This window comes from Lipotes vexillifer, unplaced genomic scaffold, assembly GCF_000442215.2.
Source record: "Lipotes vexillifer unplaced genomic scaffold, Lipotes_vexillifer_v1.1 scaffold1129, whole genome shotgun sequence".
In the NCBI taxonomy this organism is placed as follows: Eukaryota; Metazoa; Chordata; class Mammalia; order Artiodactyla; family Lipotidae; genus Lipotes; species Lipotes vexillifer.
The window spans coordinates 828297-897479 of NW_006789022.1; the positions used below are offsets into that span (position 1 = coordinate 828297).

Here is a 69183-nt window from a genome sequence, read left to right on the forward strand (position 1 = left end):
CTTTTATAAGATGTTATCTTCTGGGAATTCCCTGGTGGTCCAGTGGTTAGGACTCCACACTCCCACTGCAGGGGGCACTGGTTTGATCCCTGGTTGGGGAACTAAGATCCTGCAAGCCATGCGGCCAAAAAAAAAACATGTTGTCTTCATATGGGTCTAGTTCAATGTAGTCTTAAGAATTTTAGAGCTATTTGTTGTTATCAATGGGTTCTTTTGAAAGTACATTTCCAACCATCACTGGCAGGTAGGAAAGCTGTCCATCTCTGTGCCCACCTATTTATCTAACTGAATTCTCATTAGTTTTCAGAGTTCTTCAGTTGATTCTCTTGGCTTTCTGGATAGAGTGTCAAATCATATTGTACCAGTGGCAGTTTCCTCCTGTCCTTTACACTCATTTCTTTTCCTTGTGAATTGTGGAGGCCAGGACTTCCAGTATAATGTTGAATGGCACCCTTGTTTGTTCCTCCCTTAGTGAGAATTGTTCTCATATTTCATCATGAAATATTATTCTTGCTTTGGGTTTCTGGTTGATTAAACTTCATTAGGCTGAAGATGTTTCCTTCTGTACCCAACTTACTGTTTTTTTCCTATATTCAACAGTGATGAATTTTGACATTTATGAGATAGTCAAAAGATTTTTTTTATTATTGCACTGATATACACGATTAGGTTTCCTGGTGTTGAACCATTCTCGAATTCTGATGTAAACTCTGCTTAGTTTTATATTTATTTCTTTAGGATTTTTGTGTCTATCATTGGGCCAATTTCATTTTTTATTTTAATGATTTCTGTGTCCCATTTTGACAACAGCATTATGCTAGCCTTGTAGAATGGGTTTGGAGACATTTAATCTTTTTCTTTGGACTGGAGTAATTTATAGAAAAGGAGTTGTTTTGGGACTTCCCTGGTGGCACAGTGGTTAAGAATCCTCCTGCCAGTGCAGGGGACACAGGTTCAATCCCTGGCCCAGGAAGATCCCACATGCCGCGGAGCAGCTAAGCCCGTGCGCCACAACTACTGAGCCTGTGCTCTAGAGCCTGCGAGCCGCAACTACTGAGCCCTCGTGCCACAGCTACTGAAGACCGCGGGCCTAGAGCCCATGCTTCGCAACAAGAGAAGTCCCTGCAATGAGAAGCGTGCATACCGCAACGAAGAGTAGCCCTGGCTCGCCACAACTAGAGAAAGCCTGTGTGCAGGAATGAAGACCCAATCTAGCCAAAAATAAATAAATAAATTTATTTAGAAAAAAAATTTTTTTTAAAGAAAAGGAGTTGTTTCTTCAGGGTTTGATTGAATTTTAATTATAAAATTTATGCTTGATTCCTTTTTTAAGGGTAGGTCTTTGACTGCCTTGTAATTTTTCTGTGGCATTTTATTCAAGTTTTCCATCCTTGAGTCAGTTTTGATTATTTTTTTTTAGAATTGTGTGTTTTATGTATATTTAAGCCTTTTTTGGCAAGACATCATGCATACTATTTGTATCATTTGGGACTGTCTTACTTAAAAGTGACAAAAGTCTAATTCAAACCAGCAGAAGCAAACAAGAGCTCATTGTTCTGCAGTCTCAGGACAGAGCTTTAGGCAGAGCTGACCTAGGCCAGCATAATTTCGTCAGGGCTCTCATTTATTTCTTGGGTTGTCTGTGCTCCTCTTGGTTGAGCAATCTGTTTCTCCCTATAGGTTTTTTTTCTACAGGAAGCTCCAGTTTGCACTTGGTCCTGACAGACAAAGAGTTACTTCTTCAGGATCCATGAACTTCAGGGAAGACCGACTGGTCTTGCTCTGGTCACTTGCCCTCTCCTGGCAACCACTCTGGCCAGGGCTGAGTCGGAGGAGTAAGGGGAGGCGAGATGAACCTCCCTGATCCATATGACATGTGTTTCCCAGGGAATAGAGAGGTTCTTTTACCCAAAAAGGGGGCAAGGGGTGAGAGCAGATAAAACAACAAACATTTGTGGGTTTTGTTTTGGGGAGGGTTTTTTTTTTTGGCTATACTGTGCAGCCTGTGGGATATTAGTTCCCCAACCAGGGATTGAATCCCGGGGCAGTGAGAGTGCCCCGGAGTCCTAACCACTGGACTGCCAGGGAATTCCCAAAACAACAGACGTCCTGAATTCTGTGTATTTTATTTTCTTTGACTAGCTTTGCAAGATACCTGTCTATTTTATTGGCCTTTTCCTTCTGTTTATTTGGGGTTATTTGCTCATTCTGACTTCTTGGGTTGTATGCTTAGTTAATTAATTTCAGACTTGTTTTCTAGTACATTTAGGGCTAAGACTCTTCCTTTAAGTGCTCCTTTGTTTCCTGCTTTTTTTTTTTTTTTTTTGGCTGAGCCGCATTGCTTGCGGGAATCTCATTTCTCCGACGAGGGATTGAACCCAGGCCACGGCAGTGAAAGCACTGAGTCCTAACCACTGGACCAGCAGGGAATTCCCTGTTTCCCACTTTATCGGGTGTACTTGGGTGATTTGGGGGGGGGGGCATTGTATCTAAGCTTGGCCTTCTGTTTTTCTAATAACCTCTTTTTTCTTCCTAAAACCTTTTAATCTTGACTTCTCCCTCTCTTAGCCATTTAACTCCTGGGGGTCATACCTAGGAATTCTGATGGAGGTAAAGTCCTTGTATTCTGCATACTGTTCCCCTTTGTCATTCTCCAAAGTTGAATTCCACCTCTATTCTCCCAACTTAGTAGTGGAGTCCAACCATATATGAATAGATGTCCCCGAATGAGCTGGCTTTCAGGAGCCCTCCTTCCCCAAAGCCAATGCCAGTCCATGTGATGTGTTGCCTAATAGTACTGATCCCTGCTGCAGTTAGGTTTGAGACTTGTGGCCCGTCAGACTCTGCACGTCTATCACTTTACGACCAACCTTTACAGCCAGGTCATGTCCATCTGAGACCCCCCATGCAGCCCAGCTTGCTTTCCTCCCTTGTCATCCAGCCACACATATATGTGTGCCAAGGAGCACCCATGGCACTCTGAGCTAGCCGCATGGTTTTTCTCTTGTAATATGTAAACGTGGTGAGATATCTTGACACAGTTTCTCATGTTAAGACATCCTTGCATTCCTGGAATAAAATAGCCATGATACATTTTTCAGTGTATTGCTGGATTTGGTTTTCTGATGTTTGGGAGGATTTTGGCATCCAGGTTCATAAGTGAGATGGTTTAAGCTTTTCCTTTCCTGTGTTGCCCTTGTCTGGGTGGTTTTGTTTTGTTTTATCAAGGTTATGCCAACCTCGTAAAATGAATTGGAGAATGTTCTCTCTCATTATTAGTGTTTGTGTAAGATTGGGATTTTACACTTCTAAAATTTTTGGTAAAACCACCTGTGCCTGGCATTTTTGCGGTAGGTTTTTAACTCTAGATTTTTATTGAGTATAGGATTGCTCAGGTTTCTGTTCTTGAGTCAGTGATATTTTCAAGAAAAAGTATTTTCTTATTTTATCTATGGCACAGAGTTATTTGTAGAATTGCCTTATGTTCATAATCTTGACTGTATCCAAAGTTGTATCCCCTTTTTTATATCTAATACTAATTTTTTGTGTTTTTTCTTTTTTAATCTTGGCAGAAGTTCATTTATTACTCTCTTCAGGGCACTGGCTTTTTTTTTTTTTTTTTTTTTTTTTTTCAGTTGTGGCCTCTCCCGTTGCAGAGGACAGGCTCCAGACGCGCAGGCTCAGCGGCCATGGCTCACGGGCCCAGCCGCTCTGCGGCATGTGGGATCTTCCCAGACCGGGACACGAACCCGGGTCCCCTGCATCGGCAAGCAGACTCTCAACCACTGCGCCACCAGGGAAGCCCAGGGCACTGGCTTTTTTGTTATCATTCCTCATTGTTAGTTTTTTTTCTATTTCATTAATTTCTGCTCTTACCATATTTCTCCTTATACTGCCTTTGGGTTTATTCTGTGGTTCTTTTTCTAACCCTTTTGGTTTGGTCCTTAACTCATTGATTTTCAGCTTTACCTCCTCCCTCCCCACAAAACTAGTTAGGGAATTTTCAAATCTGAAGAAAAAGTAAAATAATTATAAAATAAGTACGTGTGTACCCTTCAACAGGGTCACTAATTTATAACATTTTGTCACGTTCTTCTCTATACATACAAAACACAGAGGTTTTGTATTTAGTTGTTACATCTCTTTAGCCTCTTAATTTAGAATAACATTTTTTTGTTTTATTTTTCATAAAAGAGACTTTTTAACAAGTTCAGGCCAGTTTTCTTATAACAAATGTCCTGGGTTTGGATTTGTGTGATTATTTTTGTATGCTTAGATTTGAGTTAAACAATTTTAGCAAAAACCTAGAGCTGATGTGATTTGACCACATCACCAGGTACAGAGATGATGTTCATCTATTGCAGATCACAAGGCACGTGATACAGGATGTCCAACTATTGGTGATGCTAATTTTGATCACCTGGTTAAAGGGATGGCTTCTAGGTCATTTTCTTATGAAGGTATTATTTTCCCTTTGTAATTAGGTAATCTGTGGGACAGTCTTACCTTTTAAGGCTAACATTTCCCTTAATGCAGCTCTAAAAGTATTTGTATTTGTTTTTGATTTTTTTAATTGTGTTGAAATTTTTTTGTGTATGAATTTTTTCGTACCTGTTAACAACTCCCCATTTGCCCTTCCTCCAGTCCCTGACAACCACAGTTCTATTGTACCTTCTGTTGCTTTGTTTTTTTGTTTTTTGTTTTTGGCTGCACCACGCAGCTTGCAGGATCTTAGCTCCCTGACCAGGGATTGAACCCGGCCCCTCGGCAGTGAGAGTACGAAGTCCTAACCACTGGCCCACCAGGGAATTCCCTACTTTCTGTTTCTGTGAGTTTGACTAGATACCTCAGATAAGTGGGCTCATTCAATAGTTGCCCTTTTGTGACTGCCTTATTTATTTCACTTTGTATAATGTTCTCAAGGTTTATCCATGTCGTAGCATATGCCATAATTTCCTTCCTCTTTAAGACTGAATAATATTCCATTGTTTGTATGTGCCACATTTTTTTATCCAAGAGTCGGTGGACTCTTGGATTCTTTCCACCTTTTACCTGTTGTGACTAATGCTCTTATGAACATGGATGTACAGATATCTGTGAAACCTTGCTTTCAGTTCTTTTGGATATATATACCCAGAAGTGGAATTGCTGGATCACATGGCTATTTTTAATTTTTTAAGGACCCACCGCCATACTGTTTTCCATGGTGGCTGCACAAGTTTGCATTCCCCACCATCAGTGCACAGGGGTTCAAGTTTCTTCACTTCCTTGCCAATGCATTATTTTTTATTTGTTTGTTTGCTAGTAGCCATCCTGATTGGTGTGAAATATCTAGTATTTTAATTATATTTTAGTTTTGAGTGTTTTTAAATTTCCATCATGATGCCTTTTTTGGTCCATAAATTTTTTTATTATTTTTTTTATAAATTTATTTATTTATTTTTGGTTGCGTTGGGTCTTTGTTGCTGTGCATGGGCTTTCTCTAATTGTGGCAAGCGGAGGCTGCTCTTCATTGCGGTGCACTGGTTTCTCATTGCGGTGGCTTGTCCTGTTGCGGAGCACGGGCTCTAGGTCCATGGGCTTCAGTAGTTGTGGCTTGTGGGCTCTAGAGCGCAGGCTCAGTAGTTGTGGCGCACGGGCTTAAGTTGCTCCGCGGCACGTGGGATCTTCCCGGACCAGGGCTCGAACCTGTGGCCACTGCATTGGCAGGTGGATTCTTAACCACTGTGCCACCAGGGAAGCCCCAGCACCTTTACTTCTGTCTTCCATATCTCTTAGCTTTTCTTTTACATTTTAAAAATTCTCAGTCCTTCTTGGAAGATTTTCTCAATCAGGTCTTCCAATTGACTGATTCCTAAACTGTGTCCCTTCTACTGTGTATCTTGTCTATTGTGTTCTTTATTTCAGCTCAAGATGAGTTCTCTAGCAGGTTTAAACTACAAGTGACCGTACTGGAATTTTCCTTCATAGAGAACTCTGGGATCCAGCGTCTAATACACTTTAGCAATAGCCCCCTGGGGGAGTGAGTAGACCAGGCTTCAAGGCCACTGAAATTTGGCCAGCATGCACGTGTCTATCACGTTCTGAGAGGATACACGTGGGATTCTGGAGTGTGCAGTGCTCAGCAGCAGGAAGAAGTTCACAAATGCAAAAGCCCTGGGGCCAATAAGTACTGGAGGAATATAATTTCCAAAGCTGAGATGAATTCCATGGGGCTGAGTGTCAGGGCCCCTGCACACTGGTCTCGTCTGGTGACCCAGTTTAAAGGCTTTAAATGTGGAATATGCTGCCTTCAGTGTACAAAGAAGCCAAATTGGTGTAGGGCCTCTTTGTAGTTTGAGGAAAAGGACAGCAATTTGTCCTTAGTAGTTGCCCAGATATCCCCTTAGGAAATTCCTTGGGTTGCGGGACCCTGGATTTTGTCTTCATTCAAGGCCCAACCAACTCTGCTTACCTGTGTCTGAGGAGCACTTAAAGCAGTGTGGGCAGTTTCCTCAGTAGGAACCACTCAGAATATCATCAATGTGAGGGAAAGTCGGGACGCCAACAGTGGCTCATGTGCTCACGTGTGATGCGTTGATGACATACTTAGGGGAATCCAGAATCCCTATGGAATGTGTCAAGGCCCATTGCACACCTTGCCTGGCGACATAGAGGAATAAACCGTTAGCAATGCCCAAAGCTGTCTCCCAAGTGGCAGCAATTTCTTCAGTTATTGTTACGATAGAATCTGGTGATGCTAAAATATCCGCTTCATTAGGTAACCTTTGCTCGTTCACAGTGAGGTGCCAAGCACCTGAAACCCTTGTTTCTAGCCAGTGCAGCTTGTTAAGCATGGAGACAGCGCTGTGTATCACTCCGTTTTCATGAATTCTTGTATGAGAAGAGTACTCTTTTTCTTCCTGGGGTTCGAACTGCATGACCTTGGCCAAAGTGAGAGGGGTGTAATCAGTTCCTGGCTCCACATTCAGTCAACGTTCATAGAAGTTGCCAGCAGGGTCACATTAAGCATGTCCACCAGTAAGTCAGCACTTGCCCTGGGTTGCAGCGGCCCAACGGTCCACTCGGATGATACAATCCAGTAACACAGTAGCAGTCTCAGTCCAAGCATAGGGTGCGAGGGCCCCAAGAGCAATTGTGAGTGGTTGGCCACTGGTAACAAGTTCCACAACAGAAGAGGGGAGTTCACTTACCCAGGCGTTAGTCTCTCAACCCTCAGCACACAGACTGGAGTATGTGCTCAAGAGCACTTGGAGAGTGGTGGGGAGCTGCCCTAGTCCTCTTTCAGTTCTAAAGGACCCAAATCAGGGTGCAGAGGAACTCATACAGCAGTATCTGCCCTGACTGATCTGTCTCACACAGAGCTTTGCGGGAGGGGGCCTCCGCAGGGAAATCCTCCCCTTTTTCAGTTTCCCTTTCTGTCGAAGGCTGACAAATCAGACACATTTTGGGACCCCTCCTGTCTCCCCCCACCCCCGCAGGGGAGCATATATTGACACAGAGGGCAATTTTGCTTTTCTTAGTGTCCCCAGAGCAGGTGTACAGAGGAGGGAAAGGGCAGGGGTCTGAGGAAGGGCAGGTAACGTGGTCTCACTGGGCAGGGCCATGTTGTCTGGCAGGTACGGGCCTGGAGTGCCAGCCTAGGGGGTTTTGATGGGAGTCACCTGAGATGGCAGGACCTGGTGCGTCAGGAGTCAGAGAGGGGGAAATGGGTGATGCAGGAAGGGCTGGGACCCACCGGAGTGAAGACCCCAAGTGAGGCTGACTCCGACTACCCAGGGCATTAGGGCCTCGGAGAAATGGCCTTGGGGGAGTCTTTGGCTCTCACCTTGGCCCTGTGAGCGAGGACAGCTACCTCCATCCTATACCAAGATGAAGACATTCAGAGCAGCAGAATAGACAGAACTTCTAGAAGACAAACTTCAGAAAAAAATGAAAATGACTCCAGAGGAGAGATCTGAGAGGCAAGAAGGAACGAGGAACAAGTTCATTGATGAGGACGTCTGACTAGGGGGTGGTTCTTAGAAAGCCAAGGTAAGGTCCTGGAGGATAAAAACACCTAAGAATAGGGACTTCCTTGGCAGTCCAGTGGTTAGGACTCTGCGCTTGCACTGCAGGTGGCACCAGTTCCATCCCTGTTGGGGACTAAGATCCCGAAAGCCATGCGGCCAAAACTAAAACCAAAAGAAAAAAAAAAAAAACATGTAAGGATAGAGAGGGAGCAATCATAATTAAAGGGTTCTAAAGGCCTCGTATAGTTTGAAGGGAGATAGATCTATTGACCAAGTTTAGACTTTAATACACACGTTGAAACGTTAAGGGTAATCTCCAAAAGAATAGGAAGAGTGGATAACTTCCAAGCCAGTAAGAAGAAAAGGTGTTAAACAATCACTCAAAAAGAAAGCAAAGGAGAAAAACAAGAGAAACAGGACAAAGTATTACTTGTATAGAACAGAAACTACTCTGTTTAAGCAGAAAAGGGATTTTCTAGACCATTTTAGGTGACTGTGATTAATTTTGTGTGTCAACTTAACCGGGCTCAGGGATTCCCAGATGGCTGGTAAAACATTACTTCTGGTGTGTCTGTGAGGGTGTTTCTGGAAATTAGCATTTGGAGCAGTAGACTGAGTACAGAAGGCCCCCTCGCCAATGCAGGTGCGCCTCACCCATTGCGCCCCGAGAGCCTGAGGAGGACGGGGAGGGGGCGGTGAAGGCGAGTTTGCTCCGTTTGAGCTGGGACACCCATCTCCTCCTCACTCCTCAGGCCTTCAGACTCAGACTGAGACTCACACCACCGGCTTTCCTGGGTCTCTAGCTCGCAGATGACGTATCTGGGGCTTCTCATAATCACGTGAGCCAATTCCTATAATAAACCTCCTCATATATGTGTGCATATCCTAACGGTTGTTTCTCTGGAGAACTCTGATACACTCACAGAATCCCAGGGGGTCAGAGAACAAATCTCAGAAGGGTGCCTGAACTGGCAGGGCCCTACCTGGGCCTCCAGGATAAGAATTGGGGAGGCTTCATCAGGCAGCCCTGGGGAGGGGAAGGGGAGGAGGCAGGGGACCCTGCTGCTTCCCAGTCCTGCGGGCAAACAACAGAACTGGACCATGAGCTGACAGGAGCCACAGCCTGGGTATGGCTGCTGGGGCTTGAAGGGGTTCAGTGGACCTGGGCAGGGTGTGGGCACAGCTCAGAGGGAGAAGGACCACCTGAGTGAGGAGGGGACCCATCCTGCCCGTTTCACTTGCAGGCCACACCCACTTTGGATAATCGGCTTTTGGGGCGAGGTTCCCATCACCAGGTCCAGAAGAAAGGGCCTTCTTGGGGGCTGGCCAGGGAATGAAGCTGCTCGGAGTGGCGAAGGGGTCCTGGGCAGGCCTTTATACCTTGGTGAGGGTGCCATGTGGGCCGGTGGCAGAGAGGCAGATGTATGGGCTTCTGTAAATTAAAGCTGGGCTCTCTGAGCCCCTTGGAAGGCCTTGTGTCACATGGAAGGGCATGGACTCCCCCCATCCCCTTCATGTCTGGTGGTGTCCTTGCTCGACGGCTGCTCACCCATCAGATCCTCAGGGGCCCAGGCAGCCAGTCTGGCCCTGCTCCTTACCCTCAGGCCCAGCAGCCCTGATGCTCAGTAAACATTTGCTGAAGTAATGAAAGGATGAATGTTCTTAACTCTGCTTTACACCAGCCCTGGAAGTCTGAGATGAAACACGGACTCTGGCAATTCGCCCGAGGTCAGACAGCTTGTGAATAGAAAAGCAGTCCAGATGAGTTAGTGTCCCAGCCGGCTTGCCCCCAGGCCCTGGCTAAGACCTCAGTGACCCTCACACCAGCCTGTGCGGAGCCATCACTGCCTGCAGTTCCTGAGGGGGGAAGTGTTGCTGGCAGGGCCCCACCTTCTCCCTGGGTTCTGCCTGTGCTGGGGGCTCAGGCCTCAAAAGATTTGGTGGCCCCCAGCCCCTCCCACCTCCAGGGAGCTGAACTGACGCCTTGCTGCTTCCCAGCCCCCGGCAGGGGCAAGCACAGCCTGGGGAGGGGACTAGCTAGCATGCATTTGGGCCGGGAAGGGCAAGCACGGGGCCTGGGGACCAGAGGCCACAGGATGTCTGAGAGAGGAAGCAGACAGCCAAGCAGAGAGACTTCCTGGAGAGGCCCCTGCGAGTCCCTGGAAGCCCCTCCTAGCCCCTGGTGCACTATTTACTGTCTCCTCAGTCACGGGGTCAGCGTTGGGAGGCATCCTGGGCCAAACCTGGTCAATTTGACCCTGGTCCACCGTTGCTTTAGGCCTTGGTTGTTTCTGGCTCTGATGATGGTGACAGCCTCCTAACAGGCTGCACAGCGTACGGTGTGAGCTTTGACAAGAGCTCGGCCAGAGCTGGTGCTATGCCACCAGGGACACTGGACTGCCCATCCATAACACCGGACGTGCCTCAGAGGCTTCCAGGAGAAATGGACTGAGATTCCCCAAATCCCAGATCTGGGCTAGACATCCTACGGGGACCCTCCATGAGGAAGCAGCCCAGATGAAAATTAAATCAGAATCAGACCTCAAAACGAGGAGATGAGCGCAAGAAAGCACGAGGGGCTGGTGCTTGCTGGGTCTGCCACACAAAAACTGTCATCAAAGGCAATGTGATAAGCAACTGTATTTTTGTCCCTTGCTTACATTTCTCTCACCCTAAGGTTATCCACTCTTTTCTTCGTTTCATTAAAAAAAAAAAAATCCGTGAAGCGTCTGGAATGCATCCAGGTGTACATCAGGGTGGGCGCTGGTTTGGTCGGACTCCCATGGGAGCCAGCTGTCACCTTTCCCTTGATTCAGGCTCTTGCTCGACCCTCACAGAGTTCTTCCCTGCTTAACTGGACACAGCTCCCAGAAGGCGCTCCGAGGAACTCTCAGCCTCTCGCTCCACACACACCAAGGCGGTACAGGATCACGGAGCAGCCTCGGGTAGCACCCCACCCTGCGCTGCCCCCAGTCCCTGCCCCGCCCATCCTGGCCGGGGAGGGCAGTGCCACTTGTGGCTCTGGAGGCTGGGAGAGACCAGGGTGACTGAGCCTCTAAAACACCTTCCACTTCTTACCCAAAAGCTGGCCCTGCAGAGGATAAGGCACGGCCTTCAACAGACGGCCAGGACCCATGCAACCACACCGGGGAGGCCAGGGGAGGGGGCGAGAAAATGAACCAGCTGGCTTCTCTTTAGCTGGCTGGGGCCCAGGGTGGGCTGGAGAACCGCCTTACAGGATCCAGGCTAGCTTTCTCCCTGCATCTCCGTTCAGTTATTTGTGTCACCTATGACCAGGTCTCACCCGGCAGAGGCCATCACTCTAAGCCACCTCTGAGGGCTCTTGCTCACCTTCGCACTGCAGGTGAATGAACGAATGAGTTCATTTAATTGTCACAAGACATCCTAAGAAGCAGAGGTGTCTTGATGGTACAAATGGCAGAATTAAAGCCCAGAAAGGTTCAGTGACTTGCCTGAGGTCACAAAGGTGATGATGGAGCCTGAGGGCAGTGTCACTGATGTTCCTCCACCTGCCCTCCTCCCAGGTCTAACCCTGGAATCTGCACCATGACCAGGGGGGAAAAAAATAAGGAGGGAACTTTATTTAATATTAAAGTCGGGAGGGGATCAGGAGGGAGGTCGGCTTCACTTGGTAATGGTGTTCCTGCGGAGAGAAGAGGGGCGTGAGGCTGCAGAGCGGCTGCACGCCTCCCCGACCCCACGCGTGCACCGCGAGGCCCTGTGCCCGCCCCGCCTCCCCACTCACGCGTTCATGCTCTTGCCACTGCCGCTGAGCACGATGTACGGCGTCTTCTGGGCCTTCTGCTTCTCCTGGAGCAAAGCCACGGTGCCCAGGGGCGTGTCGCTGGAGCTCATCTTCTTCAGGAGCTGCGGGGGCAAAAGGTTGGTCAACACGGGTGGGAGCGGGCCTCGGCACCTCAGCTGCCCGCCACACGTCCCGAGGCCACCCCGCGACCCCTCGGGCACCCACCGCCTCCTCGTCCAGCTTCTTCATCCGCCGCTCCGTCTTCATCTTGCCCGAGCCCTTCCCATGGAAGCGGTGGGACAGCTGCCGGAAAGCCTGCAACGGGGGAGGGGGGCAGGACCGTGTTGGAGCCGCCCAAGCCGCACGGGGTAGGGGAGGGGCAGCGCTAGGCCCAGGGTGGGGCGGGGTGGCTGGGAGGGGATGGGAGAAGGCCAGCGGCCCCAGCACCCTCTGGGGCCCCCAGCAGAGTGGGAGGGATGGACTTCGTCGGGGCGCTGGCGCTGGGGCTGGAGCAAGGGGGCAGCACACCCAGGGAGCATGTGGGGAAGAGCGCTGGCAGGTGGAAGACAAAAGACGGGAGAGTCGGCCGCCCCGCGAAGGCCACCGGCGGTGAGAGTGAGGGGTCAGGCCAGCAAAGGCACCCTCCCGCCAGGCCTGCGAGGGGGACCACCGTGCCTGCCAGAGACACAGACACCACCAGCCCCCCGGCCCAGACCCTGGGGTGCGGCTCTGCCTCACGGCCCCACCTCAGAGGCCCCGCTCACCTCCTTGGGAGTGAGTTTCCGGCCCGTCTCGTCCACGTACTCTATCTTGACATCAGGCTTGTAGCCGTCCTTCTCCTTGAAGTCCTGGGTGAAGCCTCGGTACTCCTCCCGCCGGCTGTACTTGTCATCGATGGCCCTGCCCGAGACGGACGGGGATTCAACGTGAGCCGCTGCCCCCCTGGCCCAGGCTCCAGGCAGCGCGGCCCCGGCTGGTGCCCCACTCACATCTTGTCCTCGATGCAGTACACGGCTGACGGCAGGGACTTGTTGGGTGCCTTCACCCGGGCCACCTTCTGCACCGTTGTCTCCAGCAGCCCTGAGGACGGGAGTTATGAGACTCCAGGCTGCCCAGCACCCGCCAACAGCATGGGGCCACCGGGAGACCCTCAGAGCTGTGCTGTGGGAGTGGACGGACATCAGGCCCATTGTGTAGACAGAGGAAACGGAGACAAGAGTCAGGTCCTTGTCAGGGGCCACTGGCCAAGTAAAAGGCAGGACTGGGATCCTAATGCCAAGGCCTCTGTGCCACAGCCTGGACTGTTTCAGCTCCCCACACTCCTCCCCAGAGAAGACACCAAGCCTCAAAGGATGCTTTGCAGGGGAATACGTGAGCACGGGCATTGAAAACGGGGTGATGCAGCACAGAAGGCCAGCTGCTACTAAGACTGCCCCGGAACCAGGGTGCAGGGGAAGGAGTGGCTCATGGCATCAGAAACGAGGAAGAGGCAGCAGAGGGGACCAGGGGAAGCCACACCAGCACCTGCCTCGCCTGCCCTTCCCGCCATAGCACCCAGGCCCCAGAAAGGCTGCCCCGAGCCCCTTACCTTTGTTCTGACACAGGAGCAGGGCGGCTGCCAGCCCTCTATTCACGATGGGCTCCTCGTCCAGGATGGTGGTGGAGGAGGCAGAGAACTGGGGGTGGCACAGAATGATGGGGGTGGTAAGCGGGCCACACGGGCTCTTCTGACCCTCCAACCCAACAGTCACCCCCCACTGGACTGTGGACCTCTCTATGCACCAGGCCCTGCATGACAAGACGTCTCATTTAATCCACAATAACCCCGTGAGGTTTATACACTCCATTTACGCATGAGGAGACCAAGGCTCTGAGATATGGAGGCCCCACGGCTAGGAAGGCACAGAGCTGGGCCTCCAGCCCAGCTCCTGACCCCAAGGCAGCGGGACCTCCACTCTCGTGTCCTCCCGGCCCCAGCCCCATTCCTGCCTGTCCTCACATCTTGCTGCTGCTTCTCCTCATCCAGGTTGACTGTGCTCCAGCCAATGTTCTCCTCCCCGTCAGATTCGGAGCCGCCGTTGGCTGATCGCTCCTCATCCCGTTCAAAGTCCTAGAGGACAGATCAGGCTCAGCCCAGGCGGCCCAGCACTCAGCCGGCCCGTCCCACCTGAGCACTGGGGCTCAGCACTGAGGGCTGGCAGGGCCGACACTGCCGCCCACGCCGCGCCCCTGCCCCCGGAGCAGAGCAGGCCAGGGGAGCGTGTGGGTGCTGGGCTGCTGAGGACCCACCATGAGCTCTTCCTGCTCCTCCCGGTTGCCAGCCAGCCCGTAGGTGGGGATCTCCCCCAGCGTGCGGCAGAACTCGGACGTGGCGTTGAACACGATGGCCCCCTTCCGCTCCGGATCCTCCTCCTCCTCCCAGCCCCGCTGGCGACACTCCAGCCTCCTGACGATCTCCACCACCTGAGGGAGGGAGTGGCTGTGGGCAAACCTGCAAGTTTCTGGGGTGGGGCCACAGAGACCCAGGAACCCAAGACCCTCCATGGTGGCAGTATGACAAGCCATTCCCACTGCTCACGGCAGACCAGACCGGTCTCTACTCCTCCCTGACCCCCGATCTGCTCTGCGCTCCGCACCGATCTCACTGGCTCGCTTCCCTCCTCCAAAGTCGTCAATGGCTCCCCACTGCCCTTTGAATTAATATCCAAAATCCCACACGGCCTGGTCATGCCGACCCTTCTCCAGAGCCCCTCAGCTCACTCCTGCAGCCTCACACGCAGGCCTTCCTCCAGGGCCTCTCCCGCCACTCCTCTGCCACCCACTCTTCACCTGAGAAACTCCAGTTTTAGGACTCGGCGTAAACATCCCTCCCCCCGGAACCCCGTCCCTGAGGCTGCAGGCTAGGTGCTCTGTGGACCTTCCACCTGCTTCTGGCACTGAATCCACCAGCCACCCACCCTGCCTGCCCTCCCACCACAGCAGACGCCCGGCCCTGCTCCCACCTCAGGCCACCTTACCTGGCACGGCTCCAAGGGCCCTCAGAACTCTGCTCCTGACACTACCCCCCTCCTGACTACACTCACTGTCCCCTCTATTGTGTCATTCCCACAAGCACACAGGGATGACCTAGGATCTCCCTTCTTTTATTTTTGGCTGCGCGGCATGTGGGATCTTAGTTCCCCGACCAGGGATCAAACCCACGCCCCCCGCAGTGGAAGCACGGAGTCTTAACCACTGGACCGCCAGGGAAGTCGCTCTCCCCTCTTTTAAAAACTCCTCCTTGGACTTTCCTGGTGGCACGGTGGTTAAGAATCCGTGCTTCCACTGCAGGGGAGACACGGGTTCGAACCCTGGTCTGGGAAGATCCCACATGCTGCGGGGCAACTTAAGCCCGTGTGCCACAACTACTGAGCCTGCGCCCTAGAGCCCACGAGCCACAACTACTGAGCCTGTGCACCTAGAGCCCATGCTCTGCAATAAGAGAAGCCCCCGCAATGAGAAGCCCGTGCTCCGCAACGAACAATAGCCCCCGCTTGCCACAACCAGAGAAAGCCCGGGCGCAACAAAAACCCAACACAGCCAAAAATAAATTAAAGAAAAACACCAAACTCCTCTTTCAATACCGCAGCCCTCCTGCTCTGCCCCCTGACAGCAAACTCCTCCGAGAAGTTTCTAGTCTCCATGTCCACTTTTGCAACCCTTTTCCTTTCATTTTATTATGTTACATTGTTTTTGTGTGTGCGGTACGTGGGCCTCTCACTGCTGTGGCCTCTCCCATTGCGGAGCACAGGCTCCGGACACGCAGGCTCAGTGGCCATGGCTCACGGGCCCAGCCGCTCCGCGGCACGTGGGATCTTCCCAGACCGGGGCACGAACCCATGTCCCCTGCATTGGCTCACGGCCCAGCCGCTCCGCGGCACGTGGGATCTTCCCAGACCGGGGCACGAACCCATGTCCCCTGCATCGGCAAGCAGACTCTCAACCACTGCGCCACCAGGGAAGCCCTATTATGTTACATTTTTAAATAAATGTCACCCTGCACAAAAAAGGGCTATTTATAATACATGCATATTTTTAAAAATAACCACCACCAAACAAACACCCATGTCCCCATCACCTGGCTGAGAAACATTATTAACCCCAAGTGTCTCTTCCCCACACATCTGTGGTCATGATTCACTGGCTTTCCTTTATAGCTTTACCACATAAAGACCTATCCACGAACAGTCTATTATTTTGTTGTGCATTTTTCAAACATTATGCAATCTGAATCGTACTGTATGATTCTACTATGGCTTGTTTTTATATATATATAAGTATATGTATATATAAGCATATATGTATTTTAAGGTTAATCTTAACACGAGCGGCTATAGTTCATTTGCTTTTAACTACAGAATCATATTCCGTGACATGACCATACCTCAATTTAGTTATCTAGTGCACCAAGGATGTTCTTTTTCTGTTACCCCGAGTAACGCAGCTGAAGCAATCTGATGCAAGCATTTCTCTGGGGCCCACGTGAGAGTGCGGACCGGTGAGCCGCACGGAACACACTCACTTTCATTCTGCAAGGTTTGTCAGTGTCTTCCCACTGATTAGACTCGTTTACACGTCCATGAAAAGTGTGGCTAAGAATTCTGGCTGCTCCACATCCTCACTGACATTTGATGTTGTCAGATTGACATTTTTGCCGAATGATGCACATGTGACACAATCTGTCATTGTTTCAGCTCACATTTCCTTGATCACTACTGAGGTTGGGCCTCGCGGGGTATTCTAGTGGTCATTTATCCTTCTAATTCTCTGAATGCCATTCTGCATATGGACAAATATCTTCTCCCTCTAGCCTGTCTTTTTACATTCTTTATGATAATTTTCTTCTTTCCTGGTCACGTATCAAGGCATGCGGGATTTTAGTTCCCTGACTAGGGATGGAACCCATGCCCCCTGCAGTGGAAGCGCAGAGCCTTAACAACTGGACGCCAGGGAATTCTCCTTCATAATGTATTTTAAATAAAACAAAGTTTTAAAATTAAAATTAAGGGGCCTCCCTGGTGGCACAGTGGTTAAGAATCCACCTGCCAATGCAGGGAACATGGGTTCGAGCCCTGATCCGGGAAGACCCCACATGCCACGGAGCAACTAAGCCCATGCGCCACAACTACTGGGCCTGCACTCTAGAGCCCACGAGCCACAACTACTGAGCCCACGTGCCACAACTACTGAAGCCCATGCGCCTAGAGCCCGTGCTCTGCAACAAGAGAAGCCACTGCAATGAGAAGCCCATGCACCACAACCAAGAGTAGCCACTGCTCGCCACAACTAGAAAAAGCCCACGTGCCAACAAAGACCCAATGCAGCCAAAAATAAATGTTAATTTTTTAAAAAAATTAAAAATTTTAATTTCTAAGTAAAATGTCTGTTTTCTTCTTCATGGTTTATGCTTTACATTTATATTGCAAGAAATCTTTCTCTTGAAATAATCCAGTCACATAAAAACAAATACTCTATGATTCTACTTATAGGAGGTCCCTAGAGGAGTCAAGGTCATAGAGACAGACAGTGGAATGGTGAGTGCCAGAAGCTGGGGGGAAGGGAGAGTGGGGAGTTAGTGTTTAATGGGGACAGAGTTTCAGCTTTACAAGGTGAAGAGAGTTATGGGGATGGATGGCGGTGACGGCTGCACACAAGGTGAATATACTTAATACCAAAGACCATACACCTAAAAATGGGTAAGATGGTAAATATTACGTGTATTTTAACACAATAAAAAAAAGAAAAAAGAATCTCTACCACGAAGTCATAAACGTAATTGTTTTACTTTGGCCTCATATATTAAGTTTTTACTTTTAAGTTCTTAATCTAAGTGAATTTGCATAAGGTGTGAAGTACAAACCCAATTTCACATTTTTCCAAATAGGTAACTGATTGTCCCACCACCACTTATTGAGCTGAGCACCTTTCACACTGGGACACCACGTGTCCTAGCTCAGTAGTCTGTTTCTGGGTCCCTGTATTCAATCTCAGCCCTATTAGTCCACACTTATGCCAATATCATGCTGTTTCAATTTCAACTTTCTAAAAAGACTTGATAAAAAATAAATAAATAAAAATAAATAAATAAATAAATAAATAAATAAAAAGACTTGATATCTGTTACAGCAAATCCCACCACGTTATTATTCCAAAGCGTCTTGGCTATTTTGGTCCCTTTGATCTTCCGTGTAAGTTTTAGAATCAACTTGCCAGCTTTCACAAAAATCTCTATTGGGATTTCTGTTGGAACAGCATTTAATCTATAGGTTAATTGGATGAGACAGACATCTTTACAATATTAGTGGTATCCATTAACATGGTTGTTATGGATTGAAATGTGTCCCCCCCAAAATCTGTATGTTGAAGCCCTCATCTCCAGTGTGGCTGTATTTGGAGACAGGGCCTTTAAAGACATAATAAAGGTCAAATGAGGTCATAAGGGTAGGCCCTAATCCAATAGGCTAGTGTCCTTATAAGAAGGGAAGATGTCAGGGAGTAACACACAAAGGCCACGTAAGGACACAGTGAGAAGATGGCCATCTCCAAGGCAAGGAGAGAGGCCTGAAGAGAAAGCAAACCTGCCAACACCTTGATCTTGGACTTCCAGCTTCCAGAAGTGTTGGAATAAATTGCTGTTGTTTAAGCCACCCGGCCTGTAGTATTCTGTTATGGTAGCCCTTGGTAACTAAAACAACACGTCTTGTTTAATGCTTTTCGAAAACGGACTATAATTTTCCCCATATAGATCTTACAAATCATTCATTCCTTTTGATTTTGTTGCTATGCTGATTACTCCTTTCCCACATTGCCTTCTCTTGCTTATCCACATTACTTCACCATCTGTATCACTTTCATAAATGGTGCCCTTTTTAAAATTACATTTTCTACCTATTGCTGGTGTACAGAAACACAATCAACGTTCATCTATTAATCTTGTGTCCAGCAACCTTGTTAAAGCCTGCATGATCTGGTCCCCATTTCCCACCACCCCACAGAGCTGACCTTAAGATGGGAGCATCAGTGACCTCCGTGCTGCCCGATCCCAAGGTCAGTTCCCATCCTCCTGATACCCAAACTCTCCGGAGCATGCGCCACAGCTGCTCACACGCTTCCACTCCAGACCTTTCTTCACATGGCTTCCAGGACGGCACCCTCTCCTCTTTACCCTCCTCGCTTGGAGCCCTACGTTCTCTTCCTTATTTATACTCACTCTCCTGGTGATTCCATCCAGTCCTCTGGTTTTAAATCCCAGCTACACAGACTTCCATGCTTGTATCTCTCATCTCAGCCTCTCCCCTGAAGTTCAAAGTCATATATCCAACTGCCTATTCAATATCAATCACTTCCAATAAGGAGGCACCTCAAAGCTAACTAAACCAAAAGGAACCACTTGCTTTTCTTCCCCACACCTGTTCCTCCCCTAGCCTTCCCCATCTCAGTAAATGGCCCAGCCAGTAGAAAACCCAATCGTGATTAATCCCACCGGGCCACGTAACCTTTACAATCCTTTCAGCCATAGACTCTGGGACACTCGCACATAATTTTTAAATATTAACTCTATTCCGCATTAACTATGAAAGAGAAAAACTTCCCTCAACTCGCGCCCCCTTCAGCTATTGCCCCATTTTCCCGTCCTCTATTAGAGTGGGGTTGGGCAAACTGGGGCCCACTGCCTGTCCTCATAAAGCAAACTGTATTGGCACGCAGCCATGCCCACTGGCTACACTGGCAGAGCAGGCAGAGCAGCTGAGCAGCTGCTGCCAAGATCTAAGCCTCAGACGTTTACTCTCTGGCCCTCCTCAATCCTCTAGAAGCTCTGTCTCTGCCAGGGCACTGTCTCCACTGGTGCCAAATCTGACCTGCCCCTCAGCAGTGTTAGATGACGCCACCTTCCCTCTCCTCGAAACCACTCCTCGGCTTCAGGGAGGCCTCACTCTTGTGGCTCCCCTCCTACGCTACCCCACACGGTAGGCACCCCAGGTTCGCTGCTGCAGCCTCGGTCTCCAGCCCCACTTTCTCCCTCGGTGGGAGGTGCAGGGTTACAAGTGTGGGCTCTGGAGTCAAGCTGTGCAAATTCCAGCTCGGCCACTTACCAGTCATGTAACCTTGGGCAACTTGCCTAATGCCTCTATGCCTCAGTTTCCTCAACTGTAAAATGGAGAAAACAGAACCTTCCTCATAGGATGTTGCTGTGAGAATTAAATGAAGCACTTAAGCAGTGCCCGGCACGTGCCAGTGCCCCGTGAGGGTCAGTGATGACCACGGCCTCAAGGCCCCGCTGACCTCTCCGCCTCAGCTCACACCACCAGCCCTTCACTCTGCTCCAGCCTACCTGGTCCTCCAACATTCTAAGGTCGCCTATCCAAAGGACATCTGCTGTCCCCAGGGCCTGAACGTCTGTCTACGCGACTTCCACACTGAATGTGCGCAAGATCGGCTCCTTTGTGTCATTTCAGTCTCAGCTCAAATGTCACCCCTTGAAAGGTCTTCCCTGAACACCCGAACCAAGAGACCAACCATCCGGTAACTCCTGTCTGGTCTGCTCAGCTCTAGTCACTATCAGAAATTACTGTTTGCTCGTGTTCACAAGTTCACCGCCACTTCTGCCTCCATGAAAGGCATAGGGGCCCTTGTCTGTCCTATTCTCCAGTGACTCCCCAGCCCCGGGACAATGCCTCACACACAGTAAGGCATGCAATACACACTCCAGAAAGAAAGAAGGGAGGGAAAGATCCAACCACTAAAGCATCCCCTAGTGAAAACACTGCAGAAACTAGAAATCTACCAATAATACCATATGAAACAAAAAAGAGAATGCAAATTGAAATGCGGGTGCTGCCTAAGATGGCGTGGGAGCACGTGCTCTTCAGGATAGGCCACTACAGACACACCTGTCACCGAAGGGCCCAGCGCCCGCCCACGCCTCAGGAGCCCCCCTACCTTCTCATTGCTGTCCCGCAGCTGCTGTAGCTGCCGCAGGCGGCGCCCCTTCTCCAGCTGCTTCTGCAGCTCCAGCTCCGCCTCATCCTCCTCCAGCATCTCGGGTGACCCAGACCACGGTGCTCTGCCCTCCTCTGGTGGAAACACGGGAGACGCCAGCTCAGATCACTTCCAGGGGCCCTGGGCTCCTGTCCCTGCTTTTCTACCCCTGCCCCCAACTCCCCCTCTGCCCTCCCACCCCCCGAAACAGGCTGGCTGGGCCCTTACCCTCGTCGCTGATGTCCATATTCTCCACGCGGGGGTCATCTGACTGCAAGGGCTGAGACACAGGCTCCTTCTCCCCCTCCTCCTGGGCCTCCTCATCTGCCTGAGGCACTCGGCGCCGACCCCGGCCCCGCAGTCTGTGTGGAGAGGCCTCTGCGTGAGCCCTGGCCCCGGGGCTGGCTCAGCGCCAACACCGACCCTTGTCCCCACACCCACCTGGAACCGAAGTCCTCATCTTGAGTCTGGTCCCCAAGGGGCAGCAGGTCATCAGCCTGTATTACCACCTCCTTCTCCTTCTTGCGGATCTTCTTCACTCTCCGCTTGGTCTTTTTAAAAGTCACCTGAAGGGGAGAGAGGAAAAGAGAAACATGAAGGCCGGGGTGGTGGTGGAGGGAAGGCAGGCAGCACAAGCCCACGAGAGCAAACGCTGCCTTAGCGTTACTCTGCGCTGGCTGTGGTCCTACGTAGTTCACGTACATGGGCAAGACATGAGGTGTGGGTGATTATCCTCCCGCCTGTGAGATGAGGAAAACTGAGGCACAGAGAGATTATGTCTCTCGTCCAAAGTCAGCCAGCTCCTAAGCAGGAGAGCCGGGATTGTGAATCCCAGGAGTCTGGCTGCAGACTCTTGCTCATAACCACAGAGCCAAGCAACCTACTGAGCCAGTGGTCTACCTGCGAATTCACACAGCCACCCCAAAGGCAACAAACACGCGCAGCTGTAAAATGACCACTTACCAGATCACCACCAATCCTTGTATCAGCCCCCAAGAGGTGGCTCCCGCCATCCCCATTTCAGATGGGACGCCTGGTACTTACATCACTCACCCCAGGCACAGGCTGGCTAAGCGGCAGGGTCTGAACACCAATTCAGGGCCACTTGGCTCACGGTCCTTGTTCTGTCTACACCAACTGCCTGCCCACAGCTCTTCCTCGGGGCTGCCAATTACTGCGCATCCACAGGGATCAAGCACCACATGATCACCTGATCCCCCTCCTTAGCTTATTCTGGCAGCCTGTGACCTCCGAGGGGAGGGAGGGTCACCACCCTAGTCACAAGTGCAGGTGGAGGCCTCGGGGCTCACCATCTCCTCGGGCGTCAGGTACTCGGAGGCGAGCCGGGGCCCAGCTTCGCTCAAGGACTGAGCCTGCAGCCGCAGCTTGGCCCGGATCTCTTCCAGCTCCCGTTCCCGGAGGCCATCGGCCACGCCGCCCTGCTCCAGACGGAAGGACTGCAGCCGCTCGCCCTCGAGCTCCTCATCGTACTTGGACAGGACAGAGCGGGGTTTTTGCTGCAAGACAGGAAGTACAGGTTAGGACCCAACCCGACTCCTGAAAAGCCACAGAGCCACCGTCTCGGCCCAGAGCCCACGCTGCCGGCCTGCCTGTGCCAAGTCATCCACACTCTCATCCTCTGCGTACGGCAGGTAGTCAGGCTTCTTCTTGCGCAGCTCCACGTTTTTCTCTGCCCGCTCCTTATCCACCAGATTCACGTTCACCAGCACATCCTCCTCCTCCTGCAGCACTCCTGGAGCCAGGGTGGAAGCAGTGGCCGGTCATGCTCGCCCCCAACTCAGCAGTGCCTGTGGCCCCAGCCAGAGCATCCCAGTTCAACCCACCTTTGTCCTTGAGTGTGAGGATGACAGTCTCCCCCTCTTGGAAGGAGTCAATGGCATGTTCCACGGTGAGTCCCTGTAGGTCCCGGGCACTATACAGGTCCTAGAAGGGAGGCAGAAGGTCCAGCCGGGTCAGGAGCCCGACCCACCAAGCCCAGGGATCCCAGCACCAAGGACAGCACCCCCGCCCCCCCCCAACCCCAGGCTCAACCCCACCGCCACCCCCCAGCTGCTGCAGCCTCACCTGCCGCCTCTGACCGAACTCCTCCTCCACCAGGGTGCTGACACCAAACTCTTGGTCCATCTCCTCCAGCAGCTTGGCCTATGGGACAGGGAGGGGGGTGACGTCTGACCTCAGGCTGTTCAGGATCAGCAGAAGGTGCAGGGCCTTACTAAACGTAAGTGCAAAAAGCACAGGACTTGCAGGCAAGCTGCTGAAAATCCAGCGCAGGCACTACTGACCACTCCTACAGCTCTGAGCCCAGTCTCACCTCCCCAGGGTCCATGTTCTGCCTCACCAGCCGGTCAGGCCACCAGAGGCACTGAACGACACCCCAGCTCCCAGTACCTCACCCTCCTCTCTGCCAAGTCCTTCTCCTTCTGAAGCTGCCGGGTCCTCTCGATCCAGGCTGCAGTGTCATCCAGCCAGGGGTCATCCTCCCCCAGGGCCTTTATCTTCCTGAAGAGGGAAAACAGTGATGCTCCGGGAGCCAGCTCCTGCTCCCCGACCCCGACTCCAGAGCTGCTTGGCGCCTCCTCGGGCCCTCCCTCTGCCTGCCCGGCTGGGACCCTCACCCCAGCTTTTGGTTCAGGAGGCGCTTTTCTTTGGCAGCCGCCAGCTTCTCTCGTAGCTCTTCTCGTTGTCGCAAGGCCATGGGATTGATGACATCGGCGGTCACGGGCTCCTCCTTGGTGCCCGCCTCTGGAAGGGAGGCCCAGGCGTGAGGCTATGCCTGCCCAAGGCTGGTGGGGAGAGGAGGGAGCCACTCACGCTGCCCCCGTCAAGCTCAGGGGGCCAGAGGGGCCAGGGGTGGGGGAAGAATCCGTGCCTCCCTACTCCCACGCGACCCCACCCTCCCATGTCTCCCCACAGCACAATGGGACCCTCCATGCCTTCCAGAGTCCCTCTGATCATACTTCAAAAACAAAACAAAACGAAAAAACCAGCACCTGCACAGCCCAGATCCGTTTGCAGGAACTGTGCACATCTCTCAGCCCATCTAATGCTACCTCACAGCCAGACTGAGGTCGCAACGTCAACTGCTCAAACTACAAGAAGCAGCTGAGTCCCAGATCAGCCACACAACAGCAAGGAGGGCCCCGCGCCCACTGCCAGCACACACACAGGACTGCTGAATGGTGCTGAACCTGTGCCCACTTTCTTCAAAGACCCCTTCAGATGGCCTCTCTCCTTGGCCCCAAATGCCCTCCCTTCCCCCACACTCAGCCCCACACTCACCCTTCTTGACGGCATTGACCTCCAAGGGTTTCAGCCCCAACTTTGCCCGGAGTTTACTGAGGGCAAGAGATACAAGTGTTAGGAGCTGTCAAAGAAAGAGCAGTACCGAATGCATTTCTGGACAGACGAGGTGAAAACATGAGGGGACTGAGTGGTCCTAAGGGTCCCAAACCTAGGGCCTGACCCAGCATTGGGAAGAGCACTGGCCTCCCAATCAGGCGGAAGCCCTGCCCTGCCTCTAACCAGTGAAACGCCATCCTTCCTCTTGGGTCTTAACTGCCCACTTCTGTAACTCAAATGGTTGGCTAAGATGATTTACGTGGCAACTTCCAACTTCAATCAGAACGTGTTACTGTGCGAAAGCCACCCGAAACAGTTGCCCCTGAAACTGCTTGTAAGAAAACACAGAAACATAAAGGAGACAGTACTTACTTGGTCTCCTCAATGCTGAGTGACGAGGCATCACCTGAGCTTGCTTTGGAGCTGGCAGCTGGAACAAGAAGCAGCAAGGCTCAGGAGCTGAACACAGGGCCTGCAGCCACAGCCTGGCCTCCAGCTGCAGGGCCGAAGATGAGAGGCCCTCACCAGCACCTGGGCCTGCTTCCTCCTCCCCAGGAGCTCCTTGTACCTGAGTCTCTGAGAATGCCACCTCTCCACACACCTTCCTTTCTTGATCCAAAAGGTCCAGCTCTCTACATCTTTCACTTTGCCGCCTCTTCACTTTTGTACATTCTGTATTTTCAACCTGCACTGCCCTCTCTGGCCTCACCCTGATTAACAAAATCCTAACCGAATGCAACAATGAAATGCCACTTCCTTCGTGGAGTCCTGTTCGATTATTGATCAGCAAGAACTGCTCTCCCCCGCACTGCGTAGTACAGTCAGTCATTTCTGGGTCTGTTTCTCCTCACAGGGCAGGAACCACCTTGGCAGCATAACTGTGTCCTCTGTGTAATTCACGCAATCAAGAAAAACACTTATTGGTGCCTGTTCTATGATGATATCGGGGTCACAGAGATAAAGGGGCATTTCAGACCTCTTCCACCCACCTCACAAACAGCAAATAACTTCACCGAACACCAGAGACAACAGCCAGACTCCATCAGGCAGAGCTGCCCCAACCAGCTGCCACCACGTGCTCATCCTTCCAGCAGGCCCACCTCACAACCTACCTCTTTCCCCCTTTCCCTTTTATCCCACCTGGACCCTGCATCCCAACCCTTCTAGGCTCTCTCCAAGGTCACCAGCCTCCTTAATTCGAAATCCCATGGCTTCTTTTCAGCTCTGGTTTTCGCCTGATCTCCTGTGGTGTGTGACATTGTTGATCACGCCCACAGATCCCATGACACAAGATTCTACGGTTTTCCTGCTTTGGGGATAGCCTACCTCCTTTTTCTAGCCTCCTGCTCTGCCTACTACTAAAACATCGGCATTTCTCAGGTTCTACTCCCAACCCTGGCTTCTCACTCCTCAGTCTCTCAAGGGACTTCATTTGCCACCTAAACTCTCATGATTCCCAAATTGCTCCATCTGGCCCAAACGCTGGGTTGCTCCATGCACATCAAATGCAACACTCTCCAAAAGCGAATTCGTTGTCTCCCTCCAAAAATCTGCGTCTCTTCCAAACTCCTCAAGTTCAGTCGACAGCACTCCCACCCACCTAATCGCTCAAGCCAGAATTCAAGGAGCATACTAAATTCCTTCTTCTTCCCGTCCTCTTCCAAGTGCTAAGCTCTGTCACGTCGTCCTCAGAAACACCTTTCCAATCTCCTCTCCATCCCACTGCTGCTGCCTTGGTGCAGGCCACCATCAGCCTTCACCTCACCTCCAATCTTCACCGCCCTTGACCCAGTTCTCAACACAATGATCTTTGCAAAATATGAATATGATCAACGCACTCCTCAGCTCAAATTCATGGCTCCCTACGACTCTCAAGACAAAGTTCAAATTTCTTAACAGGGCCTATCTCACAGCTTCGTGTCTCTGCTGTGAACTCTACACAACTTGCGCAATACCAGGTTTCTTCTTGCCTCTGCACGTGCTGGCACCACTTCATTCACTCACTCAACACACTTAGGGAGGGCCTGAGATATGCCAATTGAGGAAAACAGAAAATTTCTATCCTCACGAAGTTTAACAGAGAAAGACAACCTTTAATCCCAAATAACCACAGGAAGACCCGTTAAAGTACCGACGAAGAAAGTCTGGCGATGCCTCGGCCTGGTGTGCTGGGCCTCCAAACCCAGAGCCCACCACCCCGAGACACCCCCGTCGCCCCGCCCCCTGCACAGGCCCCGCCCCTCACCGGCCTCGTAGCCGTCCTCCCGCTTCTCCCGCTTCACCCGCCGCTCGGAGGACTCTGTCTGGTTGCGCTCCCGCCCGTGCGCGCCGCTGCGGGCCTCAGCTTCGGCCCCGCGTCGCCCGCTCCCGCGTTCGCTCCCACGCTCTCGGCTTCGCTTCCGTCGTTCGCCGCCGCTGCTGCCGCCGCCGCTGCTCCGGTGCTTGTGTTTTTTGTGTTCCCGGTGCCGAGGCGGCTGCTCGGTGGCGCCCCCGGTTCCGGCCGCTGCCGTGGTCCCGGCCGCCTCCTTCTCCCCACGGTGCTTCTTTGACGACCCCATGGTGGTGTGTCCACCCCGAGCCCGGCTACCGCCGAGCCCCGACAACGCAAAATGGGAACACTTCCGGGTCGCCAGACAGCCGGTGTCGTATTGCCGGAAACCAAGAGCGGCTGCTTCCGTCGCTTGCCTCGGAGCCTGCCCCAAAGGTTCATGGGAAAGCCGGGATCGGAGCCCGACTACGCAGTCGCGGTCGCCTCGGGCCGTGGGGCAATCTTTAAGCAGGTCGCCCAATTGCGCACGCGCGCCTCAGGGTGCTGTGCGACCGGGTCTGGGTAAGACGGCATCCCAGAATTTTAAGGACCTAGAGGCCACCTAAGTCAGCACCGCCGACGCAGAAAAGCCCCTCTCAGGCTTCCCTTCGCTTGCACACCCTCAGTCACGGGACAATCACTGCCTCACGGACTTTCCGTGGGCAGCGCCCACCGTTCCAGTAGGTGTCCTCCTAGTGAACTCCCTGGGGTCGTGGCTCCATCAGGTGTTAAACGACGAGCGTGTTCTCCTGAGATCCCCCAGCTCCACAGTCCAGCCTCCTCCCAGTCCCTACAACTAGTACTGTCTGCAAACGCTGCCTTCCCCCGTTCCTTGGATCGGATTTTTTAACCTCCGCCCTGTGACTGCTACGGAGGTCGAGATGAACTTCTGCGTGTCTGAGTACCCTGAAATTGAATGTAAAATTTGGCACGTCCGTGTGTTTGAGCTTTTTTCTTTCCCCCCTTGAGGAGAGGGGCTCTAACCTGAAGTTACTTAAATGTAAAAGCTCAGACCGCACAATCCCTCCTGACACCCCCGCCTCACAGTTGCTCGTTCTGCCGGCCCGTCTGTTACACCGTGCGCCCTTTCAATGGTCCGCCCCCCTCCCCTACAGGACTGGGAGTTTCCAAAGGCGGAAGCCATTCTGTCCTATTCACCCTTGAATTCCAGGACCCAGCATTTTTAGGAGTTGCAGCTCTCGCTCTTGGAGATGCCCCACTCAGTCCTCAGGGCAGAGGCAGAGCCGTGTGTGCTGGGAGTGGGCAGCCAGAACAGCCAGAGTTCCTTGTCCTGGGGACAAGCCAAGAGCGCCGCATACCCACCTGCCACAACCTACTCACAACCTGCAGCCTCTTTCCACTACCACCAGAAATCCCACACTGTATATTCCACAAAGCATTTAATTTTTATCTCAGGGACTGGACTCTCGGTCTGGGCTTGGGGCGGAGTGCTTGTCAGGCTGGCTGCCAGTGGGTTCTTTCTTTGGGGGACTCTTGAGAAGAGTGCTCCATTCTCAATCCTACTGACCTGTGGCTCCTTAAAGATGAAGACACAGATAGAGGCCATTGGGCTGCGCAGCTCCCCACCCCCATAACCAAGGAGACCTGGGCTGTAGAAGGGGAAAGGCGATCATCACAGATGTTGTGGATTCAAATTTGACTCCTATGCTGTGTGACCCTGAGCAAGTGACTTCCCCTCCTCAAGCCTCATAACCTCTGCTCTGTAGCAAGTTGTTCTAAAGCATAAGGGTACGTGGAGTGACCAGCGTGGCACCAGCCCACAGTGGGGGCTTGATGTGTGGCCGCTCAGGTGGCTGCAGGTTCCCAGTCAGGCTCTGCTGCTTATTCATTCCTGTGTCCTTGGGAAAGACCCTGCCCCTGGGGTCCTTAGTTTCCTCATCGGAAGTGGGGAAAATAACCCTGGCCCCGCCTTCCTTGGGTGACATGGAGGACAGCGCCTGGGGAAGGCCCCGCTGGCTGCGAAAGCTAGACAGAGTCCTCCAGGCCAGGGGGTGGATGGGGCAGGACTGAATTCACGGTGGATCCATGTGGCTGCTCAAGGGGTCCCCTCGACCTTTCCCCAGGGCAGGGTGACAGGTGGATGAGGCCCTGCAGGGCAGAGTGCTGGTGACCATGCCCTTCCTCCCTACAGCTGGGCCTCACCTGGGTTTCCTGGGGGTGCCCTCCGTATCCCCCTTCCCTGCCTCAGCCAGCAGCCGCTCCTCGTCCAGTCCCAGTGCCGACAGCACCTGGGAGAAGCGCCGGGTCACAGTGAGCCGGGCATTGGCCTGAGGAGAGAGAAGCGGGGTTCCTCTCTCACCTGGGCTGCTGAGGACACAGTGAGGCTCTGCTTACCGAGGGGGTCCCAGGGCTTCCAGATGGGCAGCAGCCCAGGGGTCCCAACTAAGGGGGCCCACTCCCACCTCATCTCCCTACCCACTCGGCCAGTGAGAAGCTCTGGTCTTGGGGAGCCACATGCTTGCCCAGGTGCTAGCCTCACCTGCATGGCCTGCTGGAACAGGTAGGGCCGGGCCTGCACCCGCTGCTGGATACCTTGCAACTCTGCCTGGTACTCAGCAAAGCGCTGTCGCTCCTGGCGCCTGCGGGGAGACGGGCCTCTGGGCGGCTAACCGTGCACACGAGCCGTCCCCACTCCTGAGCCCACTTGTCCTCATTAAGAACTTTCGGTTTCTGTCCTCCTGCCGTTAGCTTTACAAAACCATTTGATTTCCATCCTTGCCCTGGATTTCTCCTGAGGTCAGTGGGGTGGGAATCATTTGTCCCATTTTACCCATGACACGCCTGAGGCTCAGGAGGGTCAAGGGACTTGTCCAAGGTTGCACAGCTGGGAAGTGAGGGACTGAGCGCTGAACCCAGGTCTGCAGGCGGTCCAGGCTCACCCCTCCTCCTAGCCATCACCAAGGGAGAGAGGCCAGCACTGACTTCTGAGAAACTGGACATCTGCATGCACAGCCCTCCCCTCTCTGCATCCACCCCTGCACCCTCTCACATTGTGCCTGTGAGGAGACACTGTGACTGTTGGCTGTAGCTTTGGGCAAAATCCCAGTCTGGGCTCTGGGTTCAGTTTTCTTCTCTGTGCTATAGCCCGAATGGGACAAGCTTGCCAGCATTCTCTGTGGTTCTTATAAGCTGATAGTTTAGAAAATGGGACAGAGGAACTAAAGAAATGTATTGCAAATGAAAGAACACATCCCAGAAAGATCTAGGTTCCACTGGAGAAGCACAATCCCATTTACAAAAACCCAGTCTGTGCGCTTGTTGGAAATCTGTCTGCTCTGCAAGCCGCGCATCCTGACAGTGAGGGGCCCTCTGGCTACACCACACACGGGACCGGGCATCCTTCTGCAGAGCACACGAGAGAGGCCGAAGGGTGTGGTGGCAGCACCCACAGACAGGACGGGAGGGGAGAGGCACACAAGACTCCAAAACTCATGCTGGGATTTCTGGCAAGTGTGTTGAGCTCTGTGGAAAACACTGGCTTGCTGGGCCAGGCCCCTTGGCTATGTGTCAGGAAAGGAAACTTCCTCCATTCGAGAAGAAGATGGACTTGAAAACCATGGCCAGGAACAGAAGTCACTGCAAAGAGAAGTCTTCACTGTTCAAGAGGGGATTTTACAGCAGTTACAAGGAGTGGGGAGTGGGGGAAGCATGAGCTGCATTCAGTCTCTGTCTTGCCTGTGAGGTTGTGTACATTTTTCCTGCTTGGCTCTTGATGCTATTTCTGTTAGAATTGAGAGGAAGCCCATGTCTTGGAGCTCTAAGCGAGAAAGGAAGTGATGTCAGTGGACGTCAGCCCTGTCTCAGAATAAAAGTAAAGTACGGAGCTTCCCTACCACAGGGCGATATCTTTTGTGCCCACCCTCCTGGGAAGGGCAGAGTCTCCCATGAAGCTCAGAGCAAAATTCATGCGCTGGAAGTGCTGAGACACCCCGTGGGAAATATCCTCTCCCAAGTCGAAAATGAAAGGAGTGCGTTTGGAACACTCCTCTCACTGACATCTGCCACTGGAGTCTGAGCCTTCCGCTTCCTGCCATGTGAAAAAACAATGAACTTGAGGTCCAGCAGGGAGAAGGCATCTCCCCGATCACTGGTCAAGGATTCCTTTAAAATACACGCGACCTCTTGAGTCTTGGTTTCCTCATCTGTAAAGTTGTGGGTGATAAGGCTGAGCCTCAAAGAGTAGGTGATCAGAGCCCCCCTGAGTCCTCAGGGGCCCCATCGCAGGGCAGGAACCCTGTAGTCTCTCAGCAGCGCCCGACTCACCTTGCCCTTGTGCTTCTTCCTGGATGGAAGGGCTGCCTTGGTGCCAGCTGCACCCCGTAGGTCCGCAGTGTCAATGGCATCGGTGATCATATTTATTTGAGTTATCTCCTTCCCTAGCTTGGGCTTTGGGGGGAAGATCCTGGTGCACTTTATCTGAAGATTGGGCATTTGAGCCCTCCGAGGCAGCATAGCAGGGCAGATGAATGGCTGCCTGGGTTGGAATCCCAGCTTTGCCACTCTGTTGTGACCTTTGACAAATTATTTAAGCTCCTGAAGCCTGACTTTCCTCATCTGTAGGAAAGTGCTGATGATACCTACTTCACTCGCCTCTTATGAGTCTAAGAAAGATTTGCTTTTAAATATGAATTTGCTTTTGTTCTTGTTTTTGTTTTTTGCGGTACGCGGGCCTCTCACTGTTGTGGCCTCTCCCGTTGCGGAGCACAGGCTCCGGACGTGCAGGCTCAGCGGCCACGGCTCACGGGCCCAGCCGCTCCACGGCACGTGGGATCCCGCCGGACCGGGGCACGAACCCGTGTCCCCTGCATCGGCAGGCGGACTCTCAACCACTGCGCCACCAGGGAAGCCCTGAATTTGCTTTTTTATGATCAAAATATAGGAAGAAAATGAAACAGATGACTCTTCCCCTGACCACGAACAATGGCTGTTTCCAGGAGCCAGATCACAGGCACTATTCACATTCTCCATGAACTATTTCTGTAATATCTGAATTTTTATAGTAAGCATGCCTGGCATTTGAAATCAGAAAACAAGATTTGAAAATGTGATAATGCAAGTAGAACATTTTAAACTTCAGCCTTCGACAGCTGCAGGAATTGTTATTATTAACAAGGTGACCCTGGCCCAGCCCCTTCTCTTCTCAGGCCTCAGTGTCTTCATCTGTAAAGCGGCCCGACCTGCCCACCTGGCGGGGAGGCTGGCCCTGGAAGCTCGGCCCGTGGGAAGGTGAGGGCAGGTTCCCCTTGGTCCTTTGGTCTGACACCCAGCACCGCCTCCCTGCCCTCTCCCCTCCAGGCCCCCTGCAGCCCGGGCCTACCTTAGCTCCTCCAGCTTACGCTGGGCGGCCCCCGGCCCCTGGCTCCCTCTGGGTACGTAGGCTGCCAGGCAGTGAACCAGCCGCTGCTGTAGCCGCTGCTCCTGGGCCCGCCGCAGCTCGGCCTGCTGCCGCTTCTCCTGCTGCTGCTGCTCCCAGGCCCGCAGCCGGTTTCTTGGGTGGGGAGAGGAAAGGCAGAGGGGTGGGAGAAGTCTGCAGGGAACCAGGAGCCTCATGGAGGGCCAGGGGCAGGTAGGGGCGTATGGGGGCCTGGAGGGAGGGACTGCTGCAGCCCAGAGATCCAGGGGCCTGGGGAATGGGGTTTGTTGTGGAATTTGGACAGGATGCAGGCTGACTCTGGGGGCTCAGCCCTCGGGCCTAGCTCAAGGCCTTTCCCTCCTCTTCCTGGAAGCCTCCTGCCTACTCCAGCCAGAGGTGTACCCCAACTCTGACAGTCCTTAGCCTTGTGGAGCTCAGCACACACACCCATGACCTCACCTGTATTGCCAACTTCCCCTTGCAAAGCAGCTCTCCTTGAGGGGAGGGCCCAGATCTTTTTTTCTCTCTGACCCCTATATCTGGTAGGAGCTAGGGTAATGCCTACAGGTTTGAGGGACAGACGGATGAATGGATGGGAAAAAGAAACAAATGGTGATCAGTGGGTGGGTGAAAGGGTGAAAGGATGGATGGATGTTGTGGACGGTTGAATAGACAGCACCTAGATCCACCTGGAACATTCTTCCCCCAGATGTGATGGTCAGTTCCTCTGGTCAATCAGGTCTTTGCTCAAAGTTCAGAGAAAATGAGACCTCAGCACCCCATCTACCTCCCAGGGACTTTCTATCTCTAGCTACACATTTTGTTCATTTCTTTATCAGTTATCCTCCTTCCCAAGTAGAATGTGAGCCTCATGAGAGCAGGATTCTTTGTCTGTCCTCTTCACCACCAATGTATCCCCAGCACCTAGCACAGTGCCTACCACAGACAGAAACTCAGTATTGATGAGTTCATGCACAACTGAATCGTGGTCAGATAGAAAGTTGGACAGATAGGCAGACATACACTCAGCACATGTTTATTGAGCACCAACTATGTGCCAGGTCCTTTTAGGGTGCCAGACGGGGGCTGTGATCAAAAAGATCTGGCACCAGGACTTCCCTGGTGGTCCAGTGATAAAGAATCTGCCTTCCAATGCAGGGGACGCGGGTTAGATCCCTGGTTAGGGAACTAAGATCCCACATGCTGCGGGGCAACTAAGCCCACGCGTCACAACTACTGAGCCCAGGCGCCTCAACTAGAGAGCCTGCGTGCCACAAACTACAGAGCCCACACTCTCTGGAGCCAGCACGCCACAACTAGAGAGCAGCCCACCACGCGCCATAACAAAAGATCCCACATGCCGCAACTAAGACCCAATGCAGCCAAAAACATAGTAAATAAATAAAATAAATATTAAAAAAAAAAAAGAGGTGGCACCATCCGTGGAGGAGCCCTCAATCTGTACAAAGGGATGGACAGACAGCCCAACAAGGAATTCCAACCAAGGATTGGATTCCTTGGATTCCAACCAAGGATTGGATTCCTTGGATTCCAACCAAGGAATCTGGGCTTTGTCCTAAGGGCACTGGGAAGCATGGAAAGATCTCAAGGAAGGATAACAGGGTAAGACTTGAAGGGTGCTATCAGGATGCTGAATGGATTCTCACCTACCACTTCTAACTTGTCACCGAGGCCCACTGAGCCAGCCTCCAAATATCTTTTAAATAAATCCCCCTCTCTTTACTCACATGGCCACCTGGTCCAAGCCCTCATCAACCCTCACCTAGACACTGTCAACAGCCCCCATCTGTCTTCCCCTCTGCTCCCGCTGTCTCTTGTTCAAGCCCTAAGTACAGTAATGATCTAACTCTTCTGCCATTGTCGCTGTTTTGCCCATCTGTCTCCTTTTCCAGCCGACCTTGAGCTTCTTAGGGCCGAAACCAAGTCTTTTTACTTTTATATCCTGAGGACCCATGAGCAGATACCTGATATATGTCACATTAATCACTTAGCTAATAAATTAATGAATGGATAGAAGATGGGAAGTGAATGAAAACTGGCTTGTGTCAATAAACAGTTGGCCAAGCAGACAGATGTATGGATGGATGGTGGATGGATGGTGGATGGTGGATGGATGGACAGATGATTGGATGATCAGAAAGACTGGTGAATGGATAAATGAAGGAATGAATGAGAGGATGAATGACTGTCTCCTGAAGCACTAGCTGCTCCCCTAGTCCCTGTGCTTCGCTCCCACCTTCTTCTTCTCTACCTCACCTGGTGGCCTCCTGTCGTTTGTGGAAGGTGCGGTTAGGGGAGTTTGCAAACAGGCAAGTCTCATCAGCTCCCAAGGCATGGGCCTTCCTGCTCCAGCGGGAGGCCTGAACAGCAGCCCGCGATGGCTTCCAGGGCAGCTTTTCGGGATCTGTCCACAGAGGGACAAACCAGGCAGTGCCGTCTCTCCTGGCCCCTTGGGCAATCCCTCCCCGCACCTGGAGCGCAGCCCAGCCCAGCCCAGCCAGGTGGCTGGCTCCAGCCCCTCTCCGCACTGTGCGGCTTCGTGGGGGAACCCGGGCCTTGAGCCCCACGCTCACCACAGTCCAAGTCCTGCTGCAGCTGCCTCTGCAGCTGCTCCAGGTTCCTCGGCCCCTCCAGCTCCCTGGCCCTTGGCCTCCTCCTCTGCGGTCCTCGGAGGTTGTTGGAGCCAGAGCCGCTCCCCTGGCTCCGCAGTTCACTCTCGTCCCAGGCCTCCTCGCCAGAATCCCGCCCCTTTCTTCGAGAACTAGCCCTCCTTCTCTGGGGGACCCTGTGCTCCCCCTCCTCGGCCTCGTCTGTGGCCTCTGCAAATGGCTCCTCCTCCAAGATCGACCCCCTTCTGGGGAGCTGGGGCAGTTGCCCGGGGCTCAGAGCCCTCTCGGCCACCTCAGCACCCAGGCCTTTCAGCTCGGCCTCCGGCCCCGATCCTGAGCTCTTCCCAGGCAGCTCCGGCTCTTGGCTTCTCCCTTTGCCGGGAGGGATGGGGATGCAGCTACAGGCCCTGAGCTGCTGTCTCCTCTCCAGATCTGGCGCCTCTGTCTTCCAGCAGGAGCCACGGGCCTCTGGGTTGTTGGCCGTGGACTTGCGCCTGGACTTGTGCCGATGGACCGCAGCGGGCAAGGGCAGGGCTTGGTGGCCAGGGGCCGAGGGGGAGCCCGGCTGAAGCGGAGTCCGGCCATCTGTGATGAAGCTCTCCCAGGCCCACTGGAAGGGGAAGGAGGGTTTCCGAGGAGGAGAGGGGACCAGCCTGAAGAGGGAGAGGGCAGGGGGCAGGGGGCAGGGTCTGTGCGCTGGCCCCAAGTGGGGCCTGGCACCCAGCAGCCCCCCGGCCCCTCCGCAGCTGCTTACTGCTCAGCCTCAGCAGAGCCTTGCCCTTTCTTGTTCCGGTCCCTGGGCCTCCGGTCCTTCTTTGCCATCTGCCCTGCGCTCACAGACCGCTGCTGCTGGCCCTGAATTATACCATCACTGCTCCCAAGACTCACCTGGGCAAAGACAGGAGAGGAGGCCCAGCTCTGAGCAGCTCCCCCAGGGGACCCTCCTGTTCTTTTGTTTGTTTGTTTGTTTGTTTGTTTTATGGCTGTGCCACACGGCATGTGGGATCTTAGTTGCCTGACCAGGGATCGAACCCACACCCCATGCAATGGAAGCTCGGAGTCTTAACCACTGGACCACCAGGGAAGTCCCAGGACCCTCCTTTTCTGTCAGGCTGGCCCCTCTGGGACCTTGTTACCACTGAAACTGACTGATTATGACCTGAATTATTAATATTAAAATAGCAACAACTGCTATTTACTGAGCAGCTACTGGGTGCTCAGGACTTTCAAGTATTAACTCATTTAACCTTCCCAAGGATCCTATGAGGTTGATATTCGCTATCATCCCTGTCACGCAGATGAGAACACTGGGGCTCAGAGAGGTGAAATCACTTGACTAACGTCACACAGTCGGTAAGTGGAGCCAGGACCTGAATGTGTTGAGTCTGTCCCCAGAGCCCAGATTTGTCACCATTGCACTGTACTGCCTCTGGGCTCTGGATAGCTCTTCTGAATGCCCCACAGGGCCCTGGACTTACTAAGCCAAAGTGGGAAAAACTCATTGTCTTTCCCGAAATCCTGATCCTCCCGCAGTGTTGCTGAAGTTGCTCCATCAGAAGCCTGGGAGTCATCCCTGGGCATCATCCTTGTCTTCACCCGACATCCTGCAGGCCTCCCTGTAGTCCCTGCCCTCCTGGGGCCTCCCTGACTCTCACCTGGGCCTCAGCTCCAGTCTCGTGGCTTCTCAAGGGCCTCCCTCAGCCCTAGCCTCCCCACCCCAGAGAGCCAACCTGCCTCTGGGCAGTTGGCTATCCCCCCAAGGGCCCCCCTCACCTGCTCAGCTTGGGGGATGCTTGAGAGAAGCTTGAGCAGACGTGTGGCCGTCCCTGGAGCCTGCTGTGGTGTGTCTTGCCCTGGTCTCCGCGATGCGGTCCTTACCAACTGTTGGTGGACGTTTAGCATGTTGGTGTCTTGTCCCATCCCCCACCCCGCTCCACATCTGCCAACCTTGGAACTGCCTGTCCCACCATCTCTATGGCAACCAGTCCTCAGCCAGTCTCAAGGGCTCTGGCAAAAGCAGGCCAGGAAGGGTATATGTAAGGCCTACTTCCTTCCGGAGGGGAGAGTTGGGCAGGATGCTGAGAAAGAGTCCAGGCCTGGGAGTCCAGAGATCCAGGGCCAAGGCCTGCCTCTGCTCCTGACTCTGCAGGACTCCCCGTTGACCTGGTACGATTCCCCCCTGCCCTTTGCTCAGCCTGTGTTTCACCATCTATCTTTCAAAGGGGTCTCAGGACTCTCCATCTCAAAGGGTCCTCACACCCTATGAAGATGGCAGATGGCGCTGCCGTGTCTCTCTCCCTCTGCCTGCCTCCTTGCTGCCCCTCAGCCCCTGCTGAGGCCATGTAAGGGGCAAACTGAACCCTCACAACAAGATCTTGTTCAAACCACTTACCCTCTGAGGCCCTGACAGGACAGGAAAGGCCAGGAAGTTGAATACCACGTCCAGGAACGAGGCAGCAGGCAAACCAGAGCACTGAGGAGGCTCTGGAGAGAGAACATGCAGCTCTTATTCCAAACTTCTAAGCATCGCCAAAAAGCCTTGACATGGTAAATCCCCATGAGATGCCGGGAGCTGACCACTATGACCAGCAGTATAGGGACATGGTGCCGAGCTGAAGCCCTGGAGATGGAGTAGCGTGGCTTAGCCTCTCACCGGCTCTGTGACCTTGGGCAATTCACTTCTCCCCTCTGCCAAACTGGAATCAGAGGCCCATCCCGTAGGTTTGTTGCAAGGATTCAATGAAATCACAAAGGCAACACACTCGGTAAATGTTGGTTAAAACTGCTAAAAATGACTGATGACTATTGGTAGGCAGCAGAGTACGATGGTCAGGAGTACAGAGGAAAGGGCCTTCCCCGCGGTGCAGTGGTTAGGACTCCTCACTTCCACTGCAGGGTCACGGGTTTGACCCCTGCTGGGGGAACTAAGATCCCGAAAGCTGCAGGGCATGGCCAAAAAAAAAACACCAAAAAACAGAGGAAGCACGGGGGTTGAGATCCCAGCCCCTCCACGTGTCACATACCTTCTCTGTTTCCTCATGGGCAACATGGGGCTGGTTAAAATAGTGTCTACCTTCTAGGGCTGTGGCAAGGATTAAATCAGTTAATATACACACACATGCATCATGGAACATTTCCACAGCTCGTCACAACTGCCAGGTAAGAGTTGTTATTAATCAGCCAACCGTGCGGCCCTGGTGAGACTGCTCGTGGAAGTAAATCCCAGCAGATGCCCTACGGGCATGTTTTGCTCTGAGCTTTGTTGCTGTGGACCCCTGTCTGCTTGCAGACTCCATCCCAGTAGCACCTCTGCAATGAGCACATTTCACTGAACAACCTAAATAACGCTCCAGGGGAGGATCTTTTCCATTCAAAATAGGTCAGCTCTGCTCTTTCTTGTGGGCTGCCAGCCCCTCCCATCCACCTCCTCTGCTGAATGTCACCTGTGGGACCCCAGGTGGAGGGCAAGTGTGTGGGCTGCTCCATTTTCAGAGAGCAAGTCCCCTCCAGACCCCACCGAATTGATTTTTTGGACAAACTCTGGGCTACCTCCTTCCTTGGCAGCGGACGGGTCTGGGTTCCTCAGGTCAATATTTTCACGAGGTGTCGACAGACCTTTCCAGCCACACTCACTCCTCAAGTGAGCTCCTCCAGTCTGCTGGCCTTAAAAGCCATCTATCACCTTTCAGGTCTGCCCGAGTTTACATGTCTCAGCACTGACCTCTCCCGCAAAGTCCAGACTCACATCCAACCGCCCATTCGACAACTCCACTTGGATGACGAATAAGCATATTAGTTAATTTGACATGTTGAAATTCAGACTTTCCATCTGCCCCATCTCAGTCTAGGCCACATCCATCCTTCCCATTGCTCACGCCAAAATTCTGGCATCATTGTGGACTCCTCTCTTTCCTTCACACTCCACACCCCAAGCACTAGCAAACCCTGCTGGTGCCGCCTTCAGAAAACACGCAGAATCCAGCTACTTCTCCCCTCCCCCACCATTAGCACGCTCCCCCAAGCCCCCATCCCTTCTCATCCGGATCACTGCAGTAGCCCCTGCGCCCAGCTTCTGCTCTTGCCCCAAGTCTGTTCTCTACTCAGCAGCCAGAGTGATCCTGTTAAGACCGGAGCCTGTCCTGCCTTTGTTTAAAACCCTCCAATGGATTCCACCCCCTCTCTTTTTGTCTGCGCCGCACGTCTTGCGGGATCTTAGTTCAACCAGGGATGGAACCCAGGCCCCCTGCAGTGGAAACGCTGACTCCCAACCACTGGACTGCCAAGGAATTCCTGGGATCCCATCTCTTGAGGAGTAAAAGTCGAAGTCCTTACCATGGCCTACTAGGTCCTGTGTGATCCATCTGCCCCATCTACCTGCAGGTCCCACCACAAGCACCTGCTTCGGAACAGGGGAGCCCTTGAACTATTGACTTATGCTTGGCCTTCGATGCCAAAACACACCTGAAACCGTGGACCTTTTTAATGTCTTGTGATTTTGCATGTGTGTGTGTGTAATTTCTCAGCAAAAGTGACATCATACTTTTTTTGCTTAATAGTATATTACGCTTATCTTTCCATGTCAGTACATGCAAAGCTACCTCAGCCTTCACACTGGTTGTCACCGTATGTCTGACATGATGTACTAAACTCATCTCCTCCTGTCAGACACGCACACAGCTTCTGCTAGCTTCCCTGGGACAGACGTTGCAGCAGTGACGTCCTTGGAAATGCGCCTTTGCACATGAGGTATTTCTGCAAGATAAGTTCCTTTAAGCAAACTTGCTGGCTGTGAGCAATTTAATTTTGATAACGCTTAATCACTGTCCCCAAATGCTCAATCAATATAGATTTCAATCCACAGTGTTTACACCCTCACCAGCAAAACATAGTATAATTTAAAGAAATCTTTGCTGTGCTCACTTCAGCAGCACATGTACTAAAATTGGAACGACACAGAGAAGATCAGCGTGGACCCTGTACAAGGATGACATGGAAATTTGTGAAGCGTTCCATATTAAAAAAAAGTCTTTGTTAATCTCATAGGTGAAAAAATACGAACTCGTTGCTATAACTTGCATTCCCTTCATTATTTGTGAGATTCGTATATTTTCCTATCTTTATGGGCCATTTGTGCTTCCTCTGTGAATTCCCTGTTCCCGTCCTTTGCACATTTCTCTTCTGGTCCTCGGGCACAGGGCGCTGAGTTGATTATGTTCCTTATTTCACAGTGTATGAGAATCACCAATGAATACAAGGTCAATCTCTTGTTTCGGTTTAGCATTTTTTCTCCTTTATCTTTGCTCTTCATTCCCATCTCACTTAAATATGAATGGATCTGTGGAGTATCTAATATCATGTTTATGCATTGGTGGTTTTAGTTTATATAAATGTATTATGCTATTGACCTCATTTTTGTTCCTTACTCTTCTCTCTGAATGCCACGTTTTGAGAAGCTGTCTGTTGTTTCTGACTGTTGCCTAAAGTTCTGTAGTTTGCTTCCATTACGCTTTACTATGCATGCCCCTGAGGTTGGATGCCAACGTTGCCCCCAACTCCTGTTTCCACACAGGACACTGCATATGCCTTGTATATGCCTCTTTGTACATCTGCACGAGAATTTCTGGGGCTTATTTACCAAGGATTGAGAGTGTGGGATCTTGAAACAAATGTATATCTCTTTTTAGATTGCTTGAAAAAGAAGTTGTACCAGTTTATATGCCTGCAAAAGCGATAAGGGGTTCTGTCGGCCCACACCCTCACCAAACATCAGTATTCACCTTATGAATTTTTACTCACCTGATGGCTATAAAAGGGTATCTCCCTGGGATAAACCATAATGGAAAAGAATACAAGAAAGAATGTATATATGGGACTTCCCTGGTGGTCTAGTGGTTAAGAATCTGCCTTCCAATGCAGGGGATGCGGGTTCAATCCCTGGTGGGGGAACTAAGATCTCACGTGCCACGGGGCAACTGAGCCCGTGCACCACAACTAGAGAGAAGCCCGCGCGCCCTAACAACAGATCCTGCGTGCTGCAGCGAAGATTCCATGTGCCACAACCAGGACCAATGCAGCCAAATAAATAAATAAATACATTTTTAAAGTATATATGTGTATAACTGTGTCACTTTGCTGTACAGCAGAAATTAACACAACTTTGTAAATCAACTACACTTCAATAAAAAAATAAATTTTAGGAACTTCCCTGGAGGTCCAGTGACTAAGATTCCGTGCTCCCAGTGCAGGGGGCACAGCTTAGATCCCTGGTCAGGGAACTAAGATTCCGCATGCCACGCAGTGCGGCCAAAAGAAAAATACATATATGTATATATAAAATGAACGAAAAAATAAATTAAAAAAAAAAGGTATCTCATTGTAATTTTAACTGAATTGTGCTGATTACTTCTTTGACCCCATCTTCATTTATTTTTTGCCTTTGGGCCAGTTCAGTTCAGGGGTACTTGTTTCTGTTCATGGCCATTTCTCTATTGTGTTTCTTGGCTTTTTCTTATTAACTTGCAGGAGTTCTTCATTCACTAGGTTGCAACCAGCTGTCTATCAACATTATCTCTGATGGCCTTTGTGGAACAGAAATACTTAATTTTGATGTGCTCAGATCCATAAATGTTTTGAATGAGGGTTTGCATTCTGGATGTCTTAAGAAGTCCTTTCCCTACCCCTAGGTGGGGCATTCTTCTATATTTTATGCTATTAGATCATAATTTAACATCTGTGTTCAGAGTGAAATGCTCTACACTTTTCCTTTTCTGATACTGTTCTTATTTGGTCTGGGAGTCACCTGAGGAAGTCGGCAGCCTTTTCTCCTTCTCTGTTTTCTGGAACAGTTGGTATAAGATAAGGACCATCTATCTGTTCCTTGAAAGTCTGGTGGACTCCACTGGGACTCTTTGGCACTGGAGTCTTAGATTATAATTTTCTTTACTGGTTATTGATCTATTGAAGTTTTTGATATTTTTGTACCAATTTTGGCGTTTCACACTTTTCTGAAAAGGCCTTCACTTTGATTAAGCTTTTATTTTTGGTGACATACAATTATTTGTAACATTCTTTTTTTAAAATTGGAGTATAGCTGCTTTATACTGCTGTGTCAGTTTCTGTAATATTCTTTGATATTATGGCATTTTAAACTTCTCTGGGGGCTCGGAAGTCAGGTCATGTGGCCCAGTGGCCACGGGAAGGTCTTGGGATTTGTCCTAAGCATGATGGAAAGTGTGAGAGGATATTAGAAGACCCATTTTGTCACGCGAAACCCCTGGTCTACTTGAAGATTATAAAGGGTTGGGAGGGTGTATTCTGGAAGGGGAATTTTGTGATGAGATTGATTTAGAAAGGGAGTCCCAACACTCCCCTCAGGGACTAGGGCTGGGGTTTGCCTTCTAATCCCAAATCTGGGGAGAGGTGTTTCAAGGAAGCTGCCTGGAGAGCTTGAGATGGGCTCCCTGAAGTCGTGGCAGCCCAGTGGATCAAGGGTACAGGAGACTTCCAGAAAGGCTGCGGAGTCACGGTGGGAACTGGCCAGCACTGTGGAGAAACATGGCACAGAAAGTCACAACGTCATCTGAGGGCATAGAGACAAGTTCCCTTTGGAATTTTAGAGGGACATCGGGAGACAAATTATCCTTTATTATATCCCACGCATCTTGTATCATCACAGTAGCCATCAACAGTAGAAGACTTTGAGGGGAGGAAGTGATGGGGGCTGATTCAGGGCTTTTTTTGTTTTTTTTTTAAAGATTTTTTTTGATGTGGACCATTTTTTTTAAAGTCTTTATTGAATTTGTTACAATATTGCTTCTGTTTTATGGGGGGGGGGTGTTGTTTGTTTGTTTTTGGCTGCGAGGCATGTGGGATCTTAGCTCCCTGACCAGGGATCGAACCCACACCCCCTGCATTAGAAGGCAAAGTCTTAACCACTGAACCACCAGGGAAGTCCCTGATTTAGGTTGTTGTCGTTTTGTTTTTTTTCTTTGAGGCAAGGAGTAGTGACTTTATTCACAACACCGGCAGACCGAGAAGATGGCAGGCTAGTGTGCCCAAAAAACCATCTTATCGGGGTCTGGATGCCAGTTTCTTTTATAGAACAGAGATGGGGAGCAAGTGAGGAAGTAAAGTAAAAAGGCTATTAGCTTTGCATGGCTTGGCCAGCATCGAGGAGGGGACGTGTTAATTTCTTCTTTTCTGCAGCCATTCACAGGTGGGCAGTGGACAGCATGGACGAATATCCCTCCCTCCTGGGGCCTCAATCTGTACACTGTGTAGCTTTCTTTCCACAAGTGGAGACATTTGAGCTGTTCCCCCGATGAGAAAGACTGCCTGTGTCCAGCATCATCTACGAAACTTCATCAGAGTTTCCACGAAGCCCCTACTGTGTCCCAGCCCCTGTCAGGGTCTGGTACAACCAAAGTGCTCAATAAATATTTGTTGGGTGAATGAACTAAATTCACCTCTCTCCTAGGCAGTGTTAGTCAAACTTATTTGCCCAGGATATATTCAAAAGACAAACAAGGGGCTTCCCTGGTGGCGCAGTGGTTGAGAGTCCGCCTGCCGATGCAGGGGACACGGGTTCGTGCCCCAGTCCGCGAAGATCCCACATGCCGCGGAGCGGCTGGGCCCGTGAGCCATGGCCGCTGAGCCTGCGCGTCCGGAGCCTGTGCTCTGCAACGGGAGAGGCAACAGCAGTGAGAGGCCCGCGTGTGGCAAAAAAAAAAAAAAAAAAAGTAGGAAACAACCCAAATGTCCATGGAGGGATGAATGGATAAACAAAATATGGTATATACATTAATAGACTAGTATTCAACCTTAAAAAGAAATTCTAACACATGCTACAACATGGGTGAACCTTGAAGACTTTATGCTAAGTGAAATAAACCAGACACATAAGGATAAATATTGTACGATTCCACTTATATACGATGCCTAGAATAGTCGATGACATAGAGACAGAAAGTAGCACAGTGGTTACCAGGGGCTGTGGGAAGTGGGGAATGGGGAGTTGGTGTTCAATGAGAATAGAGTTTCAGTCTGGGATGATGAAATAAATTCTGGAGATGGAGAATGGTGATGGTTGCACAATGTGACAGTACTTAATGCCACTGAACTGTTCACTTAAAACTGGTTAAGGGAATTCCCTGGCGGTCAAGTGGTTAGGACTACGCACCTTCACTGGGTCAGGTACACGGGGACCAGGAACTGGGTTTGCTCACAGCCTAAGGCCAGCACCTAGCACAGCCTGGCACTAAGCAGGTGGTCAGCAGATCTCTATAAATATCTCTGTTAACAACGCTTTTATGAGGCCCATTTTATAATAAGGAAACTGAGGCACAGAGAGGTTGGGTTATCTGCTCAAAGCCACAAGGCTGGTAAGGGGTGGTGCTAGAACCAAAATACATACAAGGAGTATGAACCCAGAGCCCAGACTCCTTGGTGGGGGTGAGGGCTCTGCTCCCTGGAGTATGGTAGGGAGGTGGATCCTGACGGGGAGATGGGACCAGGTAAGTGATGAAGTGGGGCCTTTGGAGGAGCAATGGGGGCCCCGGCCCCTACCGCATCCTCTGTCCCCCACCCCGAAACTGTTTGGCTTCCCTGCTACTGCAGATGTAACTCCAGACAAAGGTGGTGCGCGGGGGCGGGGAACCCACAGACAGAAACAAAACTCAGAGAATTTAGGGGAAGGGGAAAGTGAAACCAACCCCAGGCACAGGGCAGGAGTGGGAGAGAATCAGTGGCTGTAAACAAGGGCAGCACCCCAGCCCCTCACAGGAACAAGGAAGGGTGAGGACTCCAATGGCCAGGGCCCCCGCATACCTGCTGGCTGCTGCTTCCACATACTGGCCTCACTGGCACCCCCCCACCCAAACTGGTTGTTTGCTCATTTGTTCATCGGAGCAGGTTGACCTTTTTCTTTTGTGCTCTCTCCTCCCCAGAGCCGAGAGCAGTGCCTGGCACAGAGTAGGTGCTCAGGAAATATTTGTCGAGTGGGTGAAGGAAGGAAATACCTATGACCCCAAGAGCACTGCAGGGCCACTGTTTACTTGTCCTTATAGGACACTGTCTAGGAGGATCAATTCGTTTGGCCCATTCTGAAGATGACAATTGACAATATTTTTTGGTTTTGCTTTAAACACGGCGTGCATAGACTTAGCTGTTCATCTCTTTGGTTTGAGCACTGCAGGCACCACCAGGGACCTGAAAAGCCTTCCTTTAAAATGGACTTTGCTTGGGAATTCCTTGGCGGTCCAGTGGTTAGGACTCCGCACTTCCACTGCATGGGACACAGGTTTGACCCCTGGATGGCGAACTAAGATCCTGCAAGCTGCAAGGCGTGGCCAAAATAAATACATTAATTAAATAAAATGGACTTTCACTTTCAGCCCATCCCCAATCCCATTCTTGCTCCCCACAGCGCCCCACTCTTGTGTGTCTAGAGCATGTCCTTCCAGTCTGCCTTCCAGGCATTGATTTCCATCTGTGTCAATTACAGGCACCATTTATTGAGTGCTTACCATGTGCTAGGCACTGTGCTAAGCACTTTATATGTCACGTCTCATTTATTCATCATACGTCCCTGAAAGAGGTGCTATTATTTTTTTTATATATAAATTTATTTATTTTATTTTTGGCTGAGTTGGGTCTTTGTTGCTGCATGCGGGCTTTCTTTAGTTGCAGTGAGTAGGGGCTTCTCAATGCGGTGGCTTCTCTTGTTGCAGAGCACCGGTTCTAGGTGCGTGGGCTTCAGTAGTTGTGGCACGCGGGCTCAGTAGCTGTGGCTCACGGGCTCTAGAGCGCAGGCTCAGTAGTTGTGGCCCATGGGCTTAAGTTGCTCCACAGCATGTGGGATCTTCGACCAGGGCTCGAACCCATGTCCCCTGCCTTGGCAGGCAGATTCTTAACCACTGCATTACCAGGGAAGCCCAAGAGGTGCTATTATTGTCGCCACTTTACAGATGAGGAAACTGAAGCACAGAGAGCTTAAGTCACTGGCCCAAGGTCACAGAATAAATGGCAGAAATATACGGCATTGCTGTGCTTGTCTGTGTTTTGACTTTCCATAAAAACTGCTGTGCTATAGATCTTGTTCTGCATTTTTCTGTTTCTCTGATTCGTTGAAGCTTTGTCCACATTGCTACCTGCCATGCAGCACCCCGGTGGCGGACAGCTTAGCAGTCTTCACCACTTCTAACCATGCCTAGGACATGTCTTTCTCTTTGTGAGAGGTTTTACCCACGAGTGGAACTGCTGGAAGTCACTTAGCCATCATACTGACCTTTCAAACATGCCAGAAGCACCTGACTTCTGTGTACCCACCTCCCCACCAGCCATCAGTTTTATCTTTCTTCCTTTTTTTTTTTTTTGGCGCTTGTGGGATCTTAGTTCGCTGACCAGGGATTGGCCCCGGCATTGGAAGCGTGGACCCCTAACCACTGGACCGCCAGGGAATTCCCTTATCTGGCTTTCTGTTCTTGCCCATCTGACAGGTCTCATGTAAGATCCTGTGTTTTCCTTTGTAGCTTCTGATTACTGGGGTGGGTGCAGAAATCTTAGCCCTTAGTCCATTTCTAAAAATAACATCTGAACACACACAAGCACACAAAATAGGAAGGACATGATTTCAGAATAAAGAAAGCTCACTCTGGTGATGGGAGGTGAGTGTCGCCCAGGTCCTGCTCCACTCTCCAGCTACAAGGAGCCCCCTGAGAGTCCAGAGCTACCTGCCACTCTCACCAAACACTCTGCCCAAGGAGAGGAGGGATCAGGACCCTGGTGGAGCACCTGGATCACAGGTGCCACTCCCTTGCCGCAGTGCCTATAGCCTAGAAGAGTGGGAACTTGGTCCCATCCACGTCCTGGAGACAAGCTTACCACACCTGAGAAGGAATGCGGGGACCTCAGAACTCCACCTCCTCACACTCTGGACACCTAGGCAGGCCGGTGTACAAGCCCCTGCCCGTCTCTGTGCCAATGAGCAAACTCGGGGCACTCGTCCCACTTCCTGAGCCTCAGTCGCCTCCTCTGTAAAATGGGAGGTGATGAGAGCACCTCTCCGAGAGAGTGGACTCAGATACAAGTGCTGGGCCGTGCTGCACTCAGATACACAGCGCTGCAGATCAGTCCACCAGGCCAGTGGGCGGTGGGTGAGGTCACTCTCACCCCTTATCTCTCCCTCCTTCCCCCTCACCTCCTCCTCCAGCCCCTGGGGCCTACAGGTGTGGCAGCCCCGGGGGGGCAGGTGTCGGGGAGGAGCCCACACAACTACCTTCTCTCCCTCCACGAAGCTTCTGGGACCCTGAGGGGCCGTCAATGCCAGAAGCACACCCCTCAGCCAAGGTGGGCTGACTACAGGGCTGGTGCCTCCTGAATCTGGGTCCCGGGTGGTGGATGAGGAAGTGGGAGCTGGGGGAGACCACAGGGAAAGCTGAGCAGATCTAATCTCAATCCTGGCCTTTGCTCTCACTGTCCCCTCTGCTCTTTCCCCACAGATAGCCTGTGGCCTGCACACTCCTCACTTAATAGGGCTTTCTACTGAAATCTCACCTTATCAGTCTCCCCTGAACGCTGCATAGAATGGCTGGGGCCGCCTGTCCTGTCCTGCCTGGGATTCCCCACTCCTTTATTATGCTTCCTTTTCCCCAGTACACGTTATTGCCATCTGACATACTATTTATCTTCTTTATTGTCTGTCTCTCCCCATCAGAAATGAACTCCAAGAAACGCTTTGTTTGTGTAACCACCACTACCTAGAATAGTATCTGGTGTGCAGTAGGCTCTCAACGGACATGTAGATAAAATAAAGTTTTTATGTTGTATCATAAAGGTGCGTGTATCGTTAAGTGTGCAGCTTAGTATATTCTTAAATATAACCATCACCCAGTTCAAGCTATGGAACATTTCCAGAAGGCTTCCCAGTGACCCCCTCCATCAGCCCCCAGCCCAAGGTAATCGTTATACTGACTTCCATCACCATCGGTTAGTTTCACCTGTCCCTGAACTTCATTTAAATGAATCATGTCATAGCGTGCACTCTTTTGTTAGGTTTCTTTTGCACAACGTAACGTCTACAAGATTCGTCCTAATACTGCGTGTCACAGTGGTTTGTTCTTTTGTGTTTCTGTTTTAGTATATATTATCCTATCATTTATTTATTCATGTTCTTGTTGATCGGATTTGGATTGTTTCCAATTGGGGGTTATGAACATTCTTGTACGTGTCTTTTGGTGGCCGTATGCCTAGGAGTGGCATCGCCGTGTCACACGGAAGCGTATGTCGATAGACTTGATGAGAATCTGCAAAAGCGTTCTCTCTTTTTTTTTTTTTTTTTAATTCATTTGGTTGCGTGGGGTCTTAACTGCGGCAGGTGGGCTCCTTAGTTGTGGCATGCATGTGGGATCTAGTTCCCTGACCAGGGATCGAACCCGGGGCCCCCGGCATTGGGAGTGTGAAGTCTTATCCACCACGCCACCAGGAAAGTCCCTTTTTTTTTTTCCCTCCAAACCGTTTTCTAAGGTGGTTGCACCCACTGCCATTCACCCCAGCAGTGTGAGTTCTGGTGTCGCCACCTCTACCCTAGCATAGGTGGTATCAGATTTTATTTATTTAATAAAAGAGGTTTTTGTTTATTTATCTAATTTATTTATTTTTGTTCCCCACCCAGGGATTGAACCCGGGCCCGCAGCAGTGAGAGCGTGGAATCCTAACCACTGGAGCACCAGGGAATTCCCAGACTTCTTAGTTTCTGTCTTCTGGTGGGTGACTGGTATCTCATTTCCCTGCTGGGTGATGATGTTGGGTGCTTAATAAACGTTTGCTGAATGGATCCTTAAATGGGCTGTGGAGGGGGGGCTTTCCACTTGGCAGGGAGAGGTGGGTCCGTACTCTTCACATGAGGGTCACAGCTGCTCCCTCTTTCACACACTGGTCACACTTAAACCCTGGGGCACAGTCGATGCCGGGCTGAGGCATTCAGGCTCAAGGCTCCCCAGTGGACAGACAATAAAGAATGACAATCATCTGGTTCCCAGGAAGAGCTCTGCAGATGGGGTACTGACAGGCTGCCCCCTCCCTGTGCCCAGTGGTACCCAGAGGGCAGGGCAGAGCCATCTTTTCCCATTCCCAGGAGGCACCCAGAGGCCAGGCCCAGCCAGAAGCACTGTCTCCCTGGGGCCCCTGCCCGCTGACTCAGGAGGCCGTACTCCTAACACTCGTCAAAGGCTGGGTCAGGCCCTTCCCAATGGCCCATGAGGTCCTGCGGCAGAAGCTGGCTGGTCACCCAGGTTGGCTAGACCACCTTCCCCAGCCTCCCTCGGGTGGGACCCTGTGACGGGTCCAGTGGGAAAGTAAACAGAGGCAATGGGACCACTTCCAGCCCTGGCCCAGGAAAACCTCCGTGGGCTGAGACTCCCCCTTCCGCAGTGACTTTGAAAGCCATGAGTTGAGGGTGGTGGGGCCACAAGATGGAAGGAGCCTGGGCCCGGAAGTCCCTCTTGGAGAAGCACGGCCCACTGAGCAGAGAAAACCTGTTATGAACCTTACGTGGGCAAGAAATACATTTCTATTTTATTTCAACCTATACATATTGAGTTTGTTACGTTAACCCTTTACCCTAACTGATAGGTATAACTTGTACATAGAGTTTAGTACATATAACTAACACAGGTAATAACTAGGCCCCGTTTTACAGATGAGAGAACTGAGACAGAGAAGCTGAGAACTTGTTCAAGGTTAATAAGTGGAGAAGCCAGGATCTGAATCCGGGACTAACGAGGTTCTACTCATAAGCACTCTGTCAAGGCTGAGCCAACGGGCTGAGGATGCAGAGACCCAGGGCAGCGGCTCCTGGGCGTCTCACTCCCACCTGCACCTCCTGGATGAAGGGGGGCTGCTCCCTGCACCCTGGCCTCCTCGCCTTCCCCAGCCATGGCCCACCCTCTCCGTGCAAAATCTCACCTTTTGGACAGATCCCAGCAACGGGCTCCCAGGGTCTCTTTGTTTCCCACCCACGTGCCTTGCATGGCTCGGCAGGCCTTCGGCTCCGTGGACCCCAGGAGCTCACCCTCCCTGGGACTGTGCCCAACTTGCTGCTGGAGAAAACCGCTTGCTCCCTCTCAGGGGCCAACAGGAAGCACCTCCCATTCACAGTCCTTGCCAGCCAGAGCTCTCTTAGTTACAAGTGACAGAAAGCCAGCTGGCTTCTAGGGAGAAAAATTTTTTTATTGGCTCACGTGACTAGGAAGTCCAAGGTATACAGGCGTCAGGGTCCAGGTTATCAGATGTTACCAGAAGATGGTGACTCTGAGCCTCCTGGCACTGCTGTGCTGGCTCTGTGCTCAGTCAAAATCACCCTTTGGGGTGGGAAGCAGCTTTCAGCACCCACCAGCCTCCATTCCGCCAGCCTTGCTACCCCAGTGTGGCCACTGTCATCTTCACCTGGACTCCTGAGAGGGTTCCCTGCTGCCACCAGAGCCACGGGGAAGCCAGCGGCGATCTTGTCAAAACCGTTTCCCAAGGGTCCCATCTAAAGTCCCAGGGCTCAGGTGTGTTGCCCACTGGGGTCATGACACTGCCTACATACTCACGGTGGCCAGAGCCTGTTTGATTGGCCAGGCTGGCGGTTCCCATGCCTCAACCCCACGAAGTGCAGTCAGCTGCACACACCACAGGCTGAGTAGGGATGTTTCCCCAAAAGGAACCGGGGGCTTTATGTTCTTACACCTAGAGCAGGAGCAGATGAGAAGCAGACAAGACCCATGTGCCCTCAGGCTCCAGCTGCTCTGGGCCCACCCAGGCCTGCCACTGGTGCCTCCCACTTCACAAAGAAGTCATACGCCATCAGATAAAAACCGAAAACCTCAGTCCCCCACCAAAACCTACTCAACCCCTCTCCCCACTTAGGCTGGGGTTGGCTTGGGGCAACCCCACCTCACTCCATCAGTCCCCCTTCCCATCCCTTCAGCCCCTTCAGTCTGCATTTCTGCCATCTTAAAAAATAACCCCCCCGGGGCTTCCCTGGAGGCACAGTGGTTGTGAGTCCGCCTGCTGATGCAGGAGACACGGGTTCCTGCCCCAGTCCGGAAAGATCCCACATGCCGCGGAGCGGCTGGGCCTGTGAGCCATGGCCGCTGAGCCTGCGCGTCCCAAGCCTGTGCTCCGCAGCGGAAGAGGCTGCAATGGTGAGAGGCCCGCGTACCGCAAAAAAATAAAATTAAAATAAATAAATAAATAAATAACCCCCGATCCGTTCCTCTGTCCTCACTCTGAGCCACTGGCCCCTCCCACCTCCCCTCCACGGTTCTGAGTGCTGCTTCCACTCACCTCGCTGTCCCGTCCACAACCCCCAAGCCACTGAGGCATCCGACAGCTGAGTTCTCCCTCCTCCCAGACGCCCCTGGGTGGGCACCGCAGTGGCTCCTGGGGGGCCCTTGGGCTGGCTGCTCTTCAGTCTACTTTGGTGGTCTGCCCCAGCCCTCCCCTCTCCCCGACTCTCAAGGTTCACACACCTGTCTTTAGCCCCTACGTCCAAGCGCCCACTCCACTCCTCTCCTCAGTGGCCTCACAGGCACCCCAAACCCATCACAGCCAAACTCGAGATCTTGCTAACCCTCTTCTTCCTATTCTCCCCCAGCCCCACCCAAAGAAACCTGAGAGTCCTTGAGGATCCCCTCCCCCTGATGCAGTCAGTCATCAGTGTTCAGGATTCCCGACAGCACGCCAGGCCTCCCACCCGCCTCTCCAAGCCACTGCTCCCTGAAGACACACATCTGCCTCGCGCCGGCCCGTAGCTCCAGGGTCTGCTCAGGGTCACAGCCTGCTCGCTCACAAGCCAGCCTTCAAGGCCGCCACAACCCCACGTACCTCTGCTCCCACTGCTCCTCCCCACACACCCTGCAAGGCAACTGGCCCAAGCTCTTGTTTACGAGACTGTTGCCGTTTCCTGTCCCGTCTGTCCCTTTGCAGCAGCCCAGAATGAGCAGAATGGTCTCCATTAGACAGACAAGAAGAGGCCACTCACAGAAGGGCAGAAACCTGCCCAGACTCACACAGCACAATGAGACAGGTTGTCTCCCAGCATGACCGGCACCAGCTGGCTCAGGCCCTCCGCCACTCTGATCCGCCTTCCTTCCATCAGCCCCCCGGTCCTGCTCTGGCAGAACCGTGGCCTCCGGGCCCTCCATTCAGTCAGCTGCTGCCCAGACCACCACGGCTCCTGGCCCCAGCTCAGCGTGGGGAAGGAGGTGGATGGACGGGAAGGAGGCCACAAAGCACTGGACACAAGCTGGGACAGACACTGGTGTTTCCTTTTATTATTGTTTTATTAATAAATTTAAGAACAGCTCTAACTTCTCTCTCCCCCCAGAGCAACTAAAACCAACTAAAAGGGGGTGGGGCCTGGGGGGCAGAGGGCGCTAGGAGTCATAATCCTCTTCATCCTCTGCGTCAGGTGCTGAGGGGCCTGGGGGTGCTGGGGGCAGAGGCAGAGTCGAGGTGAAGGGCATGAAGGGTGTCGGGGGGCTGCAGGGCAGAAAGCAGGAAAGGAAGATCAGGCCACTCTCCGGTGCAGATTCCTGCCCACTCAGCCCCACCCGGTCCTCCACACAGGCAGCCCTGGAGCCCAGCGCCCTCTGTACCAACACGGAGCCAAGCCGAGAGAGGGGAAGGATCCAGGGCAGGTCACACAGCCTCACCCAGGGGGAGGGAACCTTCTGAGAGCACAGTATTCAGCCTTTAAGGCCTCCTCAGTTCCTCCCCTCCTATCCCTGAAATCTGCTACAACCAACAGAACCAACTGGCCAGGGAGGCCAGGAGGGACAAATCAGCCTTGGGGTCGGCTGGCCCTCTCTTGGTGCCACTGAACTGCTTACCTCTGAAAGTGGACAGGGGGGTGGCTGGCCTGGGGTGGGGCCTGTGGTGTCTCCTCTTCGCCGTCAGTATCTGTATCCTCAGACTCATCCTGCGAACAAGGCAGGAATGAGAAATGACCAGAAAGGCATGGGCTCATCACTGGAAAGCAGAAATAGGAGATGGACCTCCGTAGCCCCAATTTACAAGCAAACAAACCAAAACGAAAAAGTCACAGGTGAGGTTGGGACCAGGCCTCCAGCCAGCTTGGCCTGGCCGGATGCAAGGCTGCCCTGCCTGCCCTGTGGGGCAGGACAGAGGGCTGGGGCCTCACTCACCTCCTGCTCTGAGTCCGTGCCCGACAGCTTCTTGTCCTTGCCCTTGCTTCCCATCCCACCATTCTTCCGGTTGCTGCTGCCTGGCTTCCGGCCCCTTCAGGAAAGTATAGTGTATCTGCCCAGAGGTCTCGCCCCTCCTTTGCCACCCGCCAGCCACCCCCAACCCCAGGGGCCTTGGCCTTCCCCACCTGGACACTGGACCCTGGCTCCCCACCTGCGGGGACCCTTGTCCCCATCCACGTGGTTTTCTTCCCCGTCCCCCTGCATGTCAGGCACAGATGCCACCAGGTCCTTCAAGAAGTCAAACTGCTGCTCCAGCTCAATGCACTGCTTCCTGGAAGAGATGGGGAGGGGATGGCACTCAGGTGGGGCACAGCCATCTGCGCCCTCAGCAAGGGGCTCTCTGGATGTCAAGGGAATGGAGCCTGGAAAATTTCAATCCCAACCATCCCCCACTTTGCTAGAACACTCAACCCCTCCTCCCAAGTTCAAACCCACTAGTCTTTGAGGCCTTGCTGATCTCCCAGCACCTCCTACCTCCCGCACTATCAGGGCACAGCCTCTCCTAAGCATGTGAACTCCTGGAAGAGGACCCCAACCGGGCCCTCCCAGAACAGAGCCACTCACAGGTGGGACGTGGTCATGGTCTTGGCGTTTCGGGACTGGGTCACTTGGCAGGCCTTCTTCAACAGTGACTCCAGGAAAAGCTCGAGCGCCCGAGCTCAGGGGGGTCAAGGAGAACGCCGGGTCATGTCCCAGCCCACACAAAGCGACCCCGGGCTGCCGGCATCCCCCCACCTCCCTCAACCCGACCACCCCCAACAGGATACAGATGATGACAGGCACAGCCGCCGCCACCTTCCCAATCTCTTCATCCGTCTGCATGATCTTCTTGATCCGTGCCTGGGGAGGGGGTAGAGAGCTCGGACCCCGTCGCCTCCGTCCCGGAAAGGGTGCTTAAGTGGGGGGAGAGAAAGGGAGCATCCCAGGAGAAAGAGGGCGGGGGGCACGGACGCTGAGAGGGCACGGAAGGGGGCGGGGCGTCCGGGCCCCCGAACATCGCGATGCGCCCGCCTCCCTAGCCGGGCCTGGGCCGGAGCCTTCCGAGAGCCCGGCCCGCTCCTCCGGGGCCTGGCCACGTGCTCACCGGCGGAAACCGCGCGTTGTACTTCTTCTTCTTGCTCGGCATCTCGGGGCCTCTCTCGCCGCGCCGGGCCCAGCGCCGCCGCCCGCAGCCTCCCGGCCCCCGGGCCTGCTCGTCGCCCGCCCGCCGCGGTTCCCCCGGGTCCTGGTGCCGCCCGCTCCGCCCCCGCCGCTGCCCACAGGGTCCTAGCGCCGCCGGTCACGACACCGCCCGCAGGGCCCGAGCGCCCTCGCCTTAGAGCCTCCCAGGCGGTACGCGTCTGTCGCGGACGGGACCGCCACTCCCGCTCGCCCCCAAGGCCAGAAGAGCGAGCGTTAGCCCCGCCCCCCGCAGGCCCGCCCCTCCTCGCGTTCCCCGACTGCTCCGCCCCCAACTTCCCCGCCGGGGGCGCAGCTAGGGCCTTGGGCGCTAATGGTGGCGGGCGGGGCGGGAGGCTGACCCTCCTGCAGGTTCTATTGACCGTGGGTTCGAGTCCGGACACCGCCCCGTTGGCCTCGGATCGGTCACTGCCGTCTCTGGCCTCAGTGTCCTCGTCGTTAAATGGGCTGGATAACGCCCGCCCGGAGGCCTGGCGCCATGGGGCCTGCCGCGGTGCTGCGCGAACGTGTGCTTTGCCTCCCTCCATTAACTCCCGGCGCCCGGGAAAGCTGCCATCCTCTGGCAGGGCCGGGAGGTTCCCACGCCTGAATTCACATTTCGGCCCTGTCACTCACTTTAGGTGTGACCTTGGGTGAGTCCAGTCTCTCTGAGTTTCGGTTTCCTCGTTTGTAGGTCAGGGAGAGTAGCAATAACATTAACAACATCTACACAGCTTTTGTTCCACTTCAGACGTTTAATTCTCTATAGCTGTTTGAGACAGGAACAGTTGTTATCCATTGTAAAGATGAGGCAACTGAGGCACAGCAACATTAAGTTTTGCCCAAGGCCACACAGTTAATTCAGTGTCTGGCACCCACTAGGGCCCAGCAAGTTGGGTCTGTCCTGGACCTGTCCTAACTCAGTTCCCTACGGCAGGATGGAACCAGGTGAGGAGCTGGAGGACGAGGACTCTCCAGGTGGTCGTGAAGATGGCTTCACTGCTGAGCACCTGGCTGCAGAGGCCATGGCAGCTGACATGGACCCCTGGCTGGTGTTTGACGCCCGCACCACACCTGCCACAGAGCTGGATGCCTGGTTGGCCAAGTACCCACCATCCCAAGTTACCCGCTACGGGGACCCTGGCTCGCCCAACTCTGAGCCCGTGGGCTGGATTGCAGCATACGGGCAGGGCTACGTCCCCAACTCGGGTGATGTGCAGGGCCTGCAGGCAGCCTGGGAGGCTCTGCAGACCAGTGGGCGGCCCATCACGCCAGGTACCCTGCGCCAGCTGGCCATCACCCACCAGGTGCTCTCTGGCAAATGGCTGATACACCTGGCACCTGGCTTCAAGCTGGACCATGCCTGGGCTGGCATTGCTCGAGCCGTGGTCGAGGGCCGGCTTCAGGTGGCTAAGGTGAGCCCACGGGCCAAGGAGGGTGGGCGGCAGGTCATCTGTGTTTATACAGACGACTTCACGGACCGCTTGGGTGTACTGGAAGCAGATGCAGCCATCCGTGCAGCAGGCGTTAAGTGTCTGCTCACCTACAAACCTGACGTCTACACCTACCTGGGCATCTACCGGGCCAACCGCTGGCACCTCTGCCCCACTCTCTATGAGAGCCGTTTCCAGCTTGGGGGCAGTGCCCGTGGTTCCCGTGTGCTGGACCGCGCCAACAATGTGGAACTGACCTAGTGGGGCCAAATGGGGGAGACCACCCTCTGCCGCCCCTGCTAGGGATGGATCCTCCTGTTTGTCTTCCCCCTCCTTGTCCCAAGGAGGCTGAGCGTCCCCAGTTCTGAGGACTGGGTCACTCGGGAACTGCCTGCATCTACGAACCCTTTGAACTTCTGTCCTGTGTTCAGGGCTGACTCAAGTCCCCACTAGCTGGAGGCTCTGGCTCCCTGAGTGCCAGAACTTCAGCTTCTCTCTTTGCTGCTGCGCCCCTTGGTCACCCAGGACTACAGGCTGGGCGCGGACACCAGCAGGAGAGCCTTCCTTGGCCACACCCTCAATTCTGGCTGTACCTCCCCCTCCTCCTGCATCCTCCCCTTCTCTTCCTCCCTCACAGGAGAGAAAACCTAGTGCTTCCAGTCCCTCTCCTTGGGGCCTTCACAATCCAGCGGGCAGAGGCCCTGCAGGCCTGAGCATGCCATTTTGTTGGGGGTGGGTGGGTGATTGCTCCACTCAGCTCCTGGCAGAGACAGGGGCTGCCAGGGCCATGGATACGGGGCCTGCCCCTCCCTGCCATCTCATAGCCCACACCACCTTCCTCCTTTCTTTGGCTACCTTGTCACATGCCTGCTCCTGGCATTTCAATAAAACCCAGCTTGGGTCTGTGTCTTGAGTGTTTTTGAAAACACTGTGTTGGTGGTTACCTGCTTTGGTTGCTGGAGAGAGGCAGGGCCAGGAGAGACTGCCCCTCTGTTCTGACTGGGCCCCCCCCAACTGCCTCCAGTAGTAAGATATGCCTCACAGCCAAGGCTGGGAACCTCTCTGAGAGCCTCTGCAAAGCCGGCCCTGTTTCCCCTCCATCCCAAGAATCAGAATCAGTTTCTCAGTGACTTCCCATAAATTCAAAGATTTGGCCCAGCAAAGTCTTAGGGGCTACTGCTAGCTCAGAGGGTATCTTTGTGCCCACTAGAGAAAGGTACCTCCTTGGTCCTGGCAGTTCTAGGCCAGGGCACATGGTCTGGTGAACAGAGTATGGGTTGGGTTTCAGCCACCTAGGCTGGATATCCTTGTCCAGTAAACAACCTGCACAACCTCAGGGAGCCTTGGAAGTCCTCCCATTTCTACTCACCTCTCCCACCTCCCTGACCATCACAGAGGCCACCGGACTGTTTGCACATCACTTCCATATGGATTATTTAATTCTCGCAATCTAACAGGAGAAGATTTGGGCCCAATTTATGGTCAAGAAAATTGAGGCCAAGAGGGGAGAGAGATGATCCCTCAGGGTCATGCAGTGAGTTGGGCAGGGTTGAGACTTGCACCCCAGTCCTCCTCAGGCAGAGTGGCATCCCTGGCCTCACCTGCAGTTAGCTTTTTGCAACCCAGCAGGCACATTCACTCAACATGACCTCCCTGGGCCATACTGCTCAGCTGAGGCTGCTATAGCTTCTGGGAGCTTGGCTCCATAGGCCCCGGCCCCAGCCCCGGCCCTGGGCTTGGCTGGCGGCTCCTGGCAGGGAGCCCCTTGGGACACTGCTCTCGTGCGCCGTGCTGGAGCTGACTCAGCCTCCAGCAGCCTCATCAAATTGGAATTTGGAGCAGGGGAGCGGAGATGCCACCAGGCTGACTGGGTGGAAGTAGGTGAGTCATGAGATGCTGGCTCGGCCCCCTCCCCAGCCTCCTCCGCACCTAGGGCTGAGTCCCCTTCAGCCCAGCCCTGGGAAGTTCCCAGGGTTGGGTGGTCTTCACGTCAAAGCCTGGTGCCCCTCAGACTGTCAGTGCCTTGCACTTACCCAAATGGGGCCAAGGCTTGGGAGGATCCTGGCCAGGCCCTTGTGGGTCCCACAAAGATGCCCAAGTGGTGTCAACACCACCTGGTTCTTCTATAAGTAGGCATTTCACACATTTAGCGCCTGTCCTCCATCGTCATGGCCCTGCTTTAGCCCCTTCCTCACTCTCTCTCCCAAACCATTGCAACTTGCCTCTTCTGCCCCATTCCCCCTCCCTCCCGCCACTGCCAGCTGTCCTGCAGAGCGGCCTGTGTCCATCTGCTACTCAAAGCCCTTCTGTGGCTCCCCACAGCCTGCAACTTAGAGTCCACTCTCCTGAGCCCGATACGGCCTAGCCCCCTCCCCCAGCTGCCCCAGCTTCCCTCAGCCGTCCCTTTCTGCCCGTGCTCACCTCCCTCCCCCCACCGGAGCCAACTGGCTCTCCTTCACCCCTGGTACGCAGCCCTGGGCCTCAGGCTCTTCTGCTTGAACAGCTGCCTTGCAGCGAGGATCGAGGGGTTACTTATGTAACCACTGGATGAATGTCTCTCTCCCGCTGCTGGCCCCTAAGCCACGTGCCCAGACTATGCTCAGTGAAGACAGGAACAATGCCTAAATCTCAGCCCTGTCCCCAGAGGGCCTAGCACAGTGTGTGGCCAGAGCAACCTTTTCATAAATTATTGAATGAATGAATGAGTGACTCAAGTCCATCCCCTGCCACTGCTTGCAGCCTCATCTCCTCCACTCCCTGCTTCACTGCTTCTGGGTCCAGAACCATGAGCTGCCTGTGTTTTTCCTGCACACCCGCTGGCCTCCTCACTTTTGTGCCTATTCTCATGCTGTTGCCTCTGCCTGGTATACCTGACCCTCACCCGCTTCCCTGGCTGACTCCAGATCTCAGATGCACATGCTCATGTGTCATCCTCTCAGAGGTTCCCCCTCCCCCAGCCATGCTCACCCCAGGCTCCCGTAATGCACACGCACCTGTGACTCTCATCTGTGCATCTGAGGCCCCTCAAGGACAGTGGCTGCGCTTTATCCCCCAGCGTGTCCTCAGCATCCAGCATAGTACCTGGCTTAGCATAAGTGCCAAATAAACATGACTGAATAAATGAGTGACTGAATGAAAGTTGCCCTCTGTCTCTGGGCCTCAGTTTCCTCATTCCATTCATAACGAGCAAGGCACTGTGGTAAGTGTGTACCTACGTTATCTAAGCCTCACCCAGCTCTACTATTATTGCCATTTTGCAGAAGAGGAAACTGAGGCCCAGAGTGGTTCAGTAATTGGTTCAGGGTTACAGAGTTCAATATTTGAATCCCGGTCATTCAGCTCCACAGCACCCAGTGCACTGTTGAGCCCCCACTATATGAAAGTGCTGTGGGGAGGGGGGCTGCCGAGATAATTGAGATCCAGCAAGGACTTTGGATCTGATTTGTAAAGCACACAGGTTCGGCCCTCAGAACCACCTGAGAGAGAGGCTGGGCCAAGACTAAGATTCCCATTTTACTATTGGAGAAACTGAGGCCCAGAGAGTAGAGTGACTAAGCCTACTGAGCAGGAAGAATCTCCCGGGCCTACAGCGGGGACTGCTCCCCTGCCAGGGCAAGAGTTCCCAAGACACACCCACTCTGGCTGGCAGGGGATTGTGTCCTGTTTGGCTGGCCCGTTCCCATACAGGCATCAGGGAGCAGCCCTGACCCGGGGTAGGCCAGGCTGGATAAATTAGAACAAGCCCCTGTGCTCTGCTCCCTTTTATAAAACCACAGAAGGATGACTGAGCCAGGAAAAGGAGGACACCCGCACTGCATCTACTCCCGCTTGCATGCACCGCGAACCCCAGCCCCCAGGCAGGAGGCTCCAGAGGGGCTACCCTGTGAGTGGGGAGAATCTCTACCCACCTCCTGATTCCGGCTGGGGTGAGGGGCTGAATCCGGGAGGACGGGAAACAGCTGAGTCGGGAGAATGCTTCAGCCAGAGCTTTGGCGAGGTTTTGGGGATTTTCCCAGCAGGGCCAACTGCTCCCCACTCCCGCCTACTGGGAGGGGCCCTGGCAGAGACCAGGCTTGGGTCACACAGCTGATTCATCTGAGGAGGGAAACTCCCCGTTTCTCTGACGCTCATCCCCCAGGTGCTGAGGAGTAACCTGAGGGCACCTAGCCCAGAAACCTACCTTTCCTTGATTACTGGCCTCCCAGTAGGGCTTGAAAACCCCCCAGGCTGGACAGAGGGACAGAGTTGGGCAGGGTGGCAGTGCATCGGGGCAGCTTCCTAGGGAATAGAGGCAGAGACTGGAACCAGAGCGACGGCCAGACAAGGGGCACCTCAGGCATTTCCCCCCCCTTACCCATTTTTCAGATGAGAAAACTGAGGCTCAGCAAGAACAAACACACATGCAGACCTGCTCTGTTCCAGACACTACTCTAAGCAGTTTGTACGCATTCACCCCTTTTGGTCCTCACAGCCCTCGTTTGCCTGAGGAGTAAACTGAGCAGAAAGAGGGTAAGTAATGGCTACAGTCAAGGCTGAAAATGCTCCAGAGGCTCTCCACAACTCCCGAGCACTGTGCACACCCCTATGGCAGGGTGCTCCCCGCTCTCCCTGAGCACCTCTGGCCCCAGGGGCCAGAGACCTCCCTGGGGTGAAGTCTGAAGTGGTCTCTGGGGACCCTTTATCCTCACGTCCCAACTCAGGCCCCTGGGAACCCTAGAGGACAGGCAGGTCACCCACAGGACCCTGGCTCCTCCAAGGCTAAAGGGAGAAAGCTGGCTCCTGCAGAAAAAAAATCAGCCAAACCCGCAGAGGGCAGGAGAGGGCAGTGAGGCGTTCCCGCCAAAATCTTCCTCTGGAGGGTTTTGACTCCTTTCCAAAGACCAATCCTTTCCCGCCCCCCCATCCCTGCGTCAGAGCCTCCTTTTCCTGTCTGCCTGCCCCCGGCCCTGACACCACACACACTCATGCCCGCACACACAGGCACACACGTGCACACCGAGAGTCCAGCCTCCAGGCCACTGCCCCTCAGCAGGCCAGCCCTGCGCCCTCTGCCCTGGGCCAGGGGCCCGCTGGCTACTCGAGGGGAGCTGAGGGTGTGGCTCTGTGGAGTGTAGCCCAGGGCCCCACGCAGACAACCTCTGCCCATCTGGCTCCCACTCACAAGCGGATGACTCACCCCCTTGCCCCCCATGACTCAGTTTACACGGGTGCCCAGAGGTCCTCCCAGCGAGGGTGGGGTGGTTTATTAGCCTAGCCCAGGCCCGCCAGCCTTTCATCCCTGGATGAGAGTTTCATCCCCCTCTTGGCCCACAGCCAGAGCTGGCACCCGGAGCCTGGAGCCTGGAGGTGGCGGGAAGCCTCAGGCCTGGGAGGGTAGGAGAGTCTAAGAACTGAGTGACAGTCCCCAACTTCCCTGGGCCTGGGTCTGCAGGGAACAGCAGCTACTCTAAGAAATAAGAGGCCAGGCTGAGCGGGCAGAGCGCCATCACGGGCACCAACAGCAGAGCCCTCGATGTCCTGCATTCAGAGGAAATGGTCCACATGGCACAAAACACAACAGCAAGAAAACCCTCACTAACGTGTATCGATAGCTTACTGTACCAGTCCCGTGCTAAGTGCCATCCACACCTTACCTCATGTACTGCCCCAATAATCCCCTGAAGAGCGTACAATCATTATGATCTCCTTCTTAAAAGTGAGGAAACAAGCATAAAGAAGAGAATGACCCAGGTCACACAGCCAGGACTCAAACCCAGGCCATCCAACTCCAGAGCTCACGTTGTTATCCCTCCTGCCTCCCTGAGCCGCGCTGGTTGGAAGAGGGTTGATGGCCCATTCTGCCCTGCCCCTTCCCCCAGCGCACCTCTGCTGAAACCTCTGGTTTTTAGGGATCACTGTATGTAAACCACTAATCTGCAAGAAAGGAAAACTGAGGCTCCCAGAGAGAAAAAGACTGGCCTGAGGTCCCATAACAAATCAGAGGTGCAGCCAGAGCTGCGACCATGTAGTCAACACTCTCCCCAGTGCCCTGGGATGGAGAGGTCTGCCCTCGCCCCGACTCCCTGTAACCCTTTAGCCCAGCTCCTTTCCCTCTCTGGAGCCTCATGTGCTCCTCTGCATCGCGGGGACGGGACTGCCTTCACAGCAGGGTGGCATGAGGCTCAAAGGACAGCAGAGGGACCAGTGCTCAGTGGCATCTGGGGAATGAGGAGGGTGATACCTAGGCCCTGGAAGCAGCAGCCCAGCCCCTTCTCATCCCACCCCCTTACTCGGCCCAGGCCCCACCAAATGGTTCCCTCCAACCCCACGGGCCAGAAGACCTTCCCATAACGGACTCCAGCCCCCTCCTCCCCAGACTCCAGCCTCAGTAAAGTGAGCATAGGTCCCTTCCCCGTTCAAACAGCACTCAGGGGTCCTCTTGTCCTCCAGCCCAAGTCAAGCCCCTCACACGGGACTAAGGGCCCTGGCTTAGGCCTCACTCAGCCCACCCTTCCCATCATGGTCCCAATACACATTCTACCACATGCCCTGGACAACAGGGAGCCAGGCCTCGCCTCTCCCAACCCCTGGACCTTTGTAAAGCCTACTGACTCCAAATCCAGAAATATTTCCTCCATCTTCAGATACCCCTCAGCCAGGAAACCTGCTCCCCCTACCCTCACAATAGGAAAGCATCCTTCCTTCCTGGGCGCTCCTGTAATTCCCCTGGCACTCTCCAGCTCCTGGCCCCAGCACTCTCTACCTTCCACCAGGGATGTTTTCCTCAGCAGCTGATCCCGTTTTTGGGCTGTAAACACCTTGGGGCCAGGACCAAGTCTACCTCCCTACCTCCCTGACCGCTGGTTCTATTCAACTTTAACTCTGTTAATTCAGGAGAATGGATAAGCTTGTCCATCAGGCAATGGGACCAGACTCAGAAATCAAAAGAAGTGAACTACTGCTACCCACAACCTGGATGAATCTCACAGACATAATGGTGAGAAATGGAAACCAGACAAAAAAGAGCACACACTGTATGATTCCACTGATGTGAAAATCTAGAAGAGACAAAACTGATCTATGGTGATAGAACCAAGATAAGTGACTTTCTGGGTAGGGAGGATTGACTGCAAAGGGGCAGGAGAAAATTTTCTGGTGGATGGAAATATTCTATATCTTGACTGGAATGTGCTTACATGAGTGAATACGAATGGTCAAACATAAGACCAGTACATTTTTTAAAATGTAAATTTTACTGAATGTAAAATATGCCTCAACGAAGTAGATTTTTGTTTGATGGGGTGGGTCTGCATATACTCAGTGGAAGGATTTCCAAGATATAAGAAAACAAAAAAGCAAGGAGCAAAACAGGGTATAGAGCAGGCTAACTTCTGGGTAAAAAGATAGGCAAGAGACTGAATACAACAGAGAGGGAGGCTTTTCACCGTGTACCCTTGTGTAGCTTCTGGATCTTGAAGCATGTAAATGTATTACCTAGGTGAAAAACAAATGCAAAGAAAAATTTTAAATCATAAGGCAAAGTAAAAAATAAAAATCATGTTTAAAAATAATTTTTTCTCTTACACGCACTAAATATATATATAGTGTTTTGTGTTTGTCTACCCCAAACAGAAAATCTTTAAAAATTATTCTGAGCAGGTTAAAAAAAATGTAATACCCTGCATAGTGCTATGGGACTCTATTACATGAGGGATTTAACCTAGGTTAAGGACTCATGGGACTTACCTGGTGGCACAGTGGTTAAGAATCCGCCTGCCAATGCAGGGGACACGGGTTCGAGCCCTGGTCCAGGAAGATCCCACATGCCGCGGAGCAGCTGAGCCCGTGTGCCACAACTACTGAGCCTGCACTCTGCAGCCCGCGAGCCACAACTACTGAAGCCCGTGCACCGAGACCCCGTGCTCCACAATGAGAAGCCCGCGCACCACAATGAAGAGTAGCCCCCACTCGTCGCAACTAGAGAAATCCCGAGTGCAGCAACGAAGACCCAATACAGCCATAAATAAATAAATATATAAAAATTAAAAAAAAAAAAAAAAAGGACTCATGAGGACTTCCCTGGTGGTCCAGTGATTAAGAATCAAACTTCCAATTCAGGGGACGTGGGTTCAGTCCCTGGTCGGGGAACTAAGATACCACATGCCGTGGGGCAACTAAGCCCAAGTGTTGCAACTACTGAGCCTGCACGCAACAACTAGAGAGAAGCCCGCGTGCCACAAAGAAGAGCCCGCATGCCAGAAAGAAAGAGCCCACGTGCCGCAACTAAGACCCAATGCAGCCAATAAATAAATAAATAAATAAAGGACTCATGGACTCATGGAAGGCCTCCTGAGGAAGTGATGGGGAAACTGAGACCTGCAAGATGAGAGTTGCCCAGGCAAGGGGATGAGGGAGCGCATTGTGGGCAGGGAGAATAGCCTGGGCAGAGAGAATAGCCTCTGCAAAGGTGAGAAGCTTGGTCCAGTAGTAAGCCTGGCACAGAGAGAGTAACTGGGTGCTGCTGAGGGAGGACCCTGGGCAGGTGGCCCACACCTGGAAGGGCCTAAGATGCCACGTTAAGGATTCTGGCTGTTTTCAAAGGACAGACCAGTAAGGCAGTGAGGAGCTCAGGCTCTGCAGACTGACTGCTTAGGTTCAAATCCTGGCTCCACAATTTCCTTGCTGTGTGGCTTTCAGCTAGTTGATTAATTTCTCTATGCCTCCATTTCCTAATCTGTAAAATGGGTAAAATATTATTATCTGTCTCTACAGAGTTGTTGTGAGGATTAATGAATTACTTTGAACAGTGCCTGGTTCATAAGAGCTACATGAGCATGAGCCACTAGTGTGACCCTTTTGGCCCTCCAAGTCCCCCAGTCAACAGACAACCAAAAAGAACCCAGAGTGTATCAAGCATCCTGACCCCACCCCTTCCCAGACCTCAGACCCTCCTGTGTAGCAAATTTTTTTTTTAATATTTATTTATTTATTTGGCTGCACCAGGTCTTAGTTGAGGCATGTGGGATCTTCCCGGACCGGGGCGCGAACCCGTGTCCCCTGCATTGGCAGGCGGACTCTCAACCACTGGGCCACCAGGGAAGCCCCTGTGTAGCAATTTGAAGCGTGGTGGCTCGGAAAGGTCCAAGTCTGAGGGTGAAACGGTCAGAATTGTAAAAGATTTTTCTGTGAATATTGTCAGGATTTTAAAAATTCCTCAGGCTGCTTGTGGGAAGTGGAGGGGAGGGAGCAAGCTGGAGGCTGTGGAGAGTGTCCAGAACAGATGGGAGGGGACTAGGACCAAGCGAAAAAAATCTTTTTGTTGAGTGAACTGAAATGTCACCTCCAGATGTGGGGAGACTGGAATTCTGACCCACTGCTGGTGGGTTGGAGAACTGTTGGAGAGAATCAAAGCCAAATTTATAGGTACCCTATGACCCACAAATCCACCCCGGGCACATATCCAAGAGAAGTGAGTGCCATTGGCCACTGAAGGACATATCAAGAATGCTCACGAGGGAATTCCCTGGCAGTCCAGTGGTCAGGACTCCGCGCTTCCACTGCAGGAGGCACGGGTTCGATCCCTGGTTGGGGAACTAAGATCCTACAAGTCACGCGCAGCACAGCCAAAAAAAAAAAAAAAAATGTTCACAGCAGCCTTATTCAGAAGAGCCCCAAACTTGGTTAGCCCCCAATATCATCATCATCAGAATGTAGAGAGTGATTATGGGATATTTGTGCAATGAAATGCTACACAGTAATAGGAAAGACCAAGCTACTGCTTTACCCAACAATGTAGATGAATCCCTCAGACATGCTCTGTAAAAGAAGCCAGACCCCAGACTTCCCTGGTGGTCCAGTGGTTAAGGCTCTGTGCTTCCAATGCAGGGGGCGCGCAGGTTCGATCCCTGGTCAGGGAACCAGAATCCCACATTCTGCATGGTGCAGCCAAAAAAACAAAAAAAAGAAACCAGACCCAAGAGAGTACATGCTGTATGTTTCCATTTACATAAAGTTCAAGAACAGGCAAAACTGATCTATGACTCTAGAAGTCAGAATAGTGGTTACCTATAGATGGGGGATGGTGAGTGGGAGGAGGCACAAAGAGGTTCTGGGCTGTTGGAAATACCCTACACCTTGGTCAGGGTGGTAGCTACATGCGTTTACATACATGTAAAAAATCACTGACCTGAACATGTTGGATGAGTGCACTTTACTTTAGGTATGTTAAACTTCAATTTCAACAACAACCTAAATATAAGAATCAAAATTATAAAACTATTAGAAGAAAACATAGGGGTGAATGTTCATGACCTCAAATTTGGCAATGGATTCTTCAATTGGACACTGGGAGCATGAAAAACAGAAGGAAAAATAGATGAACTGAACTTCAAAAAAATTGTAAAAACTTTTGGGCATCAAAGGACTTTATGAAGAGTGTGAAAAGACAACCTACAGAATGTTAGAAAACATTTGCAAATCATATATCTGATAAGCGTTTGGTAGCCAGAACATATAAAGAACTCATATAATTCAGCAACAACAAAAAGAAAACAACCTAATTAAAAATGGGCAAAGGACTTAAATACACATTTGTCCAAAAAATATATACAAATGGCCAAAAAGCAAACGAAAAGATGTTCATTGGTCATTAAGGAATATGATTGGTTATTAGGGAAATGCAAATCAAGACACAATGAATAGAGAATAAACGTATGGACACCAAGGGGGGAAAGCGGCGGGGGGGTGGGGGTGTGTGATGAACTGGGAGATTGGGATTGACATACATACACTAATATGTATAAAATGGATAACTAATAAGAACCTGCTGTATAAAAAAATAAATGAAATAAAATTCAAAAAAGAAAAAGAGACACAATCACTTCACACCCTCTAGGATGTATTTTAAAAACAGAAAAAAGTAAGTGTTGGCAAGGATGTAGAGAAATTAGAACCCTCAGGCACTGCTGGTAGGAATGTAAAAGGGTACAACCACTGTGTAAAACAGTCTGGCAGTTCCTCACAAGATTACACAGAGAGTTACCATATGACCCAGCAATTCCACTGTTAGGTATATGCCCAAGATAAATGGAAACACATGTTCACACAAAAGCTTGTACACAATGTCCACAGAAGCATTATTCATAATAGCCAAAAAGTAGAAACAACCCAACGTCCACCAACTGATGAATAAATAAATTGTGGTATAGCCATACAATTGAATATTATTCAGCCATAAAAAGGAATGAGGTGTTGCTACTTGCTACAACACTGATCAGCCTGGAAAACATTATGCTAAGTGAAAGAAACCAGACACAAAAGGTCACAAATTGTACAATAAATTTTCCATTTATATGAAATGTCCATATGAGGCAAATCTGTAGAAACAGAAAGCAGATTAGTGGATACCAGGGGATGGGAGGAGGGGCTAATTGGGAGTCATTACTTAATGGATATGGAGTGTTTTTCTGGGATAATTTAAAAGCTTTGAAACTAGAGAGAAGTGCTGGTTGCACAACATCGTGAATGCACAAAATCCCATTGAAGTGTACACTTTAAAATGGCTAGGAAGGGACTTCCCTGTTGGCGCAGTGATTAAGAATCCGCCTCCCAATGCAGGGACACGGGTTCGATCCCTGGTCCGGGAAGACCTCACATGCCGGGGAGCAACTAAGCCCGTGTGCCACAGCTACTGAGCCTGCGCTCTAGAGCCCGCGAGCCACAACTACTGAAGCCCACGCGCCTAGAGGCCGTGCTCCGCAACAAGAGAAGCCACCGCAATGAAAAGTGTGCATACTACAACGAAGAATAGCCCCAGCTCGCCATAACTAGGGAAAGCCCATGTGCAGGAAGGAAGACCCAACGCAGCCAAAAATAAAAATTAATTAATTAATTAAAAGACTTTAACAAAACATTAATTTAAAATGGCTAATTGTATGTTATGTGAATTTCACCTCAATTTTAAAACTAAATAAACTTCAGTGTAGAAAGTGAACAGAAACTGGAAAACATAAACATCACCTACAATGCCCTGGGAGCATTGACAGAACCTACTGGGTGCAAGGCACACTCATCCACCACCTCCTTTCACCTCATTGCAGCCCCAGGAGGTGGGGATTGTCAGGGGCTCAGAAAGGGAAAGTGATTGAGCCAGTCTCACACAGCTGCCAAGGGACAATGCCTGGATCTTTCAGACCTCCCAGCCCCCAGACTCCTGAAGCCACTTTGGCCCCCTGGGATTCTCACCAGGCCTCCCTGGGTGGGAGCTGGTGAGGTCAGGGGCCAGGAACGTTACTGCAGCCACGAGGCGGGCGTTAGTGACTGAGGAGCTTGGAATGTGCTGCCTCTGAAAGGACCTCCCTGTGGCTCCACTGACGGTTAGAGCAGGAAGGGACTTTCAGAGTCATGTAATCACACACACACACACATACACACACACACGAAACCTGAGCCCCTGCTCAGTCACTGTCCCAGGCTACTTGGGGAGTGGGGGTAGGGTGGTGTTTCTGGAGCCAGCAGATGAATGCAGTCAAGGCTGACCTGTGTTAGGCCTCGCATGTGCCACAACCTGGCTGCCTGTGTCACTCTGACCTGTCCTGCTTGGACTTAGCCAAGGAATTCAGATATCAGTTAGTGTGTGTGCATGCGCATGAGTACCTTAGCATGTGATCAGAGCCCCCAAAGCTCCCAGCCCTGGGGCTTTTTATTAACACGTAATTATTTTTGCTATTTGTCAAATTTTTACTATATGCTGTATGAAGCATGTGACATCATTTTATATCTATTCTCCGACAACCCTGAGACGTTATCACTATATAGTTATCGTTATGTCTTCATTTTACAGATAAGGCTCTGAGAGATTGTATGCCTCATCCAGAGCACACAGCTGGCGAGCAGCCTAACCAGAATTCGAACTCAGAACTCAGGCTTGTCTGATTCCAGCATATCTGTTCTTTTCCATGAATCACGCTGCCTCAAAAATTCTCTCTCTCTCTCTCTCTCCCTCATGCACGCATGTGCGCACACACACGTGCACACACACGCACACACACACACCCCATATATTTCTCATTCTGGTAAACTGCTGGTGGTTCCTTTTCTTTTTAGAGAATGACAAGCATTGAGTAGAATAAGAGCAAGGGAGAGGCACCAGGCTGGTAACCACCTTCTGAGTGCACACCACTTTACAGCCTGCAAAGCACTTTCACATTTGTGATCTCATCTGATCACACAGCAACCCCATGAGGTCAGCAGGAGGCTCAATTATTCCCATTGGGAGTGGGACTCAGAAGGAAGGTGGCCCTCCCAGGGTAACAGAGACAGAAAATGGTGGTACTGAGACTGGAAGCCCAGGGCCAAGCTGGCCTCTTGGCTCTAAGTCCTGAATGTGTCAACTGACCCTGACGTCTGTCCCCAAGGAAGGCAGCCCAGGTCCCCACCTTCCTGAAATCTTCCTTCCCTGAGGACAAAACTGGAGCTGATCAAAAGGAGGTACCAATGGAGGGCCTCCCTGGTGGCGCAGTGGTTAAAAATCTGCCTGCCAATGCAAGGGACACAGGTTCGAGTCCTGGTCCGGGAAGATCCCACATGCCGCGGAGCAACTAAGCCCGTGTGCCACAACTACTGAGCCTGAGCTCTAGAGCCCGCAAGCCACAACTACTGAGCCCACATGCCACAACTACTGAAGCCTGCACGCCTAGAGCCCGTGCTCTGCAACAAGAGAAGTCACGACAACAAGAAACCCGCGCATTGCAACAAAGAGTAGCCCCCGCTCACCGCAACTAGAGAAAGGCCGCTCACAGTAACAAAGACCCAACACAGCCAAAAATAAATAAATAAATAAACAATTTTTTAAAAAGGAGGTACCAGTGGAAAGCAGGAGAGCCCAGCTCTCTCT

The 69183-nt window shown here is 52.4% G+C and overlaps 4 protein-coding genes across 4 annotated transcripts; 1 reads left to right on the forward strand and 3 right to left on the reverse strand.

Annotated features, from left to right (window-relative positions):
- Window positions 1-10967: 10967 nt before the first annotated feature.
- On the reverse strand, window positions 10968-26750 carry SART1 (spliceosome associated factor 1, recruiter of U4/U6.U5 tri-snRNP). Its single transcript, XM_007461969.1, has 20 exons — window positions 26402-26750; window positions 24529-24586; window positions 24097-24152; window positions 23433-23559; window positions 23211-23316; window positions 22882-22959; window positions 22641-22740; window positions 22407-22549; window positions 22107-22313; window positions 21238-21362; window positions 21025-21158; window positions 20758-20891; window positions 14068-14241; window positions 13778-13888; window positions 13367-13454; window positions 12768-12858; window positions 12543-12678; window positions 12004-12093; window positions 11779-11900; window positions 10968-11676 (listed from the first exon to the last, which is right to left on the reverse strand). The coding sequence occupies exons 1-20, from the start codon at window positions 26712-26714 to the stop codon at window positions 11658-11660; spliced, it is 2412 nt and encodes an 803-aa protein (XP_007462031.1). The 5' UTR covers window positions 26715-26750; the 3' UTR covers window positions 10968-11657.
- A 1126-nt stretch (window positions 26751-27876) lies between these two features.
- Window positions 27877-36388, reverse strand: TSGA10IP (testis specific 10 interacting protein). The gene is given in 9 exon segments (XM_007461970.1): window positions 27877-27957; window positions 27959-28001; window positions 28628-28752; window positions 28965-29064; window positions 31803-31973; window positions 34116-34263; window positions 34433-35121; window positions 35223-35356; window positions 36242-36388. Coding segments are annotated over 9 exon segments (1638 nt in total).
- Window positions 36389-51776: 15388 nt separating this feature from the next.
- DRAP1 (DR1 associated protein 1) lies at window positions 51777-54087 on the reverse strand. The gene is made up of 7 exons (XM_007461971.1): window positions 53804-54087; window positions 53487-53559; window positions 53284-53377; window positions 52871-52990; window positions 52657-52750; window positions 52342-52430; window positions 51777-51991 (listed from the first exon to the last, which is right to left on the reverse strand). The coding sequence occupies exons 1-7, from the start codon at window positions 53843-53845 to the stop codon at window positions 51886-51888; spliced, it is 618 nt and encodes a 205-aa protein (XP_007462033.1). The 5' UTR covers window positions 53846-54087; the 3' UTR covers window positions 51777-51885.
- A 723-nt stretch (window positions 54088-54810) lies between these two features.
- CUNH11orf68 (chromosome unknown C11orf68 homolog) lies at window positions 54811-56217 on the forward strand. Its single transcript, XM_007461972.1, has one exon. It carries the CDS (start codon window positions 54816-54818, stop codon window positions 55569-55571), a length of 756 nt encoding a protein of 251 aa, XP_007462034.1. The 5' UTR covers window positions 54811-54815; the 3' UTR covers window positions 55572-56217.
- The last annotated feature ends 12966 nt before the right edge of the window (window positions 56218-69183 follow it).

What these genes read in the sequence shown, in the direction of transcription:
- CUNH11orf68 (XM_007461972.1), top strand. Translation starts at nt 54,816, where the DNA reads ATGGAACCAGGTGAGGAGCTGGAGGACGAGGACTCTCCAGGTGGTCGT.
- SART1 (XM_007461969.1), bottom strand. Translation starts at nt 26,714, where the DNA reads ATGGGGTCGTCAAAGAAGCACCGTGGGGAGAAGGAGGCGGCCGGGACC. An exon ending in GGTCAATGCCGTCAAGAAGG is followed by an intron (nt 23,560 to 24,096) that starts GTGAGTGTGGGG and finishes CCTCCCTTCCAG; the next exon opens with AGGCGGGCACCAAGGAGGAG. An exon ending in AGGACTTGGCAGAGAGGAGG is followed by an intron (nt 22,960 to 23,210) that starts GTGAGGTACTGG and finishes CCTGTCCCATAG; the next exon opens with GCCAAGCTGCTGGAGGAGAT.
- DRAP1 (XM_007461971.1), bottom strand. Translation starts at nt 53,845, where the DNA reads ATGCCGAGCAAGAAGAAGAAGTACAACGCGCGGTTTCCGCCG. An exon ending in ACAACGCGCGGTTTCCGCCG is followed by an intron (nt 53,560 to 53,803) that starts GTGAGCACGTGG and finishes CCCCCTCCCCAG; the next exon opens with GCACGGATCAAGAAGATCAT. An exon ending in GGGGACAAGGGTCCCCGCAG is followed by an intron (nt 52,751 to 52,870) that starts GTGGGGAGCCAG and finishes ACTTTCCTGAAG; the next exon opens with GGGCCGGAAGCCAGGCAGCA.